The 62,285-nt window shown below is 36.1% G+C and overlaps 1 protein-coding gene across 1 annotated transcript; it reads left to right on the plus strand.

Annotated features, from left to right (window-relative positions):
- The first annotated feature begins 15,493 nt into the window (after window positions 1-15,493).
- Window positions 15,494-55,249, plus strand: LOC113922131 (NKG2-A/NKG2-B type II integral membrane protein-like). Its single transcript, XM_027593953.1, has 6 exons — window positions 15,494-15,680; window positions 16,083-16,160; window positions 16,658-16,711; window positions 17,455-17,597; window positions 54,785-54,888; window positions 55,123-55,249. Exons 1-6 carry the CDS (start codon window positions 15,494-15,496, stop codon window positions 55,247-55,249), a joined length of 693 nt encoding a protein of 230 aa, XP_027449754.1.
- The last annotated feature ends 7,036 nt before the right edge of the window (window positions 55,250-62,285 follow it).

Consider the following 62,285-nt stretch of genomic DNA (forward strand, 5'->3'; position numbering starts at 1 on the left):
GGTTATCAGTCAGAATTGAATCAGGAGACAAACCAGGGGAAGTTTGAGGTAAGGAGAGATCACTAGGAATCCAGGTCTACTCTGTGAAGATGGGATTTAGATGCCATTGAAGACACTGTGCTTACAGTGGCAGACATGTTCACTGCATTGGCCTGGGACAGAGCAACTCCACAGTCCACAGGCTGAACTTGGTGAGGTTGCATCCAGGTTGTGACTGGCAGGCACGAAGAACCCCTGCCAGACTATTAGGAGGCACAGAGCAGAGGGCAGGAAGCTTTGACTGGTTCTGGCCACAGAAACTTACTGGAGGCTGAATACACAGAACTTCCTGGATGCATGTAGCAGGCAACCAAGCTATAGCGACCAAACACCCTGAAACCAGGAGGAGCCTTTTTTGCTGCAGTGTCTCTCCACTGCCTTTTACCAACAAAACAACCTCATGTGAGCTGACAAGGGAGAAAAGTTGACAGGATCGAGCTCCATTATCTAAGAACAGGAGAGTGAGGGATCTTTCTGGATCCGAGAGCACTCCGGGTTATCATGCAATCATCACAGGGTTGCTATGTAAGAGCAATTCACATCTGTCTCATGTCTTCAGAGAATGGAACCAAAGTGTACCTTCAGAATATGTTTAAATGCAGCACTGTCAAAATTATGGTAGAAATTGGTTTTTCATTGGATGATTGATATATTTCCATTTTTGAAATCAAGTCACAATTACTGTTCTTTCTCTTATTGGTCAAGAACCCCAGTCTCCTCACCCAATGTGATATTTGGAAACATGTAAGGGCTGTCTCTTTTCGAATTGAAGAAATTTGAAAGAAATTGTCTTGGTTTGACAAAATAGCCTATTTGATTCCTAGGTTAGGGAAACTTATTGGGTCCTAGGGAAGAAGACACTGAAATGCCCTTTTCCTTCCAATGATGGAGTATCCCATCCACACATATGCTCTCTTACCATTGAGAATAGAGAAAAGTAAGAGTGAAGTTGGTTAATACATTCTGATGTGGAACACCTCCCAATTTTCTCCCAAAGTATTTTTTGCCTATCTAAATATGTGCATTAAAAGGTGCCTAAGTGGGGCGCCTGGGTGGCTCAGTTGGTTAAGTGACTGCCTTCAGCTTTGGCCATGATCCTGGAGTCCTGGGATCAAGTCTTGCATTGGGCTCCCTGCTCAACAAGGAGTCTGCTTCTCCCTCTGACCCTCATGCTCTCTCTCTCTCTCTATCTCATTCTCTCTCTCAAATAAATAAATAAAATCTTAAAAAAAAAAAAAGGTGCCTAAGTTACATGTACCTATGAAAAGCCATGGGAATTATTTGGTAGAGTGAGCTTGGGTTAGGGGATCCACCAAAAACCACTGGAGATACATAAATATGGAACATTATTAGGAGGGTGTTAAGAGTGAATTCAGAATAGAAAGAGTCACAGAGAAGTCAAGGATATAATGATCAAAATGGTAGTTTTCTCTGTGTCTAATTTCCTGAGAAATTACATTAGGTGTTGAACATGAAGGACCTGATTCTGGATCCCAGAGTAAAACAGTACTCATTTCAGTACTAAAGGAAGAGGAAGATGGTGCCTTTTTAAACTTTGCTGTTGTTGCAGCAGAGCAGGAAGCCTATTCTTTGCAGGTATTCCATTCCAAGGAGAATGCAAGAAAGGTTGAGCTGTGTCTGACAAATTGATGTACCAAATTTACTAATCTGAAAATTTTCTTTTTTGGTAATTAATGAATATAAACTTATGGATGAAATAAGTCATTAGCATTTAAAAAGTGTTGCTCTGACAAACATTTAATGAGGTACTTAATTATAACTATTTTTTTTGGTTCCTCCTAAGGCAACATGTAAAAAATTAGTTTGTGTACCCCCAAATGTTCTGGTTTGGATAAGAATAATAATCCACTCTGAGAGGGGATGAAAAATATTTTTTTAAAAGTTAGACCAATGTGATAACACCAAAATTTATGATACATGTATTACAAGGATCTTACAAGAAGCAGGAAACATTTTTGCAGAAAAATATTTGAAGAAATAATGGCTGAAATGATTCAAATTTATTGAAATACACCAAGTTAGATTTGGGAAGCCCAGAAAAAAAAAACAAGTAAGATAAATAAAACTAAGTCACAAGTGGGTACATTGTAGTCAGGCTTCTGAAAAAAATAAAAAGAAAATCTTGAGAGCACTGAGAATAACAACATTTTATATGCCCAGAAATTCATTAGAAATAATGAAATTTAGAAAATGCTGGAATATTCACCTCGAGAAAATGAATACGCCTATCTATATCCATATCTATATCATTAAAAGTCTTCCAGAATGAAGGTAAAGTAAGACATTTTCAAGCAACACTTGGAACATCCATCACCAGCAAGCCTGCATTGCAAGAGGTGCTACAGGAAGGGAGTTCTTTAGCTTGGGGGTGATAATACCAGATGGAAAACTGGGCATTTGGGAAGGTCAGAAGGGCTTGAAAAGTTATAAATATCTGGGTAAATATGAAAGGCAATCTTCTGTTAGTTTCTTTACAGTATGCAAGACTATTCAAAGCAAAGTTTGCAACAGTGTTTTCCAGAATTTATAATGTATGTAAGATGTAATACAAACAACTATACCATAATGGGTAGGGGAGGTGATCAATATTTTAAAGTGTCATTTTTCACTACTGATGCTATCTAAGCTTTCAAGTAGAAAGTGTTTGTAGGAAAGTTTATATAACAAAGTCAATTTCTGTAATACATGGTAGGTTTCCCCAGGCTTCTTTTAGGTGGAGTAGTCCCATCACCTGATTATACCAACCCCCACCTCCTGTAACCCTCAGTTTGTTTCCTGGAGTCCAGAGTCTCTCATGGTTTGTCTCCCTCTCTGATTTCTTCCCACTCAGTTTTCCTTCCCTTCCCTTATGATCCTCTGCTTTATCCCTTATATTCCACATATGAGTTAAACCATATGATAATCTTTCTCTGCTTCACTTAAAAGGTTTTGAACAATTGTGTTCTCATTTTCATTTGTTTACAAGTATTTTTTCATTTCTTCTTTGATTTCCTGGTTGACCCATTCACTGTTAAATAGCACGTTGTTTGGCCTACATGTATTTGTTTTTTTAATTTTTTTTTCTTTCTGACTTCAAGTTTCATAGCATTGTTGTCAGAAAAGGTGCATGGTATGAGTTCAATCTTTTTGTATTTATGGTGGCCTGTTTTGTGACCTAATATGTGATCTATTCTGGAGGATGTTCCATGTGCACTTGGAAAGAATGTATATTCTGCTGTTTAGCATGGATTGTTCTGAATACACCTGTTAAGTTCATCTGATCCAGTGTGTCATTCAAAGCCATTGTTTCCTTGCTTATTTTCTGTTTAGATGATCTGTCCATAGATGTAAGTGGGGTGCTAACGTCCCCTACTATTATTATGTATTTATCAGTGAGTTTCTTTATGTTGGTTACTAATTATTTTATGTATTTGGGTGCTCCCGTGTTGGGTGCTAAAAATTTATTATTGTTAGATCTTCTTGTTGGTTTGTCCCCTTTATGATTATGTAATGCTCTTCTTTGTCTCTTTTTACACTCCAGATTCCAGGAGGACCAGAGAACTCCCATCAAAATCAACAAAAGCAGGCCAACACCAAGATATATTGTAATTAATTTGGCAAAATATGATGATAAAAAAAATCTTAAAATCAAAAAAATGAAAGAAGTCCTTAACTTATACAGGAAGACCCTTAAGGCTATCTGGAAATTTCTCAACAGCAACTTGGCCAGGAAGAAGGGAGTGGCATGATTCAAAATGCTGAATGGGAAAAAAATCTGCAGTGAAGAATAATCTATCCAGAAAACTATCATTCAAAATAGGAGACATAAAGAATTTTTCAGACATCAAATATTAAAGGTGTTCATGACAAAAAAAACAGCCTGAAAGAAATATTAAAGGGGACCCTTTAAGTACAAAGGAGAGACCAAAAGTGACAAAGATAAGAATGGATGAGAGAAAATTTCCAGAAACCATGACAAAACAAGTAATAAAATAGTAATAAATACATATCTATCAGTAATTACTTTGAATGTTAGTGGACGAAATGCTCCAATCAAAATATACAGGGTGTCAGAATGGATTAAAAAATAAACAAATAAGCAAAAAACAAGACCCATGTATATGCTGCAAAACGAGATTCATTTTAGACCTGCAGATTGAAATTGAGGAGGTGGAGAAACAATGATCACACAAATGGACATCAAAAGAAATGACAGTAGCAATACTTAGACAAACTAGACTTTAAAACCAAAGCAGCCTTTAGAAAGAAGAGCAAAAACTGGAAGTAACATGCTTTTAGATTTCAAACAAACTACATAGCTGTAGCAATCAAAGCAGTATGGCAACAACAATAGACACATAGATCAAAAGAATGGAATAAAAAACCCATATATGGTCAATTCATATATGACAAAGAAGGCAAGAATAGACAATGGGGAAAAGAGAGTCTTCAGTAAGTGGTGTTTAAAAAAAACTGGAGGGGTGCCTGGGTGGCTCAATTAGTTGGGTGTCTGCCTTTGGCTCAGGTCGTGATTTGATGAGGGTCCTGAGAGCAAGCCCCGTGTCAGGCTCCTGCTCAGTGGGGAGTCTACTTCTCCCTCTCCTTTTTCCCCTCCCCCCACTCATGCTTGCTCTCTCTCTCTCCCCCCCTCTTTCTCTCAAATAAATAAATAAAATCTTTAACAAATTAAAAAACTACAAGCTAAAGAATAAAACTGGACTACTGTTGCACATTGCACACAAAATTGAACTTAAAATGATTTAAAGACCTAGATGTAAGGCCAGAAACCATACAACACACACAAGAATACATTGGTATTAAGATATTGGAGATAGGGTTTACCTTTATTCTTTAAGATCTGTCTCCTTAGGGAAGGGCAACAAAATGAAAAAGAAACAATACATGAAACTAAAAAAGTTTTCCACAACCAAGGAAACTATCAACAAAACAAAAAGGCAGCCTACTGAATGAAAGATGATATTTGCAAATGATACATCCAACAAGAGGTTAATATTCAAAATATATAAAGAATTCCAACAGCTCAACACCAAACGATTGATAAACAAATGATTAAAAAAATAAGTCATGGAACTGAGTAGATATTCTTTCAAAGAAGACACACAGGAGGGAGGAGCAAGATGGTGGAGGAGTAGGAGACTTAAACTTTGGTCCCAGGAATTCAGCTAGATAGGGATCAAACCATTCTGAACACCTACAAACTCAACAGATCGAAGAAAAAAATAGCAGCAACTCTCTGAACAGAAAAGCGACCACATTCTGGAAGGTAGGACGTGCGGAGAAGTGAATCTGAGGATAGAGGGCAGGGGAGGCGGCCTCCGTAGGACGCTACCAGCAAAGATAGAGCAGCAGAGCACAATATCGGAACTTTTAGAAGTCGGCTCTGTAGAGGGACATCACTCCAGTGGCTAAACAGGGGTGGAACACTCGCTGGGACAGTGTGGTCTCAGGAACCTCAGGGTCACAGAAAGACTGGGGGTGCCTGAGTGTGGCAGAGCTCCCAGGTATCAGAGCAAGGAAGCCAGCTGCAGAGACAGAGCTGAGGAGGGGGCTCTCAGTTCAGGTGGCGATAAACCGTGATCTGCGGCACAGACGGGCTACTGCTCTTCCAGCAGGGACCCAACAAGCGGCAAATCGGGGGAGACTCCCCTTCCTCCCTGGGAAGGAGCGGCATGGGAGCACACCACAGGAGTCTGCTGGGTTTGGAGATTCCACACAGGGTCATGTGCCAGAGATAGAAACCTCGGTGACAGGCCGGGTGAGCATGGAGTGCAGCCGGAGACTGGGAAGACAGGAGTGACTGACTGCTTTTCTCTGGGGGTTCACTGAGGAGTGGGGCCCCAAGTTCTTGGCTCCTCTGGGGCGAAGATTGGGAGGTCGCCATTTTCACTCTCATCCTCCAAAGCTGTAGGGAAAGCTTGCAGGGAACAAAAGTTCCCAAGAGCAAACCTGAGCAGATTACTTGCTTAGCCCGGCCCTGGCAAGGGTAGGGGCAATTATGCCTCTGGCAAAGACATTTCAGAACCACGGCAACAGGCCCCTCCCCCAGAAGATCAGCAAGAACAGTCAGCCAAGACAAAGTTTACCAATCAATGAGAATGGCAGAACTCCAGGCCTAGGGAAATACTGCACATAGAATTAATGGCTTTTTTCCCCATGATTCTTTAGTCTTTCAAAGTTAATTTTTTTTTGAATTTTTCTTTTTCCCTTTATCAACCAACATCTTATCAATCCCTTTTTTAAAAAAAATCTTTTTTATTTTTCATTTTTAGAGTCAGAGTCTATCCCTTCAGAGTAGTAAACCTTATTTTTGGTATATAAAAATATACCAAATATTTTGTTGTTCTCTCCTTAAAATTTTGGAACACACTCTCTTCTAACAGACCAAAATATACCCTAAATCTCTACTGTATGGCTTTGCTTTAGTCTCCTGCCTGATCAATTTCTCTCCCTTTGTTTTTTTTAATCCTCTTCTTTCTTTTTTCAACCAACTTCTTATCTTATCAATTCCTTTTATAAAATCTTTTATAAATTTCATCTTTACAGTCATATTCCCATCCCTTCATCATATTTACCCTTATTTTTGTACATATATAAGTTTTTCTTTCTTTAAAATTTTGGGAGGCACTTTCTTCTAACAGACCAAAATACGCCCAAAATCTAGTGTGTGGCACTGATCTATGCAACAGCCTGATCATATTTGAACATTCTCTGTCTTTGTTTGTCTGTTTTTATCTTTTTCTTTTTTTCCTTTTTCTTTAATGCCCCCCATTTTTTTTACCCAGTTTCAGGTCTCTTCTGATTTGTTTAGTGTATATTTTTCTGGAGTAATTGTTACCCTATTAGCATTTTGTTCTCTCATTCATCTATTGTCCTCTGGACAAAATGACAAGATGGAAAAAATCACCTCAACAAAAAGAACAAGAGGTAGTACCGACTGCCAGGGACCTACTCAATACGGACATTAGTAAGATGTCAGAACTAGAGTTCAGAATGATGATTTTAAAGATACTAGCTGGACTTGAAAAAAGCATGGGAGATATCAGAGAAAATCTTTCTGGAGAAATAAAAGAACTAAAATATAACCAAGTCGAAATCAAAAAGGCTAATAATGAGGTGCAATAAAAAACGGAGGCTCTAACTGCTAGAATAAATGAGGCAGAAGAGAGAATTAGTGATTTAAAAGACCAAATGATGGAAAATAAAGAAGCTGAGAAAAAGAGAGATAAACAACTACTGGATCCCGAGGGCAGAATTCGAGAGATAATAGATACCATAAGATGAAACAATATTAGAATAATTGGGATCGAAGAAGAGGAAGAAAGAGAGAGAGGGGCAGAAGCTATATTGGAGCAAATTATAGCAGAGAACTTCCCCAATGTGGGGAAGGAAACAGGCATTCAAAATCCAAGAGGCACAAAGAACCTCCCTCAAAATCAATAAAAATAGGTCAACACCCTGACATCTAATAGTAAAACTTACAAGTCTCAGAGAAAAAGAGAAAATCCTGAAAGCAGCTCGGGAGAAGAGATCTGTAACCTAAAATGGTAGAAACATTAGATTGGCAACAGACCTATCCACAGAGACCTGGCAGGCCAGAAAGGACTGGCATGATATATTCAGAGCAATAAACAAGAAAAATATGCAGCCAAGAATACTATATCCAGCTAGGCTGTCACTGAAAATAGAATGAATGGGTCAACCAGGAAATTAAAGAAGAATTAAAAAAATTCATGGAATCCAATGAAATGAAAACACAACTGTTCAAAATCTTTGGGATGCAGCAAAGGCAGTCCTAAGAGGAAAGTATATAGCAATACAAGCCATCTCAAGAAACAAGAAAGGTCTCAAATACACAACCGAACCCTACACCTAAAGGAGCTGGAGAAAGAACAGCAAATAAAGCCTAAACCCAGCAGAAGAAGAAAAATAATAAAGATCAGAGCAGATATCAATGAAATAGAAACCAAAAGAACAGATCAACGAAACTAGGAGCTTGTTCTTTGAAAGAATTAACAAGATTGATAAACCCCTGGCCAGACTTACCAAAAAGAAAAGAGAAAAGACCCAAATATATAAAATCATGAATGAAAAAGGAGAGATCACAATCAACACCAAAGAAATACAAATAATTATAAGAACATACTATGAGCAACACTATGACAGCAAATTAGATAATCTGGAAGAAATGGATGCATTCCTAGAGATGTATAAACTACCAAAACTGAACCAGGAAGAAATAGAAAACCTGAACAGACCTATAACCACTAAGGACATTGAAGCAGTCATCAAAAATCTCCCAACAAACAAAAGCCCAGGGCCAGATGCCTTCCCAGGGGAATTCTACCAAACATTTCAAGAAGAATTAATACCTTTTCTTCTGAAATTGTTCCAAAAAATAGAATGGAAGGAAAACTTTCAAACTCGTTTTAAGAGGTCACCATTACCTTGATCCCCAAACCAGACAAAGACCCATCAAAAAGAATTACAGACCAATATCCTTGATGAACATGGATGCAAAAATTCTCACCAAAATACTAGCCAATAGGATCCAACAGTACATTAAAAGGATTATTCACCATGACATTGTGGGATTTATCCTGGGCTGCAAGGTGGGTTCAATATCCGCAAATCAATCAATGTGATGCAATACATCAACAAAAGAAAGAAAAGAATCATATGATCCTCTCAATAGATGCAGAAAAAGCATTTGACAAAGCACAACATCCTTTCTTGATCAAAACTCTTCAGAGTATAGGGATAGAGGGTACATACCTCAATATCATAAAAGCCATCTATGAAAAACCCACAGCAAGTATCATTCTCAATGGGGAAAAACTGAGAGCTTTTCCCCTAAGGTCAGACACATGGCAGGGATGTCCACTATCACCACTACTATTCAACATAGTATTAGAAGTCCTAGCCACAGCAATCAGACAACAAAAAGAAATCCAAGGCATCCAAATCAGCAAAGAAGAAGTCCAACTCTCAATGTTTGCAGATGATATGATACTGTATGTGGAAAACCCAAAAGACTCCACCCCAAAACTGCTAGAACTCATACAGGAATTCGGTAAAGTGGCAGGATATAAAATCAATGCACAGAAATCAGTGGCATTCCTATACACTAACAACAAGAGAGGAGAAAGAGAAATTAAGGAGTCGATCCCATTTACAATTGCACCCAAAACCATAAGATAACTAGGAATAAATCTAACCAAAGAGGCAAAGGATCTGTACTCAGAAAACTATAAAATACTTATGAAAGAAATTGAGGAAGACACAAAGAAATGGGGAAACGTTCCATGCTCATGGATTGGAAGAACAAACATTGTGAAGATGTCAATGCTACCTAGAGCAATCTACACATTCAATGCAATCCCCATCATAATACCATCCACTTTTTTCAAAGAAATGGAACAAATAATCCTAAAGTGTGTATGGAACCAGAAGAGACCCTGAATACCCAGAGGAATGTTGAAAAAGAAAAGCAAAGCTGGTGGCATCCCAATTCCGGACTTCCAGCTCTATTACAAAGCTGTCATCATCAAGACAGTATGGTACTGGCACAAAAACAGACACATAGATCAATGGAACAGAATAGAGAGCCCAGAAATGGACCTTCAATTCTATAGTCAACTCATCTTTGACCAAGCAGGAAAGAATGTCCAATGGAAAAAAGACAGTCTCTTCAACAAATGGTGTTGGGAAAATTGGACAGCCACATGCAGAAGAATGAAACTGGACCATTTCCTTACATCGCACACAAAAATAGACTCAAATGGTTGGAAGACCTAAATGTGAGACAGGAGTCTATGAAAATCCTAAAGGAGAACACAGGCAGCAACGTCTTTGACCTCAGCTGCAGCTACTTCTTCCTAGAAACTTCGCCAAAGGCAAGGGAGGCAAGGGCAAAAATGAACTATTGGGACTTCATCTAGATAAAAAGCTTTTGCACAGCAAAAGAAATAGTCAACAAAACCAAAAGACAACCGACAGAATGGGAGAAGATATTTGCAAATGACATATCAGATGAAGGGCTAGTCTCTAAAATCTATAAAGAACTTATCAAACTAAATACCCAAAGAACAAATGATCCAATCAAGAAAGGGGCAGAAGTCATGAACAGACATTTCTCCAAAGAAGATGTGTAAATGGCCAACAGACACGAAAAAGTGCTCAACATCACTTGGCATCAGGGAAATGTAAATCAAAACCTCAATGAGATACCACCTCACACCAGTCTGAATGGCTAAAATTAACAAGTCAGGAAACGACAGATGTTGGCAGGGATGTGGGGATAGGGGAACCTTCCTACACTGTTGGTGGGAATGCAATTGGTGCATCCACTCTGGAAAACAGTATGGAGGTTCCTCAAAAAGTTGAAAATAGGAGCGCCTGTGTGGCTCAGTCATTAAGCATCTGCCTTTGGCTCAGGTCGTGATCCCAGGGTCCTGGGATTGAGCCCCGCATCGGGCACCCTGCTCTGCAGGAAGCCTGCTTCTCCCTCTCCCACTACACCTGCTTGTGTTCCCTCTCTTTCTGTGTCTCTCTGTGAAATATATAAATAAAATCTTTAAAAAAAATTTGAAAATAGAGCTAACATATGACTCAGCAAAGGCACTACTGATATTTACCCCAAAGATACAAATGTAGGGATCCGAAGGGGTACGTGCACCCCGATGTTTATAGCAGCAATGTCCACAATAGCCAAACTATGGAAAGAGCCAAGATGTTCATCGACAGAGGAATGGATAAAGAGGATGTGGTATGTATATATACGATGGAATATTATGCAGCCATCAAAAGGAATGAGATCTTGCCATTTGCAATGACATGTATGGAACTGAAGGGTGTTATGTTGAGAGAAATAAGTCAATCAGAGAAAGAAATATATCATATGACCTCACTGATATGAGGAATTCTTATTCTCAGGAAACAAACTGAGTGTTGCTGGAGTGGTGAGGGGTGGGAGGGATGGGGTGGCTGGGTGATAGACATTGGGGAGGGTATGTGCTATGGTGAGCGCTGTGAATTGTGCAAGACTGTTGAATCACAGATCTGTACCTCTGAAACAAATAATACATTATATGTCAAAAAAAGAAGAAGAAGATAGCAGGAAGGGAAAATTGAAGGGGGGGAAATCGGAGAGGGAGATGAACCATGAGAGACTATGGACTCTGAGAAACAAACTGAGGGTTCTAGAGGGGACAGGTTTGGGGGGATGGGTTAGCCTAATGGTGGGTATTAAAGAGGGCACGTACTGAATCGAGCACTGGGTGTTATACACAAACAATGAATCATGGAACAGTACGTGAAGAACCTAATGATGTAATGTATGGTGATTAACTAAACATAATTTAAAAAATTAAAAAAAAAGAAGACACACAGATGGCCAACCAACACATGAAAAGATCCTCAACATCACTAATCATCAGGAAAATGCAAATCAAAACCATGAGAGATGTCACCTCACACCTACCAGAATTGAAAAGACAAGTATTACAAATACTGGTGTGGATGTGGAGAAAAGTGAACCTTGTTCACTGTTGGTGGGAATTTAGATTGGTGTAGTCACAATTCAAAACAGTATGGAGGTTCCTCAAAAAATTAAAAGCAGAAGTACTATAATATCCAGAAAATCCACTTCAGGGTATCTAGTTGAAGAAAATGAAAACAATAACTTGAGGAGGTGTATGCACCCTCTGTTTATTGCAGTACTACTTACAATAGCCAAAATATAGAAGCAACCCATTTGTCCATCTATAGATGAATGAATAAATAGAAGCAACATATATATGCAATGGGATATTACTCACAGATAAAAAAGAATGAAATTCTTTTTGATGGACCTACAAGGTTTTATGTAAATAAAATTAGACAGACAAAGGCAAATACTGTATGATTTAACTGAAAATGTAGAACTTAAAAACAAACACAGAAAACAGAAACAGAGTCATATATAGAGAGACTATAGTTGTGATTGACACAGGGGAGAGGGTAGGAGGGATGGCTGAAAGAGGTGAAAGGAAGTCAGTGGTGCAAATTCTCAGTATAAAATAAATAAGTCACAGGGATGTAAATTACAGCATAGGGAATATAGTCAATAACACTGTATTAATTTTTCATGGTGATAGATGGTAATAAGCTTTATCACGATGATCATATCATACTGTGTATAAATGTTAAATCCCCATCTCTGCACCTGAAACTAGTATAATATTGAATGTCAACTATACATCATTAAAAATAAATACATAAAAATAAAAATAAAATTGTCACATAATTTTGCAAAAAAAAAAAAAAAACCCAAAAAACAAAATCCCAGAACTATAGGCTAATAGAAATATACATACAAATATCCTCAAAGATTATTCACAAATTAAATCCAAGAATTCCATTGATGCAAACTAGGTAATTTAGATTTAATGTTTTATTTCTTTGGATGTCCATATATCCTCTAATTGTGTTTTAAAAGTACTTTGTCCTCTCTCAATTTTTTCAGTTAAGTGAAATTTTCGAAAATTACATTCATCCCCCCCCCACATAGTGAAACTTAGGCTTTTCTCATTCATAACAAGTATTCCTATAAAAATAAAATCAATTTGTTATCATTGGAGCATGACTCAAAGCGTAATATGAGTAATTATTTAATATTCAAATCTTTGGCATGGTGCTATTGTTCAATATTGTTCAATATTGTGTCCTTCCCACAGGCATTTAGTTTTCTTCAGCAGAAACCTAGATAACTTATTTACAAATAATAAGATGGATTGCAGGTATATTAAAACTAAGGCAAAACATTGAGAAGATAAGTTTGGAAATTGATGTTTTTGTGACAGTTACAATAAAGTTGAAAATGCAGTGAGTCTTCAAAATTAGTGTCAAATATTATTAAGTACCTGTTAAGGAGATGATGATTAGAATATTTTCAGTACAACAGAAATGACATAGCAAAGGCATAAGAAAAAGAAATATGTAATGGAAGATTTAGCAAACTTGTCTAAAAGTAAAACTTAAACATCTAAGATATTTTCACAAGGCCTAAGTTCCCAGTGTTTGTGAATCGGAGGGAAGCAAGTTAAGAGCCTGGGTGGGTCAAGTCTCTGACCCCAATGTCTTCTGGAACATAAAAATTTCTCAGAGGTACTTGCCAAGAGACAAAAGAAATGACACACTACAAACTGAAACTGTGTACATTCTAGAGGTGTGTGATGAGATAAACAGTCTTCAAAATAGGCCAAGTGTAAGAATTTCCTGTTCAAATTTTAAGTGACACATTGATGAGAAATCTAGCTTTTCCACTATTGCCTCACTCTGAGCTCTCACAGGGTCAGTAGTCTCTGAAGACCACAGATATTGTCTGTTTACAAGAGTAACCTGGTCTCCCACTGGAAGATGCCTGGCTCTCTGGCCAAGAGAAGGTATGTGTCACTACTCTGCTATCTATCTACTAGCCACCTCATTTAGTGGGTGATACAAATGTTGGATGGGATGCACCTGAGGCACAACAAATATACAATCAAATCACAGAGAACATTGGTATCTTTATTCCAACAGACCAGGGTAACAGACAAGAGTAAGTATGAAATACATTGGAGAATTTCTTAAAATATTCAAATCTTGCCTGTGGAGAAGTAATTAAGTGCATATATACGCACATAATTGTGTCTTCAAATCAATATAATTTCAAGTGAAATCCCATAAGCATCATGATAAGGAACAGTTAATTTTAGATTTGTCATCAATATAGGTATAATTACATATATTATTTGATATTTAGCCCAGTCTTTAAAAATAAATTCTTAAAACAGATGAACATAGGTGAAGGGAAAAAAAAGAGAGGGAAGGAAACCATAAGACATTCTTAACTATAGAGAAGAAACTGAAGGTTGCTGGAGGGGAGGGGGATTGGGGATGGACTAAACGCATGATGGGTATTAAGGAGGGCACTTGTAGTGATGAGCATTGGGGGTTATATGTAAATGATGAATCGCTAAATTCTACTCCTGTAACCAATATCATACTATATGTCAACTAACTAGAATTATATAAATATTTGAAAAAATAATTTCTTAAGATGAATCCATCAAATCATAAAAGCCAAATGTAATTCCTCATATAGTTGCTTTGATAAATGAAAGTTTGATCTTTCATGAAAAGCAAGATGAGGTACCTTCTAAAAAATGCTAATTTAAATTTAAGTATGAAACAATTTAAAAACTTTTTTAAAAATTGAACAAAACTTGGCAAAAAAAAGATATTTAATACTGAAAGATATTCCTATCTAATGGATTATGTTACATGCTCTAAAGGATATGAATCAGTAATGATACTGTGACTATTGTGTTAAAAATACTTAAAATAACTAATATACTATTGAGATCTTAGAAAAGCTGGATGGAATATTAATTATGTGCATTATGTTTTATATATATTTAATTCCCATTTGAGGTTAGTATAAACTAGGCGGCTAGACAGGAAGTAACTTCTTAAAGTTCATACTTTGTAAATTTGAGAGCCAGGAGTAATTCCAGATTTCACTGACTGAATACTTATTTCATTTATTAGAATTCCTCAAACAACTAAAGCTTCCTTACTGCCTATGACATTCATAGGTCTTTCTGGAAGTTTGTACCAACAGTGTTCTTTCATAAATGATCTACACTTTTACCTATCATTTTATGGTTTCATATCTTTACCATTAAATCTGTTGTCAATTTCTGTTGTTAAATAAGTACTTTTAAAAAAAATTTTTGTTTTTTTGTTTTCATTATTGCTCAGGTTTTGGATGTTTACTGTGTCATATAACATTTTTCAACATATAAAATATTTCTTTTAAAATTTAATAATTTCTCAGAACTCCACAATTATTCAAAATAAAGACCACTTGATTGCACTACATGACCTTTTAGTAAAGAAATCTAAATCCCAAATAAAAGTCATTTACTACAGGAATTTCCTATGTGTGCAAAAACTAGTATTCCCTAATCTAGGGGACTCCATTTAAAACTTGTCAAAAAAAAAATGGTGCAGCATTTTCTTTCTAACACAGCATTTTAATATGAACCCAGTTATTCTAATAATGTTGACATGTTTCTGTGGAATCTGACCTTACATTAATAAGGACAATATTATTCATGAATTCTTTTCTTCTTCACTAATTTATCGCTTTACATTTTTCCAATCAATACTATTGTGTCAAACATAGAACATCATTGTAAAAACCACTTATTCTATCATGAAACCCTTCTTTAAAGCTCTAAGGAAACTAGTACCAGATTTTACACTGCCCAACTGCAAATGAGTACTATCACTCACCACACACTCCACCCAGTGTGACTGTCCTAGCAATCTTGTCATTACATACACTATTCATCAAGTCCTTCAGTGCGGTCCCATTCAGCACCGTGCCTGACACTACTCAGCTGCAGAGATGAATAACCAAGGAGTTACCTATGCAGAACTCAATCAGGTTAAGGGCTCAAAAAGACATCAAATGAAAGCTAAGGGCACTAAAAGTTCCATTTCAATAACTGAACAGGAAATAATCTATGCAGAATTAAATCTTCAAAATGCTTCTCAGGATCTTCAAGGGAATGGCAAGAATTACCCATGGAAAGGTAAAACAATACACACATAGTCTAACTGTTCTAGGATATGCAGTTGGGGTACAGGGGTGTAGGGAATGAGTAGGGAATGATCTCCCATATGTTTCATTTGTGAGGATCAGAGCATGGAGCTGGAATATAGTATTGTAATTGAAATCTGAGGACAAACCTTGTCCAAGTCTTATAATTCATGGTCTTTACCCAGTCTCATGGGGGTAATATATTTACTGCAAAGGTAATGGTGTATTCTGAGAGAAGATTACAATGGTAGTTACAGGTTTGGGGTCCAAATTTTTATATGTGATTCCCGGTGCATTGTTGGGTCTTTTGTATGTAAATTTCCTAAATGATTATTTCCATCCATCTTTTCTCAGAATTTTCATTTCTCTTCCTACTATGTACCTTCACGTTCAGGGAAGCTTGTTGCTGGGATCTTGGGAATCATCTGCCTTGTCTTGATGTCCACTGTGGTCACAATAGCTGTTATTCTCTGTAAGTAAGTGTTTGAATGACTACAAGGGAATTTTTCACTTTAATGATCATCAGTGCCTCGAAATGTTGCACAATATTATGGAATTGTATTATCTCATTTTAATGCATGTTACTCTAAGTGTGGAATGGTTATTCTGAATTTGCCAAACATAGAAATAACAGAATAATTATAAAGAGTATTACACATATATTCAAATTTCATAACTCAAATGCAAGCTATAGGAGAGACCTAATTGAGATATGCAAATTAATTCGTGAGATTGGTTAAACCAAATATTGTAAAAGACTGTAGGATCAGTTCTTTAAACTTTTGAATTATCTTTGCCCACATGTTCATTATTTATTCAATTTTTATGGGTAAAATCTATTTTATTACAGAGTTTTCTCATTATAAACAATACACCAAACTTCAAACTAAGAAACTCAAATCATAATGATTTACTTAGTGTAATATTAAGTTTTATTAAGTTTTATGAGGATTGCCTTAATTTTTCTAGTTCCTGAAGGACCAGTGCAGAAAAAAGCATCCTTGGAAACAAAGACCCAGAAAGGTAGAACATCATTTTCAAAATGATATTAGGATAATTTATATTTTATCTCTATCTTAAGCTAGACAAGGATGATAATAGATGCTTTTGGGGAAAATGAATTAGAAAATTGCATAATAAATTTTCAGAAATAATGAATATAGGAGAGTATTACTTTTTATGCAACAGTATGAGGACATATTCATTTAAAATCACCGTACCCGGGGTGCCTAGATGGCTCAGTCAGTTAAGTGACTCTTGGTTTTGGCTCAGGTTGTGACCTCAGGATCCTGGGATTGAGCCCCATGTCAGCTCCATACTCAGCATGGACTCTATTTGAGATTCTCTCTCCCTTTCCTTCTGCCCCTCCTGTTCGTGCTCTCTCTCATATAAATAAATAAATCTTAATAAAATAAAATAAAATAAAAGTCACCTACTCGTTGTTACCAATGGCCTCAAATTTCCACATGCTATAACACGATAAAAGATAAATCGTTATGCAATTCCAAAAAAGTGGTCTTGTTCAATGACTCAGAGCACATGTAGAGATGGACATTTTTGTATGTTTGCTTCATATGGGCACATAAATTACGGGGGGAAAGATTGACTCTTCTAGGAGTTTGTGTGTGTTCTGTTTTTTTTTTTTGTCAGCTTGTGAGGGTAAATTGATGTGTTATATACACATTTGTGTATATATAGGCAAGTTGTAAATTTGCAAGTTTTAATATTCAAAGCCTTTTGGATAATATCTCATAAACTTTCTCCAGCATTTCATTGTCCAAAAGATTGGATTACATATTCCAACAATTGCTATTACATTAGTACTGAAAGAAAATCATGGAATGAGAGCTGGTCATCCTGTGCTTCTAAGAGCTCTAAACTGTTCCACCTGGATGATGAAGAGGAAATGGTGAGATTTCAAATGTTTTCAGATTTTATTAAAAGCTTATCATTTAATATTATATTTGTAGAGTTCATCCATATATTTGTACATATCTCTTGTTTATTTTAAAGTCTGTTACTATTCCATTGTTTGACTCTATGATATTTATATTTTATACTTTTAATGTATATTTTATAATTTCCAGTTCTTGCTTTTCAAAGAAAACCAGACTTCGATAAATGCTCTTTCACCTGAAATAACCTTACTTTTTTTTAACACATCAAGAAAACTAAATATATGAATGTGCACAATCATCACAAAATAGAATCACACAATTACAAATCAGATCATGAACGATAAGTTTAGAGCCTCTTTTAGCCCTACCAATTTTAATAATGTGAAATATCTTATTTTTGGACTTTATATCGATGGAATCATGCAGTATGCATTTTTATGTGTGTCTCCTTTTGCTCTCATATTTGTAATCCAACTGTATTATCGCATTTGTCTATATTTTATGAATTTTCACTGCTGCTGTCTTATATGAATATGACATTTAAAATCTGTTCTCAGAAATTTAGTTCCATTTTGGTGTGTGGATATTATGAATAATTATATAATGAAAGGCCTTTTCTCTGTCCTTTTCCACATGTATTTATAATAATTTATTATACATAACTACGTAGTATATGGTATATTTCTAGAATGTAAATATTGCATTTTTCATAATAAAATAATGTATAAGTATAACATTATAATTGTATTTACATATAATTATAACACATTTTTCTTCTAAGCATTAGTATGAAACTTCACAGTCATAGATATGTGTGTCTTTCAATATATTAAATTATCCCTACATTTATCTAGTGTATTGTGTAAATACACATTGTACAAATAGTCCCTTGATCCAAAACTCTGTAGTCTCATAAAATTTAATACAATTAAGTTCTGGTGATTATATAACAGTATCATTTTTCTGGACTGGGAGTTATTAGGATATTCTCTTTGGCGAGAATATAAAGAGTTCAAGTGTGTCTCTTGCTCATTTCTCCTAGATGGTGTTTTCTTTTGTCTTCTTAGAAGTCCTCATCATGTTTTAAATACAAGCACTTTTTTGAGTTTATGAGATGGAAATAGCTGTATCTCGCATTCTTACTCCCCTACTGGAGTCTTTTAATGATCCGAATTTTAATGTTATCATGGTCCAATTTATCATTTTGGGTGTTAGTGATTATTTTGGACCTATTTCAGAAGTTATTCAAAATTCATGAATATAATTTCCTATATTACTTTCCTGGATTTACCTTTTTTTTGTTTCTTTATTTTTTAACCTTTAGTTAGGGTTTATGATCCACTTGGAATTTATTTTTTGTGACGCTGTGTTTATGAGTCTGGGAGATAAAAGTGAAGGTTACACTTTTCTACATCATGACCTAATTGATGGAGCATAATTTACAACAGAGTAGATCTTTTCTTCATATAAAACTTTATACATATAAAGTTAGATATATGGCCATATGTGTTCTAATCTGCTTTATGTAAATAATATAGATATGAGATATCTCTGTATAAATAATTATATACACATATATCAGTCTACACAGTCTGTCACAGCACAGCACTTCGACTAAAATGTAGAGCCTTACCTTCCTTGATGTCCCTTTACTGTCTCATTTCTCCTAGAATTGTCTTAAATGTTTTCTACTTATATTGAGAATCACATGGATGTTATAATTTTGTTTCAACTGATGATTTTGCTTCAAATATCAAACAATTTAGACAACACAAGAGATGAAACAAATTCATTAGACCTAATGATAGTTTTATCTTTCTTTGGTTGTCTCCTTCTTCCTGATAATCCAAGATTCCCTCTGTTATCATTTAATTTCTGTTTAGATATTTCCCTTTAGCAGTTCTTTCAGAGTGCATCTGGTGGTGACACCTTTTCTTAGTTTTCCTTTATCATAGACTCCCTTGATTTCCCCTGCTTTCCTGAGTGATATTTTTGCTAGGTAGTCAGTGATTTTTGATTGGAATAATGCACTTAGCTTCTACATTTTTTTTCTTTCTAGCATGCCTTTTTTCCATTGTCTTGACTGGAGAGAAAAAACATTTTGGGGACTTTTGTCTGTACCCATTGGTGTCTGTGGTTTGCTCACCAGTCTGGGCTATGTGATAAAAGATAAATTCCAGGGCATTCACCGCCATGTCATTCCTTGGAGCTGGAGTGCCCAGTTCTGTCAGTTTGCTCATCACCTGTTTGAATCTTATCTTGTTTTGTATATAATGTCCAGGTGTTTTAGCTGTATTTGGTGGAAGAAATAAGGAACAGTATATCCTCTCCATCTTGCTGGAACAGGAATTCTGATATGTAGTGGTTTTAATATGAATGTTCCTAAGACTAATAGTGTTAAGCATCTTTCCCTGTACTTATTTGCCATCAATATAGGCTTTTTGGTGAAATATCTTGAAATATTTTGGTTATATTTTTACTTTTTGCTATGGTATTTTGAGAATTCTTTGTGTATCCTGGCAACAAGCATTTTATTAGATGTATGATTTGTAAATATTTCCTCTCAAGTCTATGACTTGTCTTTTTCTTCTCTTTAAAGAGCAGACATTATCTTAATGAACTACACTTCATCAATTTGTTCTTTTATGGATCATGTTTCGTTGTTCTTTCTAAGAAATCTCTGCACAACTTTAGGTCAGGTGTTTTTTCTAATACATCTTCTTGAAAGTTTATTATTTATACTTATGGATGATCAATGTTTAGCATTTTTGTACATAGTATAAGGTATATATTGTTAATTTCATTTGATACTGAATTGTCTCCACAACATTTGTTCTAAGACTATACTTTATCCACAGAATGACTTTGCATCTTTGTTGGAATCTGCATTCCATATATGTGTGGGTATTAACTTTGCTCTTTCTCCTCAGTTTCTTTAATCTTGTATGTATTTTTATGTCAATCTATACTTTAAAAATCCTCCTTTTGTAAACAGTGCGTTTGTATTAGTTCTTTTTCAGAGTTATATCTATTCTAGATCTTTGCATGGATGTTTACTTTTTATTTCTATCAGTTTAATTTTTTTAAATTAAGAATGAAAATTAATTTTATCAGTTGCCTTCTGCATCAGAGAAATCACATCATTTGACCTTCTTTACTCTGCTAATGTGACAGATTAAGTTTATGTAATTTCACATGTAAATCCAACGTGGTATTGCTTCAGTAAATCTACTTATGTCATAGTCCATTATTTTTATATATTGTCAGAATCAGTTTATGATTGCCACTGACATGTAATTTCCTTTTTTTATTATTCCAAGAAAATGTACACAACACATATTTTATTAGACCTTTTTTCTACCTTATAAGGGTTTCTTTTTGGTTTTTAATTGGTATTTCATTTTTCTTTACTCATAAGCATGTAAATATTCTGTAACTGAGTATGAAAAGCTTTCTGAATTACAGATTAAGTTATAGTAGAAGTTAAGACACTTCTGATATTTTTATTTCTTTTTGCTTTGGTTTTCACAAGTTGTATTTGGTAGGATTTTTTTTCAATTTTATGTCTCATTTTAAAGATATTTGTATATTTTCATAATATTCTCTTATGGTAATTTTATTGTGGTATAATGTACATACAGATGGTTGCACATGCAATACATGCCAACAACTGGCTGAATTTTCAAGTGTCACCATCATATGAATGAGAAAATGAATATTACCAGCTCTACAAAATGCCCCTTTCATGTTCTCACCTCCATTTACAAACATTTACATAAATAAAATCATACAGTATGCATATTTTATTTTTGGCATTTTCAGAGAAAGCTGAACATGTGTTCATTTGATACATTTATGTATTACTGATTGATTACTATGGTAATCTTAGATAATACCTTTCTCATGTTACATATTTATCACTTTTGTGGGTATTGAGAACAGCTAAGATTTAGTCTTAGCAACTTTGAAGTTTATAATACGGTAATGCTGATTATAATCACTATATTGTACATTAGACCTCCAGAACTTATTATGTTCTAGTTGTAACTTTGTATTCTTAAACATCTCCCCAATTCCCATTCCTCACAGTTCTTGGTAAATAGCATTATACTCTCTTTTTACAATTTCAGTGTTTCAGATTCTACATAAAGTAAGACCATACAGTATTGGTCTATACCTGTCTGATTTTTGTCACTTACATAATGCCTTCAAGATCCATCCATTTGTCACAAATGACAAGATCTCCTTTTCCATGACTGAAATATTTCATTGTGCATATGTGTGTGTGTGTGTGTGTGTGTGTGTGTGTGTGTGTGTGTATAAAACACCTTCTTATCTGTTGGCAGATACTTAGGTTCCTTCAATAATTAGGCCATTGTGAATAATGTTGCAATGAGCATGGGTGTGCAGTATACCTTTGAGATAATGATTTCAGTATTTAAATATATATGTAGGAGTGACATTACTGAATATAATGGTATTTTTATTTGTAATTGCTTGAAAAAAAGCTGTGCTATTTTCCATTGTGGCAACACCAATTTACATTTCCTCCAAAGGATTTCCTTTCCTTCAGATCCTCACCAATATTCGCTTATGTTTTTGGAAAAAACAATTCTAACAGGTGTGAGGTGACATTTTATTGTGGCTTTGATTTGCATTTCCCAGATGATTAGTGATTTTGAGTACCTTTCTTATACCTATTTGCCATTTTTATGTCTTCAGAAAACTGTTACTCAGCCCTGTGCCCATTTTGGAAATTGGATTATTTTCTTTGTTTTTATTGCATTGGTTGAGCTATTTATATATTTTAGATATTGGTCCCCTATCAGATATATGGTTTACAATATTTCTTCTGTTCTGTACATTGTTCTTCAAAACATTTTTCCAACTTTTTTGTTCTTTCCTTTGCTGCGCACAAGCTCTTTAGTTTAATGTAGTCCCACTTTTCTCCTTTTTTTAAGATTTTATTTATTTATTAGAGAAAGAGAGCATGAGTGGGGGCGTGGGGACAGAGGGAGAAGCCGGCTTCCCGCTGAGCAGAAAGCCCGATGCAGGGCTCGATCCCAGAACCCTGGGATCAAGACCTGAGCCAAAGGCAGGCGCTTAACCAACTGAGCCACCCAGGCATCAGGACATATTTTTAAGTTATTGTTTCTGTGGGGGACACTGGTTCAGACTGGAGGGGCATAATATCGATAAGACAAAGGAATAAGAAGCTCTGTGCTCTCTCTTTCTCTAGAGAGAGAGAGCATGAGCAGGGGCAGTGGGGGCAGAGGGACAAGCCGACTCCCTGCTGAGCAGAGAGCCCTATGTGGGGCTCAATGGCAGGTGGAAGATATATCACCCATTTCATAATCTTCACACTGACTTGAGTCTCTCATGATCCACCTCGTTCCCTCAGGAGTATTTCTTTGTCTGTGTTTGCGTGTGTTCTTCAGTCATTTCATTATGCATTGAGTTGTGGATTTCTATGAGTTAATTCTATTATTAGTTTGCTGAGTCTCTGTGGTCCATAAATATTTTTAAATGATATTTAAGAAGTTGTTTATTCATTGTGACTTATGATTGTTTTTCTGCTTTCCTCCCCCCTGCTTATCTTCTCCTTCTCAAACTGTATTTAGAACTATGCTGGTTTTCCTGATATTGTTTTGAAGGTTTCTGAACTCTGTTAATTTTTCTGTTTTTTCTTTCTCATTTTATGAGATGAATAAATTCTGTTATTCTTTCCTCGATTTCATCAATTTTTTCTACTGTATCTCAAATTCTCTGGAGAACCCATTTAGTGAATTTCATTTAGGTATACAATGATAAACTAAGAATTTCTCTGTGATTTATTCATATAGTTTTATTTCTCTATTGATATTTCCTATTTGCTATATTGCTGCCATCATGTTAATTTCATTATCTGAACTGTTTTCTTTCTAATTTCCATATATTTATAAACAGTACTTAAAGTACTTTTTTCTAGTAAATATAATATCTTATCCCAGTAGAAGTTTATATTGACCCATACATTCCCTTAGTGTAGAAGATATTTGCTGTTTCTTTTCATGTTTTTTTTAATCTTTTAGGTAGATATTTTTGATATACAATTTAGTAAACATGCATTCTATTTCATATTCTTAGATTTATATTTTGTTTAAGTTGCGTACACTTTACTGCTGGATCTTCTTCCCTATAATCTCCCTGCTAATGTTTTTGTTCAGTGTTTCCAAATTCTTATTCTTTTAGCCTACTTTCCTAGGGATTGCCCTTGTGATTTTGTAGCTTAGATGTTACTTGCAAGTTTTTTTTTAAAAGACTGTGTTCCAGAACTGCAAGTCAGTAGGGCTTCCACCCTCTGCCATGTGATGTGTGTGTGTGTGTGTGTGTGTGAGTGTGAGAGAGGAGTGCTCACAACTTGAATATCAGTTCTCAAGTCTCCTTCTGCTTTTACTTTCTACTGGGTTCATCTTGGTCTCCTCTCCATGTGTATATATATTTTTTCCATCAGTCAAGAGTGTATAGGGAGCTCATGTCAACTCTTCTGTTGTACTTTCACTAAGAGTATTTTTCCTATTATATTTAAAGGGGTCACAGTGCTTGACAGGAAAATTACTACCTCCAACTTTTTTTTTCTGGAATGAAAACAATTTTATTGTTACCTGAGAAAAAGTGCAGGAGAAATATTCCTAATGACCATGTAGCCTGTCCCCTTGGGCCAGACCAGGCCAGGAGACTTCCCTTACCTGCCTTTGAGCCCTGGGTCATTTGGGGTCTCACTGACTGTGCCCAAAGGCTGGAGAAGTCCACAAGAGTCTGGAGAGACAGCATCTGCAGTCATGACTCCAGAGGCTAAAGCAGGGTCCATGGGAAGTCACACCATTCAAGATCTAGGGTCTCTTGGGTCACAGCCCCGAGTCCGATGGAAAAAAACTCCACCCAGGCTCCCGGATCCAGGCCAGTGGGGCTGTCAACTGCTCCAGACACACATGGGTTTTCCTCATTCATTACCATGCAAAATCATCACGCTGCAGTGAAAAGTCAATGGGCTATTTCACTCCCTTCCCCGAGGTTAATCAAGTCTCCCCTGTGGCACCAGCACCATTGCTTTTGCAGCTTCTCCAAATTATAGAACCACAAGTTTCTGGATCACTGAGCTACCGCGGACAGATAGGCATGGGAACAGTGCTGGGCAAGAAGACTACAGATATGTTTTCTTCTTACTTGAATCTCTAGGAATCTTTTCAAAACATAGATATTTCACAAAATATTATTAACTTTTCATAAATTATCAGAACCCTGAAATCGTTACCTTTCTCAGGTTGTCCTCCTCACTTACTTACAAGATATTTTTATAACATGTCCAGTGTGTAATATTATATTAAAATTTGAAAGATTCTATAAAGTAAGAAAGAATTAACTGTGTTTGTTATTACAAATTCAAATAAGATCTCTTATTTGATTTCTAAAAAAAATTTGTTTTCTCATAGTGTTTGTTCAGCCTCCTCATTCGTTCTTCATGGATTAGTACAGTTTCCCAGAACATCAGTATTAATTCATTTGTGTGGCCAAAAGACTTGACCTTCTTTCCTAAAGTGTAAGTTTCTTGACAATTTTTGTATTTTATGCCTTAAGAGGACTAATCTTACAAAGAATAAGTGCAGTATGTGAACAATTCTATAACACATGTGTTAAAGTGTTTCTATAGAAAGATGATATGGAAAATATTCAGGTTTAGATGTACAGCTATTAGTCTAAATAAATTGTCCCTCAAAATATTGTGATTTATATTTTTAAGAGTAATGAGATATAATTCTCTGTATTTCAGGTTGTCAGTTTCTTCAGAGAGTGACAAGGATTGTCCATTTTTCAACTTTGACTCAAAGAAAATTTCTTTTGAACCCTGCTTAGATCAAAAAAAATACATTTGTAAGCGCTAGGTATTTTAGTTACCTAATTTTGGTATAATGCTATCTCACCATCTATAAAGAGCATATATCTCATTCCTTCAAAAGCCATACAACTATTTTCTCAGAATATTTCCAAATATAATTTTTAGAGCAATTTTAGATTCACAACTAAATTAAGAGGAAGGTACAGAGCTGTCCTATATTATCCCTGTATGCACATGTGGATGGCCTCTCCCATTATCAGCATCACTCACTAGAATGCTTCATTTGTTACCAAGGATGAATCCACAGTGATGCATCAGAATCATGCCAAGTCCAAATTGTACCTGAGGTTTCACCTTTGGTGTTGTAGAACTTTTTTTTCAATCTTTATTTATATGAATGTAAAATATATATACCCAGGTACATATTATGCATTTCTTTAGCATTTGCTATTTAAATTATTGATAAATTACAGATCATAATATCAAGCACTGTCATTGTGAAGTCTTCAATAAGGTAATCAATCCACTCATCTTTCCAAATGAATTGATTTGTCCTAGCCCTTAAAGGGCTGCAAATAAGAGTTGAACAACCCAGGGTGGTGTGGTTATCAGTCAGAATGAAAACTGGTCAGAAGACAGAAACCAGGGGAAGATTCATGTAAACAATTATGATCTATTTGTAAGGGAAACCCTACTAAGAGGACATGCTACTAAAATTAAAAATCATAAAGAGTTTCTTAGGGTTGAAGGAGAGTACACAAAGGAGAGCTCACTGGGCAGCCACGTCTACTCTCTGAAGATGGGATTTAGATGTCATTGAAGACAATGTGGCTACATACAGCTTCATGGCAGACATGCTCATGGGATTGGCCTGGGACAGAGCAATTCCATAATCTACACATGAACTTGGTGAGGTTGGATCTCAGGCTGTGACTGGCAAGCAGGAGGAACCCCTGCCAGACTGTTGGGAGGCATAGAACAAGGGAAGGAAACTTTGACTGCTCCTGGTGACAAAAACTTGCTAGAGGCTGAATAAATGCATAGGACCTCCTGATGCATGCAGGTGGCAACCAAGCCATAGCGGCCAAACACCCTGAAAACACCATGAAACCAGGAAAAAGAGCTTTTTCTGTTGCAGTGTTTCTCCATTGCCTTTTACCAACAAAACTCAGCCTCATGGGGGCTGACAAGGAAGAGAAGTTTATAGGATCTAACTCCATTATCTGAGAACAGGGCATAGAGGGATGAGTAGATTTAGAGCTGAGGGTACTTATTGTTGATAAGCATTTAGGATTATCATGCAACAACCACAGAGTTGCTCTATAAGAGCTATTCACATCTGTCCCACATCCTCAGAGAATGGAATAAACAGCTATCTTTTGAATCACTTTTCTTATAGCACTGTCAAAATTAGGTTCATTTTATGGTAGAGATTGTTTTTCTCAATCATTAATAACCAGTGTCCTTCACTACTTTTTCTTGTGTGTTGTTTTCCTTACCTGGATTTCAGATATTTTAGAAGACATCTTGTTTTATTAAATTCCCCAAGTCCCCACTTCTGTCACACTTACCCAGTCTAGAAAATACTTTGATGCAAAAAATAAAATGTTAAATAATGAAGAAAACAAGAATAAAACTATAAAGATATTGTGTGAGTCAAACAGCTAGTTATTGCCAGAACTCATGAGAAATTTAGTAATTTGATAATGATTCAGATATTTCTACCCTAGTTCAATTACAAGAGGGAGAGAGATTGAACTCAATTATTACTTGCAAATAAATTCATATTTCATATACATTTATCTCTTTGACATAGACATATTATTTTTTACACATATCCTTTTTTCTTAAGATTTTTAATTTATTTTTATGGCGGAGAGAGAGAGAGCACAAGCAAAGGGAGCAGCAGGTGGAGGGAAAGGGGGAAGAAAGCTCTCAGCTGAGCAGAGCTGGATGCAAGACTGGATCCCAGGACCCTGGGATCATGACCTGAGCTGAAGCAGAAGCTTAACCAACTGAGCCACCCAAGCACCCCTACACATATTCTTTATACTCTCTGCACTGATTCTTTACACCCTGATAGAGAAATCATATGAATATTCAAAATCAAACTCATATAATACATAAATGGTAGCTGTAACTAATTACTAAAGTTGTGCTATTTTATCCAAGATTGTACTCACATTGAAAAATAAGCATTTATTTCTCATTCACCAGTTTGTGCTTCGGTTGGATTTTAGTTGATTGAGGCTTGGCATGCCTGGGCTTGGCTCCAGAGTACAGATACAGCTCAGATCTTTATGATATATTTTATTCTTAGAAAAGCAGGTTACCTGTTATATGACATTTTATAGCAGAGATTAGCGGCTAGGAGAAATATGCTTCTTAATGCCTGGACTCTGAACTCATAAGCTTTCACAGTCCCACTCACATTATGTTGTGAAAACAAGTCACACGGCCGAATTTATCATTGATTTTCTGCAAGGTGTACTCCTTTCGAAGTGCTCAAATGGAAGAAATGTATTTTTAATGAACAGTAACCTAATTTACCATAATAGCTATAGGAATATTTTTCTCATTATATTTCATGAGAGAGAAGCTTGTTTGTAAAAGAAAAATATTGGGAAATAGATGGAAAACTTAGGACTTCTGTAACTTCCCATCTAGTTTTTGATTCCTCTATGCCAAAATTCTTGTACTTTTGTACAGTGGTAAACATCATCATATAGATGCTTGCACCAGGATCCTTGATCAATTTACAAATGGGAATAAGTAGTACAGGGTAAAGTTTAAGGACATTGGCAATGAAATGAGGCCTCTTCAGTGTAATTTCTAAATGCAGACTCTAGGCTTGTGAGTCAGTTACATGACTGCTCTGGGTCAGTTTCCTGTCCTGGAAAATATGATAGATATAGTATCTTATTCACAGAGTTACTTAAAGATTATTTGAACGGTACCTCTTGGCAGACAAGTATTCACTAGATTAGACACTTTGACTTAAGAACTTGATGCTTTGTTTTCATCACCTGTAACATGATGACCATAATTATAGCCACATCATAGGGCTGATCTAAGGAATCAAAAATATAATGCTTGAAGATCCTTAAAATACAGCCTAACCACATGATGTTCTTGCTATATGTGATATCTTCATATTTTTTTCAAATTTATTAAATAAAGACTGATTTCCAAGAAAACTGAAGCTCTAAAACTGTTCTTCCTTTCACCCATCCAATCTCTATTGTTACAATATATTAGTTTTACTGGGCATCAGAAATATTATCTGACTTAATCACTTATCATATACATCAAAGATATTAGCATTTCATTTTAAATTTTTTTTCAATATTTAGCGGCTTTTATTAATTTCTTTTGGGTTCCTCTGTCATTCTTTTTTTATGTCATCAGTTTTGTCTTTTTTTAAATTATTTAAATTCAATTAACATATTGTGTATTATTAGTTTCAGAGGTAGAGTTCAGTGATTCATCAGTCTTATATAATACCCAGTGCCCTTATATCACATGCTCTACTTAATGTACATCACCCAGTTGCCCCATCTCACCACCCCCACTCAGTTTGTTTCTTATGCTTAAGAGTATCCTATAATTTATCTCCCTCTCTGATTTTATCGTGTTTTATTCCCACCTTCCCCTATGATCTTCTGTTTTGTTTCTTAAGTTCCACATATGAGTGAGATCATATGATAATTGTCTTTCTCCGATTGACTTATTTTGCTTAGCATAACGCCCTCTAATTCCATCCATGTTGTTGCAAATGGCAAGATTTCATTTTTTTGATGACTGAGTACTATTCCATTGTATGTAAATACCACATTTTCTTTATCTGTTCATCTACAAATCTGGGTTCTTTCCATACTTTAGCTATTGTGGAAATTGCTGATCTAAACATTGGGGCACAGGTGCCCCTTTGGATCACTGTATTTGTATCTTTGGGGTAAATACCCAGTAGTGCAATTGCTGGGTTGTAGGGTAGCTCTATTTTCAACTTCTTGAGGAACCTCCATACTGTTTTCCAGAGTGGCTGCACCAGCTTGCATTTCCACCAACAGTGTAAGAGGGTTCCCCTTACTTCGTAACCTCACCAACATCTGTCCTTTACTGACTTATTAATTTTAGCTATTCTGACTGGGGTGAGGTGGTATCTCATTGAGGTTTTGATTTGTATTTCCCTGATGCCGAGTGATGTTGAGTATTTTTTCATGTGTCTGTTGGCCATTTGCATATCCACTTTGGTGAAATGTCTGTTCATGTCCTCTGCCCATTTATTGACTGGATAAATTGTTCTTAGGGTTTTGAGTTTGATAAGTTCTTTATAGATTTTGGAAACTAGCTCTTTATCTGATAAGACATTTACAAATATCTTCTCCCATTCTATCAGTCGTCTTTTGTTTTTGTGGACTGTTTCCTTTGTTGTTCAAAAAGATATTTACATTTTAAAACAGGGTTTTAGAAAAATTCAATACATGTCATGTATGGACACTAAACAAGAATAAGCCTTTCTGGACATACATTTACATTTTTGAAATCAAGTTGCAATTACTGTTCTTTCTCTTATTGGTCAGGAATCCCAGTCTCCTCATCCAATGTGTTACTTTTGACATATAAATAGTTGTCTCTTTTGGAATTGAAGACATTTTTTAAGGGGGTGTCAAGGTTTGACAAGATAGTCTGTTTGGTTCCTAGATTTGGGGAACCTACTGGGGCCTAGGGGAAGAAGACACTGGAATGTCTTTTTCCTTCCAGTGTTGAGTATCCCATCCACACATATGTATTTCTTACCATGGGGAATGGAGAAAAGTAAGAGAGAAGCTGCTTAATATTAACATTCTGAGGTGGCACACCTCCCAATTTTCTCCCAAAGTGTTTTTACATATCTACACGCTTCTTAAAAAGGTGCTTAGTGTTTTAATGTACCCCTAAGAAGAAATGGGAAATCTTTGGTAGAGTGAGCATAAGTGGAGGATCCACCAAAAGCACTTCTTGCACTGCAGGCTTGCTGCTGATGGATGTTCTGAGTAGTTGTTTGAAAATGTCTTAATTTGGGGCGCCTGGGAGGCTCAGTTGGTTAAGCGACTGCCTTCGGCTCAGGTCATGATCCTGGAGTCTCGGGATCGAGTCCCACATCGGACTCCCAGCTCAGCAGCGAGTCTGCTTCTCCCTCTGACCCTCATCCCTCTCGTGCTCTCTATCTCTCATTCTCTCTCTCTCAAATAAATAAATAAAATCTTAAAAAAAAATGAAAATGTCTTAATTTACCTTCGTTGTGGAAGACTATTAATGGTATTGAATTCTGGGTTGGCAGGGTGTTTTACATGAGATGAATATTGTATTATCTCCTACATTTTATTATTTCTAATGAACTTCTAGGCATATAAAATGTTGTTATTCTTTCATTGCTTTCAATATTTTCTATCTGTTTCACAAGTATGACTACAATGTGCCCACATGTGATTTAGTTTTATTTTTTTATTTGGGTTTTGCTGGGCTTCCTGAATTTAACTTGGTGTTTTTCAACAAATTTGAAAAAGCTTCAGCCATTATTTCTTCAAATAACCTTCTGCTAATGGTTTCCCTCTCCTTTTAAGTTCCTAATTATACGTGTCATAACTTTTGATATTATCACATTGCTCTCTCTTGTAAAAATTATTTTTGATCCCCTCTCAGATTCCATTATTATTCTTATCCAGTCCAGAACATTTGAGGGGACAAAAGCTAGATATTTACATATTGCCTTAGGAGGAACCACAAAGAACCAATGGTTATAATTAAGAGCAGAACAACACATTTTAAATTCTAAACTCTTATTTTATTTGTAAATTTACACTCATTAATTATCAGAAAATAAAATTTTCAGATTAATTAATTTGGTACATGAGATTGGACTGACACAACATTGTCCTTTTTGCATTTTCTTTGGAACTGAGTTCCTGCAAAGAATACACTTTCAGCTCTGCTGCAACAACAGTACATTATAAAAGGGCACCATCTTCCTCTGAATTTAGTACTGAAATGAGTAATGTTTAAGTCTGGGATCTAGAATAACAAGGACGTTATGTTCAACACCTAATGGGTATTCTCAGAAAGTTATATATGGAGAAAATTACCATATTGATCACTATAACCCTGACTTCTCGGAAGCCATTTCTTTCTTTCCTTTTATTTATTATTATTATTTTTTTAATATTCAGGGGTAAAACTTAGTGATTCATCAGTTGCATATAATACCCAGTGCTCATTACATCAAGTTCCCTTCTTAATACTCATCAAACAATTAACTCTTCCCCCCACCCACCTCCCCTCCAGCAACCCTCAGTTTGTTTCCTAGAATCAAGAGTCTCTTATGGTTTGCCTTCATCTCGATTTTCATCTTATTTTATTTTTCCTTCCTTCCTCTATGTTCATATCTTTTGTTTCTTAAATTCCATATATGAGTGAAATCATATGGTATTTGTATTTCTCTGAATGACTTATTTTGCTTAGCATAACACCCTCTAGTTCCATCCCTGTTGTTGCAAATGGCAAGATTTCATTTTTTGATGGCTGAGTAGTATTCCATTGCATATAAATACTATGTCTTCTTTTTTTAAAAATTTTATTATGTTAATCACCATACATTACATAATTAGTTTTTGATGTAGTGTTCCATGACTCATTGTTTGTGTATAACACCCAGTGCTCCACGCAGAATGTGCCCCCTTCAATACCCATCACCAGGCTAACCCATCCTCCCACTGCCCTCCCCTCCAGAATCCTCAGTTTGTTTTTCAGAGTCCATCGTCTCTCATGGTTCATCTCCCCCTCCGATTTCCCCCCCTTCATTTTTCCCTTCCTGCTATCTTCTTCTTCTTTTTTTAACATATAATGTATTATTTGTTTCAGAGGTACAGATCTGTGATTCAACAGTCTTGCACAATTCACAGCGCTCACCATAGCACATACCCTCCCCAATGTCTATCACCCAGCCACCCCATCCCTCCCACCCCCACCACTCCAGCAACCCTCAGTTTGTTTCCTGAGATTAAGAATTCCACATATCAGTGAGGTCATATGACACATGTCTTTCTCTGATTGACATTTCACTCAGCATAACACCCTCCAGTTCCATCCGCATCATTGCAAATGGCAAGATCTCATTCTTTTTGATGGCTGCATAATATTCCATTGTGTGTGTGTGTGTGTGTGTGTGTGTGTGTGTGTGTGTGTGTGTAGCACATCTTCTTTATCTATTCATCTGTCGATGGACATCTTGGCTCTTTCCATAGTTTGGCTATTGTGGACATTGCTGCTATAAACATTGGGGTGGACATACCCCTTCGGATCCCTACATTTGTATCTCTGGGGTAAATACCCAAAGTGCAATTGCTGGGTCATAGGGTAGCTCTATTTCCAAATTTTGGGGGAATCTCCATATAGTTTTCCAGAGTGGTTGCACCAGCTAGAGTTCCCACCAACAGTTTAGGAGGGTTCCCCTTTCTCCGCATCCCTGCCAACATCTGTTGATTCCTGACATGTTAATTTTAGCCATTCTGACTGGTGTGAGGTGATATCTCATTGAGGTTTTGATTTGGAATTCCCTGATGCTGAGCGATGTTGAGCACTTTTTCATGTGTCTGTTGGCCATTTGGCTATCTTCTTTGGAAAAATGTCTGTTCATGTCTTCGAACCCTTTCTTGATTGGATCATTTGTTCTTTGGGTGTTGAGTTTGATAAGTTCTTTATAGATTTTGGATACTAGCCCTTTACTTGATATGTCATTTGCAAATATCTTCTCCCATGCTGTCAGTTGTTTTTTGGTTTTGTTGATGGTTTTTTTTGCTGTGCAAAGGCTTCTTATCTTGATGAAGTCCCAATAGTCCATTTTTGCCCTTGCATCCCTTGCCTTTGGTTATGTTTATAGGAAGAAGTTACTGCGGCTGAGATCGAAGAGGTTGCTGCCTGTGTTTTCCTTTAGGATTTTGATGGACTCCTGTCTCACGTTTAGGTCTTTCAACCATTTGGAGTCTATTTTTGTGTGTGGTGTAAGGAAATGGCCCAGTTTCATTCTTCTGCATGTGGCTGTCCAATTTTCCCAACACCATTTGTTGAAGAGACTGTCTTTTTTCCATTGGACATTCTTTCCTGCTTGGTCAAAGATGAGTTGACCATAGAGTCGAGGGTCCATTTCTGGGCTCTCTATTCTGTTCCATTGATCTATGTGTCTGTTTTTGTGCCAGTACCATACTGTCTTGATGATGACATTTGTAATAGAGCTAGAAGTCTGGAATTGGAATGCCACCAGCTTTACTTTTCTTTTTCAACATTCCTCTGGCTATTCGGGGTCTTTTCTGGTTCCATACAAATTTTAGGATTATTTGTTCCATATCCTTGAAAAAAGTGGTTGGTATTTTGATGGGGATTGCATTGAATGTGTAGATTGCTCTAGGTAGCATTGACATTTTCACAATATTTGTTCTTCCAATCCATGAGCATGGAACGTTTCCCCATTTCTTTGTGTCTTCCTCAATTTCTTTCATGAGTATTTTATAGCTTTCTGAGTACAGAAACTTTGCCTCTTTGGTTAGATTTATTCCTTAGGATCTTATGGTTTTGGGTGCAATTGTAAATGGGATCAACTCCTTAATTTCTCTTTCTTTTGTCTTGTTTTTGGTGTATAGGAATGCCACTGATTTCTGTGCATTGATTTTATATCCTACCACTTTACTGAATTCTTGTATGAGTTCTAGCAGTTTTGGGGTGGAGTCTTTTGGGTTTTCCACATAAAGTATCATATCATCTGCAAAGAGTGAGAGTTTGACTTCCTCTTTGCCGATTTGGATGCCTTTGATTTCTTTTTGTTGTCTAATTGCTGTGGCTAGGACTTCTACTATGTTGAATAGCAGTGGCGATAGTGGACATCCCTATCGAGTTCCTGATCTTAGGGGAAAGCTCTCAGTTTTTCCCCATTGAGAATGATATTCGCTGTGGGTTTTTCATAGATGGCTTTTATGATATTGAGGTGTGTGCCCTCTATCCCTATACTCTGAAGAGTTTTGATCAAGAAAAAAGGCTGTACTTTGTCAAATGCTCTTTCCGCATCTATCAAGAGGATCGTATGAGTCTTGTTCTTTCTTTTGTTGATATATTGTATCACGCTGATTGATTTGTGGATGTTGAACCCACCTTGCAGCCCAGGGATAAATCGCACTTGGTCATGGGTAATATTCTTTTTAATGTACTGTTGGATCCTATTGGCTGGTTTTTGGTGAGAATTTTTGCATCCATGTTCATCAAGGATATTTGTCTGTAATTCTTTTTGATGGGGTCTTTCTTCGGTTTTGGGATCAAGGTAATGGTGGCTTCATAAAACGAGTTTGGAAGTTTTCCTTCCATTTCTATGTTTTTTGGAACAGTTTCAGAAGAATAGGTATTAATTCTTCTTTAAAGGTTTGGTAGAATTCCCCTGAGAATCCATCTGGCCCTGAGCTTTGTTTTGATGGGAGATTTTTGATGACTGCTTCAGTTTCCTTAGTGGTTATAGGTCTGTTCAGGTTTTCTATTTCTTCCCGGTTCAGTTTTGGTAGTTGATACATCTCTAGGAATGCATCAATTTCTTCCATGTTGTCTAATTTCCTGGCATATAGTTGCTCATAATATGTTCTTATAATTGATTGCATTTCTTTGGTGTTGGTTGTGATCTCTCCTCTTTCATTCATGATTTTATTTATTTGGGTCATTTCTCTTTTCTTTTTGATAAGTCTGCCCAGAGGTTTATCAATCTTGTTAATTCTTTCAAAGAACCACCTCTTAGTTTCGTTGATCTGTTCTACTGTTCTTTTGGTTCCTATTTCATTGATTTCTGCTCTGATCTTTATTACTTCTCTTCTCCTGCTGGGTTTAGGCTTTATTTGCTGGTTTTCCCTAGCTCCTTTTGGTGTAGGGTTCGGTGGTGTATTTGAGACCCTTCTTGTTTCTTGAGAAAGGCTTGTATTGCTATATACTTTCCTCTTAGGACTGCCTTTGCTGTATCCCAAAGATTTTGAACAGTTGTGTTTTCATTTTCATTGGTTTCCATGAATTTTTTTAATTCTTCTTTAATTTCCTGGTTGACTCATTCATTCTTTAGTAGGATGCTCTTTAGCTTCCATGTATTTGAGTTCTTTCTGAGTTTCCTCTCGTGATTGAGTTCTAGTTTCAAAGCATTGTGGTCTGAAAACATGAAGGGATTGATCCCAATCTTTTGGTACCAGTTGAGACCTGATTTGTGACCTAAGATGTGATCCATTCTGGAGAATGTTCCATGGGTCCTAGAGAAGAATGTGTATTCCGTTGCTTTGGGATGGAATGCTCTGAATAATCTGTGAAGTCCATTTGGTCCAGTGTTTGATTTAAAGACTTTATTTCCTTGTTAATCTTTTGCTTAGATGATCTGTACATTTCAGTGAGGGGGGTGTTAAAGTCCCCCACTATTATTGTATTGTTGTCAATGTGTTTCTTTGCTTTGGTTATTAATTGCCTTATATAATTGGCTACTCCCATGTAGGAGCATAGATATTTACAATTGTTAGATCTTCTTGTTGGATAGACCCTTTAAGTAGGATATAGTGTCCTTCATCATTCTTATTACAGTCTTTGGTATAAAATCTAATTTGTCTAATATAAGGATTGCCACCCCAGCTTTCTTTTGGTGTCCATTAGCATGGTAAACGGTTTTCCACCCCCTCACTTTCAATCTGGGGGTGTCTTTGGGTCTAAAATGAGTCTCTTGCAGACAGCATATCGATGGGTCTTGTTTTTTAATCCAGTCTGATAGCCTGTGTCATTTGATTAGGGCATTTAGCCCATTTACCTTCAGGGTAAGTATTGAAAGATATGAATTTAGTGCCATTGTATTGCCTTAAGGTGACTGTTATGGTATATTGTCTGTGTTCCTTTCTGGTCTATGCTGCTTTTAGGCTCTCTCTTTGCTTAGAAGACCCCTTTCAATATTTCCTGTAGGGCTGGTTTCGTGTTTACAAATTCCTTTAGTTTTTGTTTGTCCTGGAAGCTTTTTATCTCTCCTTCTATTTTCAATGACAGCCTAGCTGGATATAGTATTCTTGGCTGCATATTTTTCTCGTTTACTGCTCTGAAGATATCATTCCAGTTCTTTCTGGCCTGCCAGGTCTCTGTGGATAGGTCTGTTGCCAATCTAATGTTTCTACCATTGTAGGTTACAGATCTCTTTTCCCGAGCTGTTTTCAGGGTTTTCTCTTATCTCTGAGACTTGTAAGTTTTACTATTAGATGTTGGGGTGTTGACCTATTTTTATTGATTTTGAGAGGGGTTCTCTGTGCCTCCTGGATTTTGATGCCTGTTTCCTTCCCCAAATTAGGGAAGTTCTCTGGTATAATTTGCTCCAATATACCGTCTGCCCCTCTCTCTCTTTCTTCTCTTCTGGGATCCCATTTATTCTAAAGTTGTTTCATCTTATAGTATCACTTATCTCTCGAATTCTGCCCTCATGATCCAGTAGTCGTTTATCTCTCTTTTTCTCAGCTTCTTTATTTTCCATCATTTGGTCTTCTATATCACTGATTCTCTCTTCTGCCTCATTTTTCCTACCAGTTAATGCCTCCATTTTTTATTGCACCTCATTAATAGCCTTTTTGATTTCAACTCGGTTAGATTTTAGTTCTTTTATTTCTCCAGAGAGGGTTTATCTAATAATTTCCATGCTTTTTTCAAGCCCAGCTAGTATCTTTAAAATCATCATTCTTAACTCTAGGTCTGACATTGTACTAATGTCATATTGAGTAGGTCCCTGGCTGTCCATACTGCGTCCTGTTCTTTTTGTTGAGGTGATTTTTTCCATCTTGTCATTTTGTCCAGAAGAGAATAGATGAATGAGAGAACAAACTGCTAAGCGGGTAACAACATCTCCAGAAAAATATACTCTAAACAAACCAGAAAAGACCTGAAATCAGGGGAAAAGAAAAGGAAATAAAGAAAAAAGAAAAGAAAAGAGAAAGAAAAAGATAAAGATAAAAACAAACAAAAACAAAACAAAACAGAATATGATCAAATATGATCAGGCTGGTGCATAAATCAGTGCCACATACTAGATTTTGGTGTATTTTGGTCTGTTAGAAGAAAGTGCCCCCCAAAATTTTAAAGGAAAGCTTACATATGTACAAAAATAAGTGTTGATACAATGAAGGGATGGAATATGAATGTAAAGGTAAAAATTATAAAAAAAGGAATTTATAAGATAAGAAGTTGTTTGAAAAAAGAAACAAGAGGATTTAAAAAGAAGTAAAGAAAAAAAAGAAAGGGAGAGAATGTGATCGGGCAGGAGACTAGAAAAAAGCCATACGCTAGAGATTTAGGGTATATTTTGATTTGTTAGAAGAAACTGTATCTCAGAATTTTAAAGAGAGAACAACTCATATATATATATATATATATATATATATATATATATGCCAAAAGTAAGGTTAACTACTATGAAGTGATAGAATATGACTCTAAAAATGTAAAGTAAAATGTTTTTTTAAAAAAGGGATTGATAAAATGTTGGTTGAAAAAGGGAAAAAGAAAAATAAAAAAAAAGACAATTAAAAAAATAAACTTTGAAAAACTAAAGAATCATGGTAAAAAACGCCATGGATTCTATGTGCAGTATTCCCCTAGCGCTGGAGTTCTGCCATTCTCATTGATAGGTAAACTTGGTGTTGGTTGACTGTTCTTGCTGATCTTCTGGGGGAGCGCCCTGTTGCCATGGTTCCCAAATGTCTTTGCCCAAGGCGGAATTGCCCCCCCTTGCCAGGTTGGGGCTACGTAATCTGCTCAGGTTTGCTCTTGGGAGCTTTTGTTCCCTGCAAGGTTTCCGTACAGCTCTGGAGGATGAAAGTGAAAATGGTGGCCTCCCAATCTCTGCCCCAGAGGAGCCAAGAACTTGGGGCCCCACTCCTCAGTGAGCCCCATAGAAAAGCAGTCAATCACTCCCGTTTTCCTGGTCTCCAGCTGTACACTGTGCTCACCCGGCCTGTGACCGAGTGTTTCTATCTTTGGCACCCGACCCCATGTGGAGTCTCCAAACCCAGCAGATCCCTGTGGTGCGCTCCCGTGCCACTCCTCCCAGGGGAGGAATGTGAGTCTCCCCTGATCTGCCGCTTCTTGGGTCCCTGCTGGAGGAGCAATGGCCCGACTGTGCTGCGGATCATGGTTTATGGCAACCCCAAGCTGAGACCCCACGCCTCGGCTCCATCTCTGCAGCTGGCCTTCCCGCTCCAATACCTGGGAGCTCTGCAGCACTCAGGCACCCCCGGTCTTTCTATGACCCCAAGGGTCCTGAGATCACACTGTCCCATGAGGGTTCCACCCCTGCTTAGCCACTGGAGCGATGTCCCTCAGGGGAGCTGACTTCTAAAAGTTCTGATTTTGTGCTCCACTGCTCTATGACTTGCCAGAAGCGGCTGACGGAAGCCCCCTCCCCCACCATCTATCCTCCCGAATATCCCCTCGGATTCACTTTTCCGCACGTCCTACCTTCCAGAAAGTGGTCGCTTTTCTGTTCAGAGAGTTGTTGCTATTCTTTTCTTCGATCTCCTGTTGAGTTCGTAGGTGTTCACAATGGTTTGATCCCTATCCAGCTGAATTCCTGGGACCAGACGAAATCCAGCTCTCCTACTCCTCCGCTATCTAGTTCCCAGTCCATACCATGTCTTCTTTATCCATTCATCTGTCGATGGACACCTGAGCTCTTTCCATAGTTTAGCTAGTGTGGACATTGCTGCTATGAACAATGGGGTATTAGTATTAGTATTCCTTTGGCAGATTCAATTTAGACTGCCTTTCCTTAAAATGGATATAGTATTTTCCAGACTAAAAAAAATGGGTTAAAAAAATCTTATGTTTCTTATTTATAAATCTCCAAATATAATTAGCACATAAAAATAAAGCTCTAGTCTTTCATGCACATAGCCACTGCCATTACCTTCCTCATAGTAAAAAAAAAAAAAAAATTCCCTATGTGTATAGTTTATCATAGGCAAAATTATTTCCCAGATTTCAGTGATCATTATTGCTGAAGAAAAACTTCTGCGGTTATTCTCCACCCAGGCCATACAGGATTTGGAACTATGATCAAAATTGAAAATCATGGCGTGCCTGGGTGGCTCAGTCATTAAGCGTCTGCCTTCAGCTCAAGTCATGATCTCAGGGTCCTGGGATCGAGCCCCACACTGGGGGCTCCCTGCTCCATGGGAAGCCTGCTTCTCCCTCTCCCCCTCCTTTTACATATGTTCCCTCTCTCGCTTGTCTCTCTCTGTCAAATAAATAAATAAAACCTTTAAAAGAATTGAAAATCATGCAAAAAATAATAAGAAAAGAAAAAGCAAAAAAAATGAATGACGGAATTCTTCAATATTGATTATAAAGTACAGAGTGAATAAAAGTATAAGGGATACAGATGGACGACCAAATAAGAAGTTAGTGTCAGGGTTGGGTGATGGGAAAAATCCAGAGAAATTTGAAAAAGTCAAAAAGAGGAATTCTAGAAATGACAACAAAAACATTTAAATAAATAATCAAAGGAGTGATTAAAGAACAGAATAGAAAGGATAAGGGTGAAAGTAAGTGAATTGAAAGAACACTCGAAGAGAGGAGAAAAGGAGGGAGAAACTATAAAAGCTACTTAGGCATGAAGGATAACATTTGCAGAGTGGATCAGAATGATAGGGAAAATGCAGATAAGCCATAATGGAAGAGAGCATATATGACTGTAGTCAGGATTGGTAGTGCACTCAATCCTCCCATTCTAGAAACACAGTTCATCGCTATTGGGAAAAAACAAAACAAAACAAAACAAAAAACCTTTAACGAACACCTGCATCATGGTAAAACTATTTCTAATTCCTATCTTTCCATTTTCTTTTAAAGCTATGACAAATAGGATTGTTGCCCCAACAGCTCACTGGAACCATTCCCTATTTTGTACACCCAATAATAAACTCTCATCTAACTGGATTAGCAGCAGCATTTGACAGAGTGGATCATTTATTCCTCCTGGAAACACTTTATTCACTTGGTACTCACGGCAATACATTTTCTAGGGTTTGATTCCTATCTCATCATTATGCTTTCTGTCTTGTTTGCTGATTTCACCTTGTCTCCTCTACTTCTTTACATCCTAGAACTTCCTCTTATTTATATCCGCTTGAGGTTCCTGGGTGATATTCTCAGTTACTTAGTTTTAAGCACCACATGTAAGCTGAAAAGCCCAATTTTATACTTTCTGGCCCAAATCTCACCTTTCACCTCCAGACATTGATATCTGAATCCTTACTCAACTGCTCCACCAGTGTGGCTAATGGATAATTCACACTTCACATGTCCAATCCAAACACAGACCCCTGATCACCCCTACTTCATGTATAATCTTTTCCAGCTCGTTGAATGGAAACAGATTCAATTTGTTTTCAGATACGCAGGGTAAAGCACATGCTTCATTCAAGACTCCTCTCCTTTCTCAGTTCACATTCTCACATTAGAGTCCTGTTAACACTGACCTCAAAGTATTCCAGACTCCAATCTCTTATGGCCATTGCCACCCTTAACCTTAATCCAAGCCGCCACATCTCTTGCCTGAATTATTTTGTGTCTTTCTGTTTTTGTTCTTAATTTTTGTATTTCATTTTAGCTGCTAAATTGAGACTGGTAAAATATAGTCAGAGCATGCTCCTCACCTGTTCCTACTTCTTGATAAAGAAGGGACAGCCTTACTTAACAAAAACTTGAGTGATCTGAGTCCTTCAGTTCATGCAAATTACCTTGTAATATATCACTGATCAATCTTTTCTTCTTTATCTCCCCCAAATAACCCACCAAGTCGTCTTTACAAACATACCATCACCATGAAAATTCAAAACTGAAAATATCCTATAGCTCTCTTTGTGTACTATAAGTGTATCTGTGCTTTTTCCATAAAATCAGCAAGATTTTTTACTACAAACACAATAGAAATACAATTATAAAAGAATGGTTTTAAAAACAGTAGAGCAGCAAATGGAATAACCTGAAAGAAATGGATAAATTCTAGAAACATGAACTCCCAAAACTGAAACAGGAAGAAATGGAAAACTTGAGCACATGGATAACCAGCGAAGAAATTGAATCAGTCATCGAAAATCTCCTGATAAAATTCCAGTGCCAGATGCCTTCCAAGGGGAGTTCTGCCAAACATTTCAAGAAGAGTTAATACCCATTCTCAAAAAAATAAAAAAAAATAGAAATGTGAGAAAAACTTTCAAGTTCAATTTATTAGGCCAGCATTACCCTAATAACAGAGCCAGCCAGAGACTCCACTATAAAAGAGGACTATAGGCCAATATTCAGGATGAACACGGATGCAGATATTCTCAACAAAATACTAGCAAATCAATTCCAACAATAATTAAAAGAATCAAATGGGATTTAATTTTTGGTTGCAAGGGTGGTTCAATATTCACAAAGCAAACAATGTCATACACCACATTTATTTTTAAAAAAGGGTAAGAACCATTTGATCATTTCAATAGATGCAGAAAAAGCATTTGACAATGTACAACATCCATTCATGATTAAAAGTATACTGAGACATCACCTCATACCTGTCAGAACAGCTAAAATCAACAACACAGGAAACAACAGGTGCTGGTGAGGAAGCAGAGAAGGGGAACCCTCCCACACTGTTGGTGGGAATGCAAACTGGTGCCGCTCTGAAATACAGTATAGAGGTTCCTCAAAATGTTAAAAATAGAACCACACTATAATCCAGCAATTGCACTACTAGGTATTTGCCCAAAGGATACAAAAATACAGATTTGAAGGGATACATGCACCCAATTTTTATAGCAGCATTATTCACAATAAGAAAATTATGGAAAGAGCCCAAATGTCCATCGACTGAAGAATGCATAAAGAAGAGGGGTTGCATATCTACCATGGACTATTACTCAGTCATCAAAAAGAGTGAAATGTTGATTTTGCAAGGACTTGGAGGGAGCTAGAGAGTATTATGCTAAGCGAAATAGGTCAGTAAGAGAAAGACAAATACCATATGATTTCACTTATATGTGGGATTTAAGAAAGAAATCAATTGCACATGGAGGGGGGAAACAGAGGCAAACCATCTGAGGGTTATTGGTGGGGAGAGGGACTGGGGAAGGGTTAAATAGGTGACTGGTATTAAGGAGGCCACTTGTTGTGATGACCACTAGTGTTTTATGTAAGTGATTTTTCCTTAAATCCTACACCTGAAATGGAAAAAAAAATAAAAATTTAAAAACCCAAACAAATGACAATATTTCTTTTTTTTTAATGTCTGAATAATATCTATTGTATGTATGTCACATTGTCTATATCTATCCTTCTGTGTAGACATTAGGGTGATTCTGTACTGTAGCTATTATGAATAATGCTTCAATCAAAGGGATAGAGATATTTATTTCAGATAATGGTGTCTTTTCCTTTGGATATATACTGCATATCTTGGAGATATTGTGGGTTTTGTTCCAGTCCAGTGCAATAAAGTGAATGTCAAATAACCCAGTCGTATCAATTTTTTAGTTTCCCAGTGCATATGAAAGTTATGTTTACACTATAATGTAGCCTATTAGTGTGCAGGAGCATTATGTATAAGAAAATAAAGTACGTGCTTTATCTAAAAAATATCGTATTGCTGAAAAATACTAACCATCACCTGAGTTTTGAACAAGTTGTAATCATGGGTCACAGATCACAATAACAAATGTAGTAATAATGGGAAAGTTACAAATATGTGAGAATTACTAAAATGTGACACAGACACATGAAGTGAGTAAACGCTGTTGGAAAAATGGTGGCGATACACTTGCTCTACACAGAGTTGCCACAAACCTTCAATGTGTAAAATACATAATATCTACTAAGTGCAATAAGCAAAGGCAATAAAAGGTGATATGCCATCCCCAGAAGTGGGATTGCTGGATATTATACTTCTGTTTTTAAGTTCTTTAGGAATGATAAGTACACATTAACCCAATTCTTGATGTAAGAGGAGGAATGATGAAAAGAATTGCATTTGATGCAAACTAGATAATATGAAGTTTTATTTCTTTTTTTTAAAGATTTTATTTATTTATTTGAGAAAGAGAGAGCAAGAGAGAAAGCACAAGTAGGGGGAAGGGCAGAGGGAGAAGCAGGCTCCCCGCTGAGCAGGAAGCTCACATGGGGCTCAATCCCAGGACCCTGAGATCATGACCTGACCCAAAGGCAGACGCTTAACCAACAGAGCCACCCAGGTGCCCTTATTTCCTTTGGTATTCATGGGTCATTAACTTGGTTTTAAAAGTCCACATTTTCTGCCGTCCTATTTTTTAGTTAAGAGCAATGTTTAAAAATCACCTTTGTTTTCCCCCTACAGACTTAGAATTGGGTTTTTGTCATTTATGACAAATATGCTTTTTAAATAAGAGACAACTGGCTATGATTGGAGGATGAATCAATGGATAATGTCATGAGTAGTTACTTAATATTGTAACCTCTGCCATGGTGATATAGTTCAATATTGTTTAATGTTTTAATCTTCCCAGAGACATTTATTTTTATCATGTGAAATTTAAATAACTTATTTACAAATAATAAATTTGAATATAGGAATCTTAAGAAATAGGGCAGAGAAATTGAGAACAGTTTAAGAATTGATGATAGTAACAACAGTTACCATAAAGTTGAAAATTTAGTAATTCTTCAAAATAGTTGGAGATAAATATCATTAAATGCCTATTGTTAATGGGATGATGGTTTCAGATTTTTCCCATTATAACAGAAATGACATAAGGAGAGTATAAGAGAAAGAAGTATGTAATGCCAAGATTTAGCAGCCTGTGTAAAAATACATTGACACAACTAAGATACTCTTAAAAGTCCTGAATTTTCAGTTCTCAGCATTCGCGACTAAGATAAAAGCAAGTTAACAACATGGGTGGTCAAGTCTCTGACTCCAATATCTTTTAGACATAAAAATTTCTCAGAGGCACATGTCAATTAAATGACACACTACAAGATGAAAGTCTCAGACATTCTGGAGGTATGTGATGAGATAAAGTGTCTTCAAAATAGCCCAAGTGTAAGGATTTCCTGTTCAAATTTTAAGTGACACATTGATGAGAAATTTACTTTTTCCACTATTGTCTCTGAGCTCTCTCACAGGGCTGGCAGTCTGTGAAGACCACAGATACTGTTTACAAGAGTAATTTGGTCTCCCACTAGAAGATGCCCGACTCTCTGGCCAACAGAAGGGATGTGTCAGTATTCTGCTGTCTCTCTCCTAGCCACCTTATTTAGTGGGAGATTACAAATGCTGAATGGGATGCACCTAAGGCACAACTAATACACAATGAAAGCACTGAGAACACTGGTTGTCTCTATTCCAACAATTCAGGGTAACAAAGGAATAAATATGAAATATGTTGGAGAACTTCTTAAAATATTCAAATTCTTGCCTGTGGAGAAGTAATCAAGTGTATGCACACACATATGTTAAGGGTTTATAAATCAATATAATATCAAGTGAAATCTCATAAACATCATGCATGACAAGGAACAGTTAATTTGGATTTGTCATCAACATATATATAATTTCATATATTACTTGATATTTAGCCCAGGCTTTAAATGTAGATTCTTGAAATAAAATCATGCATTCATGAAGGTCAAATGCAATTCTTCATATATTTTCTCAAATACAACCAGATTAATTTTTCATAATATCAGGATGAGGTAACTTCCATAATATGCTAATTTAAGCTTACCTATAAACAATGATAAGATTTCTAAAAAAATTGAACAAAACTTTGCAAAGGGTTTTACCACACTGATGAAGACACCCCAGTGAATCATGTTATAGGGTCTGACATGAATCAGAAACAGTAATATGGCAATTGTGTTAAAAATATAAATAAAATAACTAACATATTATTGATAGTTTATAAAAGCCTGATTGAATCTTAAGTGTTTTACATGCATTATAGCTCACATATTTTATCCTAATTATATGTTAGTAAACTAGATAGCTAGACTTGAAGTAACTTTTAAAAGGTCAGACATTGTAACTTTGAGAGCCAGAAGTGATGCTAAAGCTCACTGACTGCAGAGCTAATTATGTGAATTATTAAATTACATTAATTTGACTTATTATAATTGCTTACACAGTAAAACTACCTTCACTGCCTTTGACAGCCATAAGTTGTTTCTGAGTTCATACCAACACTATTCTTCCATAAATGATCTCTACTTTTATTTATCATTTTACAGTTTCATATGTTGGCCATTATCAATTACCCTTTTCTGGTGTCAAATAAGGATTTTTAGAAATATTTTCTGTTATTGTTTTTTGTTTGTTTGTTTGTTTTCAGTATTGTTTAGGTTTTTGATGTTTAGTGTGTCATGTAGCATTTTTTACCATATGCAGTATTTCTTTAAAACTTAATGATTTCCAGAATTCTACAATCATTCAAAATAGAAGGTCATTTAAAAGGCCTCATACCCTTTTATCAAATATACATCATCAAATAAAAGTAATTTCCTGCAGGAGTTTCCTGTATATGCTAACACTACTCTTCCCCCAACTTTAGAAAACTCAATCCTTAACCATTCATGGATTTTCAAAATTGTCATAAAAAATTAGTCCCATTATTTCCTAATAACAGCATTTTAGTTTTAACCCAGCTACTCTAACAGTGTGTCTATGGAATCTGAATTTAAGTTAATAAGGGCATCATTCTTTATGAGTTTCTTTAGTCCTCACTAATTTTTTTGCTTTTCATGGCTACAACCAATAATATTGCATCAAACATAGAATATAACTTTAAAAATCACTTATTCTATGGTGAAACACTTATTTAAAGATCTGAGGAAATTAGAACCAGACTTTTACATCATTCAACTGCAAAAGAGTGCTACCACTTATCTCACACTCCACCCAGTGTGAGTCTAGTAGTGCTCTTGTCATTACCTACACCACTTACCAACTACATAAGTCCAGGTTTCATAGAGCACAGTCCCTGAGATTACTCTGCTGCTGAGATGAATAACCAAAGAGAAAACCGCTCAGAACCAAATCTGATTAAGAACTCAAGAAGACAGCAATTGAAAGGTAAGCTCTAATTCAGTAACTGAGGAGGAAATAATCTCTGCAGAATTAAATCTTCAAATGCTTCTGAGGATCTTTAAGGGGATGACAAGAACTAACACTGCATAAATAAAGCACGCAGTACAACTGTTCTAGGATGTGAACTTGGGGTACACAGGTATGGGGAAAGAGTGGGGAATGGTCTCACAAATTTTTCATTTGTGAGGGCAGAGCTTAAAATTGGAATAGGGTATTTTTATTGAAATCTGAGGATTAATTTTACTCAGGCATTGTTGTAATTCATAGTCATTGACCAACAACTCATGGAGCATTGTGTTCACTGAAAATTAAATGGTATATGGCCAGAAAAATTACAATGGTAGATATGGTTTTGTGGTCCATGTTTATACCTATGATTCCCCGTGCATCTTTGGTTCTCTTGTATGTAAACTGTCTAAACTTTGGTCTCCATCCATCCATCCTTTCTCAGTGTTTCATTTCTCTCCCCGCAGATTTGCCATCATCTCTAGAGAAGCTCATTGCTGGGATTTGTGGGATCACATGCCTAGTCTTGATATACATTGTAGCAAGAATAGGTTCTATTCCCTGTGAGTAAATCTCTGAATGATTGTGAGAGATCTTTTCAATTTAGTGATCATCAGTGCCTCTAAACATTTCAAGTATCATGGAATGAAGCTTTCCTTTTCATGTATGCATTTAGACTAAATGTGGAATGCTTATTCTGAATTTCTCAAAAGTATAAATAACAATAGTTGTAGAAAATATGAATCTATACATAATTGAGAAACACAAGTTAATCCTTGACACTAGTTAAATGAAATACTGTAAGAGATGTCGAAGTTTGGTTGTTTATGCTTTTAAGCTCTAATCTTCATGATATTATTAATTGAATTTGGTAAATCAATTTTACTCCAGAGTATTCTACTCTTAGAAAATACACCAAGTTTCAAACAGAAAACTAAAATGATTACAAGGATTTTGTTTTCTTGTAATTTCCTTAATTTTTCATTGTACTTTCCTTAATTTATATTTTTAGGTAGTGGAACACCAGAGCAAAACAATTCATACCCAGTTACAAGAATCCAAGAAGATATGTAATGATTTTCATAGTTCTGATATTAGTACAGTTTATATTTTGTCTCCATCTAGGCTGTACAAAATCAATAGAGTTTCAAGGGAAACATAAGTCATAAAATACAGATAATAGATGTTAATAATTAATGATTATAAGAGAGTATTCCTCCTTATGCAACAATATGAAGAAATCCTAATTTAAAATCACCATACCCATTGTTACCAATTGCCTCAAATATCCTCCTGCTAAAACATAAGAGAGAAATCATTTTACAATGCCCAATAAGTGGTTTTGTTCAGTGGCTCAAAGGACATGTAGATATTGACATTTTTGTGTTTTTGCTTTATATGGACTCATAAATTAGGGCAGGAAAGCCTCACTCTTCTGGGAGTGTGCTTGTGTTTTATTTTTGCCAGCTTGTGAGGGTACATGGATGTTATATACACATGTGTATACATTTGCAAGTTGTAAGTTTGTGTGTTTTAATATTCAAAGCTTTTGGATAATATCTCATAATCTTTCTTTAGCTGATCCCTGTGGTCATTGTCCAAAAGAGTGGATTACATGTTTTAACAATTGGTATTACATTAGCACTGAAAGAAAACCATGGAATGAGAGTTTGATGTTCTGTGCTTCTAAGAACTCTAATCTGCTCTCCATAGGTGAAGCGAACATGGTAAGATTTCAAATGTTTCCAACATTTTATTAAAAGCTTATCAGTTGAGGGATGCCTGGGTGGCCCAGTCAGTTACATCTGCCTTTGGCTTGGGTCATGATCCCAGCGTCCGTTCCATCTTGTGACCTCTCACTGTCTCTCTCTCTGACAAATAAATAAATAAAATCTTTCTTAAAAAAGCTTATCAGTTAATATTATATTGGTAGAATTTAACCATATTTTTGTACATTTTAAGTCTGTTACTATTCCATAGTTTGACTCTCTGATATTTTATTTATATTTTTATACCTTTAATGTACATTTGATATTTTCCAGGTCTTGCTTTTCATTGAAAACTGCTTCCATAGGTGCTCTTTTGCCTGAAATAACTTTACTATTTAATTTTACCACACATCAAGGAAACTAAACATGATTGTGCAACTTGATCACAAAGTGGTTAGAACCATGTAACTATAAATCAGAGAATGAAATAGAAATTTAGAGCCTCTATCAGGCCTACCCATTTTAATAATGTGAAATATCTTTGCTTATTTTCAGACCTTACATCAATGGAATCATGCAGTATGCATTTTTATGTGTGTCTCCTTTCAGTCTCACATGATATTTGTAATCCATCTATATCATTGCATTTGTCTATAGTTTGTGAATTTTCACTGCTGTCTTATATGAATATGACCTTCTAAAATCTATTCTCATAAATTTAGTTCCTTTTTAGTATATGGGTATTATGAATATTTTATGAAAAGTCTTTTCTATGTCTTTTTAAAAAAATATTTATTTATTTATTTGAGAGAGAGAGAGCACGTGGGGAGGGGCAGATGGAGAGGATGAGGCCAAGAATCTCAAGCAGACTCTGTGTTGAGCACAGACCCAACTCGGGGCTGGATCTCACTACCCTGAGCTCATGACCTGAGCCAAAAACAAAAGTCAGATGCTTAACCAAATGAGCCACCCAAGAGGCCCAGTCTTCTATGTTTCTTCCACAAACCATATTTATAATAATTTATTGTACATAACTGCATAGGATATAGTGTATTATTTTTATGGAATATAAATATTCCATTTATCATATTTGTACATTAGTATTTTATTATGATAAATACAATATTTATTTTCTTCTAAGCATTAGTATGAAGCTGCACGGTCATAGATATGTGTGTCTTTCAATATATTAAATTATCCCTACATTTATCTAGTGTATTGTGTAAATACACATTGTACAAATAGTCCCTTGATTCAAAACTCAATAGTCTCAGAAAAATTAATACAATAATTTCTGATGATTATATAACAGTATCATTTTTCTGGCCTGTGAATCATTAAGATATTCTCTTCAGTGAGAATGAGAAGTACTCAAGTATGTCTTTTGCCCATTTCTCCAAATGGTGTCATCTTTCCCTTCTTAGCCCTTGTCTTATTTTTTAAAGATTTTATTTATTTATTTGAAAGAGAGATACGAGAGAGCATAAGCGAGCGGGAGGAGAAGGAGAAGCAGGCTCCCAGCAGAGCAAGGCTCCAACCCAGGACCCCAGGATCATGACCTGATCCAAAGACAGATGCTTAACTCACTGAGCCATGCAGGCACCCTAATTCTTGTCATATTTTAATACGAGTGCTTTTTTGAGTTTATGAGATGGAAATAGTTGTGATTTGCATTTTTACTCCCATACTAGAGTCCTTTAATGATCAGAATTTTAATGTTGTCATGGTGCAATTTGTCATTTTGGAGGTAAGTGATTATTTTGGACCTATTTCAGAAGTTAGTCAAAGTTCATGAATATAATTTCTTATATTACCTCTGTATTTACCTTTTTCTTTGTTTATTTTTTAACTTATTTATTAATTTTATTTATTTTTTAATTTTATTATGTTATGTTAATCACCGTACATTATATCATTAGTTTTTGATGTAGTCCTCCACGATTCATTGTTTGTGTATAACACACAGTGCTCCATGCAGAATGTGCCCTCTTTAATACCCATCACCAGGCTAACCCATCTTCCCACCTCCCTCCCCTCTAGAACCCTCAGTTTGTTTTTCAGAGTCCGTCGTCCCTCATGTTTTATCTCCCCCTCCAATTTCCCCCCCTTCATTCTTCCCCTCCTGCTATCTTCTTCTTCTTCTTCTTTTTAACATATATTGTATTATTTGTTTCAGAAGTACAGGTCTGTGATTCAACAGTCTTACACAATTCACAGCGCTCACCATAGCACATACCCTCCCCAATGTCTATCACCCAGCCAACTCATCCTTCCCATGGAAGTGGCTGCTCCCATGTTAGGGGCATAGATATTTACATTTGTTAGATCTTCTTGTTGGATAGACCCTTTAAGTAGGATATAGTGCTCATCCTCATCTCTTATTACAGTCTTTGGTTTAAAATCTAATTTGTCTGATATAAGGATTGAACCTCAGCTTTCTTTTGGTGTCCATTAGCATAGTAAATGGTTTTCCAGCCCTTCACTTTCAATCTGGGGGTGTCTTGGGTCTAAAATGAGTGTCTTGCAGACAGCATACCGATGGGTCTTGTTTTTTTATCCAATCTGATAACCTGTGTCTTTTGATTGGGGCATTTAGCCCATTTACATTCAGGGTAACTCTTGAAAGATATGCATTTAGAGCCATTGTATTGCCTGTAAGGGGACTGTTACTGTATATTGTCTGTGTTCCTTTCTGGTCTATGTTGCTTTTAGGCTCTCTCTTTGCTTAGAGGACCCCTTTCAATATTTCTTGGAGGGCTGGTTTCGTGTTTGCAAATTCCTTTAGTTTTTGTTTGTCCTGGAAGCTTTTTATCTCTCCTTCTATTTTCAATTACAGCCTACCTGGATATAGTCTTCTTGGCTGCATATTTTTCTCGTTTAGTGCTCTGAAAATATCATGCCAGTCCTCTCTGACCTGCCAGGTCTCTGTGGATAGGTATGTTGCCAATCTAATGTTTCTATCATTGTCAGTTACATATCTCTTCTCCCGAGCTGCTTTCAGGATTTTCTCTTTGTCTCTGAGACTCATAAGTTTTGCTATTAGATGTCAGGGTGTTGACCTATTTTCATTGATTTTGAGAGGGGTTCTCTGTGCCTCCTGGATTTTGATGCCTGTTTCGTTCCCCAAATTAGGGAAGTTCCCTGCTATAATTTGCTCCAATATACCTTTTGCCCCTCTCTCTTTCTTCTTCTTCTGGGATCCCAATTATTCTAATGTTGTTTCATCTTATAGTATCACTTATCTCTCGAATTCTGCCCTCGTGATCCAGTAGTTGTTTATCTCTTTTTTTCCTCAGCTTCTTTATTTTCCATCATTTGGTCTTCTAGATCACTAATTCTCTCTTCTGCCTCATTTATCCTAGCAGTTAGAGCCTCTATTTTTTATTACACCTCATTAATGGCCTTTTCGATTTTGACTTGGTTAGATTTTAGGTCTTTTATTCCTCCAGAAAGGTTTTCTCTAATATCTCCCATGCTTTTTTAAAGCCCAGCTAGTATCTTTGTAATCGTCATTCTGAACTCTAGTTCCAACATCTTACTAATGTCCGTATTGATTAGGTGCCTGGCAGTCGGTACTGCCTTTGTTCTTTTTTTTGAGGTGATTTATTCCATCTTGTCATTTTGTCCAGAGAAGAATAGATGAATGAGAGAACAAAATGGTAACAGGGTAACAATGACACCAGAAAAATATACACTAAGCAAATCAGCAGAGACCTGAAACTGGGGAAAAGAAAGGGAAAGAAAGAAAAGAAAGAAAAGAAAGAAAGAAAGAAAGAAAGAAAGAAAGAAAGAAAGAAAGAAAGAAAGAAAGAAAGAAAGAAAGAAAGAAAGAAAGAAAAAGATTAAAAAAAACCAGAATATGATCAAATATGATCAGGCTGGTGCATAAATCAATGCCACACACTAGTTTTTGGGCATATTTTGGTCTGTTAGAAGAAAGTGACTCCCAAAATTTTAAAGAAAGAATAACTTATATATGTACAAAAATAAGGGTAAATATGATGAAGGGATGGAATATGATTATAAAGATGAAAATTAGAAAAGATTTTATAAAAGGAATTGATAAGAAGTTGGTTGAAAAAAGAAAGAAGAGGAATTTAAAAAAAAAAGGGAGAGAATGTGATCATCCGGGAGACTAGAACAAAGCCATACACTAGAGATTTAGGGTATATTTTGGTCTGTTAGAAGAAACTCTATCCCAAAATTTTAAAGAGGGAACAACTTATATATAGATATCAAAAATAAGGTTAACTACTCTGAAGGGACAGAATATGACTAAAAATGAAAAATGAAAAAGATTTTTTTAAAAAGGGATTGTAAGATGTTGGTTGAAAAAGGGAAAAAGAAAAATAAAAAAAAAAGAAAAAGAAATAAAAAAAATTAACTTTGAAAGACTAAAGATTCATGGGGAAAAAGCCATGAATTCTATGTGCAGTATTCCCTTAGCACTGGAGTTCTGCCATTCTAATTGATTGGTTAAACTTGGTGTTGGCTGGCTGTTCTTGCTGATCTTCTGGGGGAGGGGCCTGTTGCCATGGTTCTCAAATGTCTTTGCTGGAGTTGGAATTGCCCTGCCCTTGCTGGGGACAGGGCTAAGTAATCTAGGGTTTGCTGTCAGGACCTTTTGTTCCCTGCAAGCTTTCTGTACAGCTTTGGAGGACGAGAGTGAAAATGAAGGTCTCCCAGTCTCTGCCCTGGAGGAGCTGAAAACTCGGGGCCCTACTCCTCAGTGAGCCCCCAGAGAAAAGCATCAATCACTCCCATCTCCCTGGTCTCCGGGCGCACTCTGTGCTCACCCGGCCTGTGACCGAGCATTGCTATCTCTGGCACATGACCCTGTGTGGAGTCTCCAAACCCAGCAGATCCCTGTGGTGTGCTCCCACACCACTCCTCCCAGGGGAGGAAGGGGAGTCTCCCCTGATCTGCTTCTTGTTGGGTTCCTGCTGGAAGAGTAGTGGCCTAACTGTGCCATGCATCATGGTCTATGGCAACCCCGAGCTGAGAGCCCACTCCTCTGTTCCATCTCTGCAGCCGGCTTCCCCGCTCTGATACCTGGGAGCTCTGCCGCACTCAGGCACCCCCGGTCTTTCTGTGACCCGGAGGGTCCTGAGACCACACTGTCCCAGTGAGGGTTCCACTCCCCACTTAGCCACTGGAGCGATGTCCCTCAGTGGAGCAGACTTCTAAAAGTTCTGATTTTGTGCTCCGCTGCTCTATGACTTGCCAGAAGCAGCCGACAGAGGCCCCCTCCCCCGCCATCTATCCTCCCGAATATCGCCTCAGATTCACTTCTGCACATGTCCTACCTTCCAGAAAGTGGTCGCTTTTCTGTTCAGAGAGTTGTTGCTATCCTTTTCTTTGATCTTCTGTTGAGTTCATAGGTGTTCAGAATGGTTGATCCCTATCCAGCTGAATTCCTGGGACCAGACAAAATCCAGGTCTCCTACACCACCACCATCTTGTTCTGCCCCTCTGTTTGCCTTCTGATATTTTTGTTCAGTTTTTCTAAATTCTTATTATTTTTATTTTTTTTGCTTTTCCTCCTGGGTATGATCCTTGTGATTTTATAGCTTTGATGTCAACCACTAATTTTTTTTTCAAATACTGCTAGTCAGTAGGGCTTCCACCCTCTGCCAGGTGATGTAAGTGCTTGTGTGTGTGTGAGTGAGTGAGTGTGTGTGTGTGAATGTGGGAGGGGAGTGCTCATAACTTTACTAACAGTTCTCAAGTCTCCTTCAACTTTTACTTTCTGCTGGGTTCATCTTGGTCTCCCCCTGTACACATATCTTTTTTCCATTAGCCAAGAGTGTGTAGAGAGTTCATGTCAAGTCTTATGTTGTACTTTCCCTTACAGTATCTTCCCATTATGTTTATGGAAGTCAGAGCACTTGACACGAAGACCACAAGCTCTGACTAGTAAAAGTATGAGTTTTCCTCACCATGACAGAGCAAAATTAGCGCTTTGATCTGAAAAATCAATGGGCTATTTTGTTCCCTTCCCAACTTCTAATCAAGTCTGCCCTGTGGCACCAGCACCATTGCTTTTCGCAACTTCTCCAAATTGTAAAAACTACAATTCTTCTTGATCACTGAGCTAGGGTGGGCTGGTGGGGAGACATGGGAGCAGTGGTAGGCAACAAGAGAACAAATATGCTTCTTCTTCTTCCTGGAATATCTAGGATTTTTTCAAATGTACATATTTCACAAAATACTTTTAACATTTTGTCACTTATCAAAAACCCAAAATTGCTATCTTTGTCAGTCTCTCCTCTTACTTAGTCCTAGTAAGATACTTTTATAGTGTGTCCAGTGTGATACAACATATATAGATATACACAGATACTATAAAGTAAGAAAGAATTAACTTTACTGTTACTACAAAATTCAAAAGAATATAAGAGTTTTTATTTGAATTCTAACAAAATCTGTTTCTCATAGTATTTGTTGAAATTCGTCATTCATTTCTCATGGATTAGAGTCTTCCAGAGAATCAGTAACAATTCACCTGTGCAGCCAAAAGGCTCAACTTTCTTCACCAAAGTGTAAGTTTCTTAATGATGTTTATATTTTATGACTTAAAGAATTACTCTTACAAGGAAAAGCATTAATATGTGAACAATTAGATAAACACAAATGTTGCATTGTTTTCAAAGAACAATGACAAGGGAAATATTTCGATTTTGATATATAACTATTAGTCAAAATAAATTATTTATTCACCAAAATATTATGGTATATATTACTAAATTAATGAGATGTAATTCTCTGTATTTCAGATCATTAGTATCTTCAGGGAGTGACAAGAATTGTCCATATTTCAACTTTGACTCAAACGTATTTTCTCATGACTCCTGCTTAGAATTAAGACCATATGTTTGCAAGCACCAGCCACTAGTTACTTAATTTTGGTATAATGGTATCTCACCATCTAAAAAACATATCTCTCGTTTCTCCAAAAGCCATACAATTGCTTTCTCAGAATATTTTTAAGATGTTATTTTTTAAAGCAATTTTAAGTTCACAACATTCATTTTGTTGTTGTGAACTTAAAAGAGGAAGGTAAAAAGATTTCTGCTATTGCCCCACTCTGCACACATGATGGCCTCCCCTGTTATCAACAACACTCACCAGAGTCTTCTTCATTTGGATTTAATTTCACCTAATTTTTTGCTTTCATGTTTTTAATTTGTATTTATTTTTTAATTGTCTAACAATTTTATTTTCTAAAAAGTATGGTAGCATGTAAAATTGTGACAGCATCTTTATAGTCTATGAAACATTTAAAGAAAAATTAATACTTATTCTTCTGAAGCTGTTTCAAAAAATAGAAATGGAAGGAAAACTTCCAAACTTGTTCTATGAGGCCAGCATTACCTTGATCCCAAAACCACACAAAGACCCAACCAAAATGGAGAATTATAGACCAATATCCCTAATGAACATGGATGCAAAAATTCTCATCAAGATACTAGCCAATAGGATACAACAGTACATTAGAAGGATTATTCACCACGACCAATTGGGAAAACAGTACAGAGGTTCTTCAAGAAGTTAAAAATAGAGCTACCCTTTGACCCAGCAATTGTACTACTAGGTATTTACCCCAAAGATATAAATGTAGTGATCCCAAGGGGCACTGGCACTCCAAAATTTATAAACAGCAGGAATGTCCATAATAGCAAAACTGTGGAAAGTCCAGATGTCCATCAACAGATGAATGGATAAAGAAGATGCTGTATATAAATACAATGAAATATTACTCAGCCTTCAAAAAGGATGAACTAAAGAGTATTTTGCTGAGTGAAATAAGTCAATCAGAGAAAGACAATCATCATATGATTTCACTCATATGTGGAATATAAGAAACAGCACAGAGGATCATAGAGGAAGGGAAGGAAAACTGAATGGGAAGAAATCAGAGAGGGAGGCAAACCATGAGAGACTCTTAACTATAGGAAAAAAACAGGGTTGTTGGAGAGGAGGTGGTAGGGAGATGGGGTAACTGGGTGATGGCCATTAAGGAGGGCATATGATGTGATGAGCACTGGGTGTTTTATGCAACTGATGAAAGCTGAAATCTACACTTGAAAATAATGATGTAGTATATGTTGGTAATTGAATTTAAATTAAAGAAAATCAACAATCCCTGGAGAAAAATGAAAAGGAAATCACAATGTTTCAAAATCTACATGAGTGGAAATAAGTGAAATTGAGATTAAAAAACAATAGAAAAAATCAATGAAATGAAGAGTGGCCTCCTTGAAAAAATATATAAAATTGATAAGACTTTTTTTTTAAGAACACAGATGATATATTTAACATAAACAATTGTAGAAAATGAAAACAAATATATTAAATTATCTCATGATCCCATCATTGAGCAAAGACCATCATTTTGAAAACTTAACACAGTGTATGGTAAACCATCCAAATGTGATTGGAAGAGGTAGAAGAAGGAGAGGAAAGGGAGGACAAGAATGAGTAGAAGTAGGAGAAGAAGAGGAGGAGGAGAAAGCTTCTTCCTTTCTCACTAACACTCTCCCCACCAGAAACCACACGCATTTGTACATATAGAAACACACATATACACTTTGTATGTCCTTGTGTGCATACATGCATATGTGTGTGCATGTATCTTTTCCTGATTTTTTTTAAGGTTTTATTTATTTATTTGAGAGAAAGAGAGCATGAGCAGGGGGAGAGGCAGAAGGAGAGGGAGAAGCAGATTCCCCACTGAGCAAGGAGCCCAAATGTGGGGCTCAATCCCAGGATATGGAAATCACGACCTGAGCTGAAGGCAGATGCTTAACCATCTGAGCCACCCAGGTGCACCAGTAGTGTGTCTTTCCATACGAGCATGTACTTTCTCATCCTTTCGGAAATTTGAGTAGTCCACTGTGGGACTCCTCCTCAGTATAGCTGAACAGTCCCCTGTGTATGGACACTTTGTTCCCATTTGTCTTTAGAGACTCGGACATACAATACATTAGAATTTTAAAGTTAGATTTAATTTATAATAAAACAATTTTACACTTACTTGAAACTTTAGAGTTTAAAAATAACATATATTATTTAACCTTTACCTTAGCTCATTGCTGTAAATAGAATGTGTATAATGTGGCACAGAAAAGATGCTTGATAAAGATTTCTAGAGAAATGAAGGAATAACGGAATGGTTACATATACTTTCCAAAGGAGTTAATTGAGAATCATCAGATTTTAGCAATTGTCCTCATGCTGAAAGAAGATATTAAGTAGTAAAGACAGGAGTAGAATCCATGTCTTTGGATTCTTTATTTGTTGATCATTCTTGTTATCCTAGTTGAGAATTTATGAATTTACCCATGTAGATTATGATGTATCTCAATTACCTGGTCAAAAGAGAAAGACATGTATCAAAATTGATAAGACTTTAAGCAGAATTATCAGGAAGAAAAGAGAGAGGACCCAAGTAAATACATTCAGAAATGAAGAGAAGTAACAAAATACACCTCAGAAATACAGAAGAGCATAAGACACTTACTGTGACCAATTATATGCCAACAAACTGGACAACAATACCTCTTCTTCTCAGATTTGTCCCAAAATGAAGACAAAGGAAAGCTTCCAACTTTATGCTGTGTGGACAGCATTGCCATGATATTACAAAAAAAAAAAAAAAAGGATGCAACACACACACACACACACACACAATTATTATAGGCCAAAATTCCTGATGAACATGCAAAAATCCTCACTAAAGTTTTAGCAAACTGAAGTCCACAACACAATAAAAGGATCATACACCATGATCAAGAAGAATTTATCCCATGTATGCAAGAATGGTTCAATATCTGCAAATCAATCAACTTGACACACCATTTAACTAAGAAAGATCAAAATCATATGGCAATCTCAATAGATGCAGAAAAAGCACTGACAAAACTCAACATCCATTTATGATAAAAACTCCCAAAAAAGTATGTAGAGAGGGGCTATACCTCACATAATAAAGGCCATATATTACAAGCCCACAACTAACATCATTCTCAACAGTGAAAAGCTAAAATCTTTTCCTTTAAGATCAGGATCAATACAAGGATGCCCACTCATCATTTTTATACAAAACAGTAATGGAGGTCCTAACCACAGTAATCTGAAAAGAAAAAGAAATAAAAGACATCCAAATTGATAAGGAAATTGCAAAACTGTCACTATTTTCAGATGACATGATTCTCTAGATAATTAACCTAGAGACTCCATCCCCCCAAAAAAACTATTAAAACTAATAAATGAAATCAGATAAGTTGTAGGGTACAAAATTAATATGCAGAAATATTTTGCATTTCTATACGCTAGAAAAAACTAGGAGAAATAGAAATTAAGAAAGCAATCCCCTTTCTAATTCCATTTATAAGAATAAATTCCATAGGAATAAATTTAACCAAGGAGGTAAAATTCTTATACTCTGAAAACTATGTCATTGATAAAAGAAATTTGAAAATGACACAAATAAATAAATGGGAAGATATACCATGCTTATGGACCGGAAGAATTAATATCATGAAAATACCCATATTTTTGAAAAACAATGTAGAGATTCAATGTAATCCCTAAGAAAACACCAATAGCATTTTTCTCAGAACTGGAATAAATTATCTCAAAGTTTGTGTGGATCTATGAAAAACTCTGAATGTCCAAAGCAATCATTAGAAAGAAGAACAAAACTGGAAGTAACATGCACTTACACTTCAAACTATACTATAAAGCTCTAGCAATCAAAGCAGTATGGCACAACAATAGACACAGGGATGAAAGGAATGGAAAATAATGCCCAGAAACAAACCTCTGTTTATACGATCAACTAATATATGACAAGGAAGGCAAGTATAGACAATGGGGAACAGAGAGTCTTCAGTAAGTGGTGTTTAAAAACTGGAAAACTGGATGCATGGGTGGCTCAGCCATTAAGCGTCTGTCTTCACTCCAGTCTTGATCCCAGAGTCCTGGGATGGAGCCCCACATCAGGCTCCCTGCTTGGCAGGAAGGCTGCTTCGCCTTCCCCCACTCCCCCTGCTTCTAACATACAATACAATAACATTATATTAATTTTATATGGTGATAGATGGTAATGAGTTTTATAATGATGATCATATAATGTATATAAAGTGTTGAATCACTGTGTCTACACCTGAAAGTAATGTAATATTGTATGGTATGTTCTCTATGCTGTAATTTGCATCCCTGTGACTTATTTTATAACTGAAATCTTGTACTAGAAACATTATATTAATTTTATATGGTGATAGATGGTAATGAGTTTTATAATGATGATCATATAATGTATATAAAGTGTTGAATCACTGTGTCTACACCTGAAAGTAATGTAATATTGTATGTCAACTACACATCATTAGAAACAAATACATAAAAATAAAAATAATATTGTCAACCAATTTTGCAAAACAAAACCAAAACAACAGAACTACAGAGCAATAGAAACATATTTGCCAATGTCTTCAAAAATTATGTGATGTTCACATGATATTTAATTGTGTTTTAAAGGTACCTTCTCAGCCCACCTCAATTTTTTGAATTAAGTGAAATTTTTAAGCATTGAATTCATTTTCCCACTACATAGTTAGACCTATTTTTTTCATTTACAACAATTATTTCTATTAAAATACAGACACCTAGTTATCATTGGAGGATGAATCAATGAATGATATGAATAATAACAATATTCAAATCTCTAGGATGGTGCTATGTTTCAATAAATTTCAGTGTTTTATCCTTTCCACAGACATTTTATTCAAAAGAAACTTAAATAACTTATTTAAATAATAATAAAAATAAAATGCAGGTCTATTAAAAATGAAGGTAGAGGGTGCCTGGGTGGCTCAGTTGGTTAAGCGACTGCCTTTGGTTCAGGTCATGATCCTGGAGTCCCGGGATCGAGTCCTGCATCAGGCTCCCTGCTCAGCGGGGAGTCTGCTTCTCCCTCTGACCCTCTTCCCTCTCGTGCTCTCTATCTCTCATTCTCTCTCTCTCAAATAAATAAATAAAATCTTAAAAAAAATGAAGGTAGAAAAATTGAGAAGATAAGTTCGGAAATTGATGTCTTTGTGGAAGTTACAATAGGATGAAAATGTAGTAAGTCTTCAAAATTCGTGTTAAATATCATTAAATACCTGTTAACGGGATGATGATTTTAAAATATTTGCAGTATAATAAGTATGACATAGAAAAGGCGCAAGAAAGACAAGCATTTGATGCCAGGATGTAGAAACCCTGTCTAACAGGAAAACTTAAACATCTAAGACATTTCTCACAAGGCCCAAGTTCTCAAGTGTTTGTGATTCAGATGGAAGTAAGTTAACAGCCCAGGTGGTCAAGACTCTGACCCCAATATCTTGTAGAACATAAACATTTCTCAGAGGCACTTGCCAAGGGATAAAGTAAATGACACACTACCAGCTGAAAGTCTCGGACATTCTGGAGGTGTGTGATGAGATAAAGTGTCTTCAAAATAGCCCCAGTGTAAGAATTTTCTGTTCAAATTTTAAGTGACACACTGATGAGAAATTTAATTTTTCCACTATTGCTTCCCTCTGAGCTTTCACAGGGCTGGCAGTCCGTGAAGACCACAGATACTGTCTGTTTACAAGAGTAACCTGGTCTCCCACTGGAAGATGCCCAATTCTCTGGCCAACAGAAGGTATGTGTCACTACTCTGCTCTCTCTCTACTAGCCACCTCACTTAGTGGGCGATACAAATGCTGGATGGGATGCACCTGAGGCACAACAAATATACAATCAAATCACAGAGAACATTGGTATCTTTATTCCAACAATTCAGAGTGACAAAAAAAATGAATTTGAAATATAATGGAGAACTTCTTAAAATGTCCAAATTCTTGCCTGTGGAGAAGTAATTAAGTATATATACACAGGCATAATTGTGTTTGCAAATCAATATAATTTTAAGTGAAATCCTATAAGCATCATGAGAATGAACAGTTAATTTGGATTTGTCATCAATTATAGACATAGTTACCTATATTATTTTATATTTAGCTGAGGCTTTAAAAACAGATTCTTAAAATGAATCTATCAAATCATAATGGTCAAATGGTCATACGTTTGCTTTGATAAGTTAAAATAGTTTGATTTTTCATAGAAAGCAAGATAAGTTACCTTCTGGAAAATCCTAATTTAAACTTAATTATAAACATTCAAAACAAAACTTGACAAAAAAATATGTTCAATACTGAAAGATACTCCTGTCAATGAATTATGTTACACGGTCTAAAGGATATGAATCAGTAATGAAAAAGTGGCTATTGTGTTAAAAATAATTAAAATAACTTAAATATTATTGAGAGCTTAGAAAAGTCAGATAGAGTATTGTTTTACCTGCATTGTATTTTACATATTTAATTCCCATTTAGATTAGTAAACTAGATAGCTAGACAGGAGGTAACTTGTTAAAGGTCATATTTTGTAAGTTTGAGAGCCAGGAGTAATTCCAGATTTCACTGACTGCAGAGCTCGTTGACTGAATTATGAAATTACATTGATTTGATTTATTGGAATTCTTTGTAAAATTAAAGCTACCCTCACTGTCTTTGACATTCATAGATCTTTCTGTGGTTTGTACCAACAGTGTTCTTCCATAAATGATCTACACTTATATTTATCATTTTATGATTTCATATCTTTATCATTAAATCAATTGTCAATTTCTGGTGTTATATAAATACTTTTTAAAAATATATTTTGGTCTTTGTTTTCAATGTTGTTCAGGTTTCCAATAAGTTTAATGTGTCATGTGACATTTTTCAATATATAAAATCGGTCTTTTGAAATGTAAATTTAACGATTTCTCGGGCGCCTGGGTGACTCAGTTGGTTAAGCGACTGCCTTCGGCTCAGGTCATGATCCTGGAGTCCCGCGATCG

The sequence above is a fragment of the Zalophus californianus genome, chromosome 9 (genome assembly GCF_009762305.2).
Source record: "Zalophus californianus isolate mZalCal1 chromosome 9, mZalCal1.pri.v2, whole genome shotgun sequence".
Taxonomy (NCBI): Eukaryota; Metazoa; Chordata; class Mammalia; order Carnivora; family Otariidae; genus Zalophus; species Zalophus californianus.

Excerpts from the sequence above, each read along its gene's own strand:
- LOC113922131 (XM_027593953.1), top strand. The coding sequence starts at position 15,494 with ATGAATAACCAAGGAGTTACCTATGCAGAACTCAATCAGGTTAAGGGC. Across the intron at positions 16,161-16,657 it reads CACAATAGCTGTTATTCTCT|TTCCTGAAGGACCAGTGCAG; the intron begins GTAAGTAAGTGT and ends TAATTTTTCTAG. Across the intron at positions 17,598-54,784 it reads TGGATGATGAAGAGGAAATG|TATTTGTTGAAATTCGTCAT; the intron begins GTGAGATTTCAA and ends TGTTTCTCATAG.